Genomic DNA, 72,089 nt, shown 5'->3' with positions numbered 1-72,089 from the left:
GTTGTGTGATGTTAATCATCCAAAGGAATGTATTTTTACTGTAATGTGTGCTGAAACAGAACTTTTTCAGAAGATATTTTTAATATTATAGGGTCCCCTTTATAAGAAATCCTAGAGAACTTCTACAAAGAGAAACTTTCCCTGTGGAGTGTATTACATTGACAGTCCTTTGATTTGAATGGATGCTGTATAATGTCTCATTACCTCTTAAGAAAAATAAGCACTTGCTAATGGTACTGGATGGGGGCTCTTGAGCACCCCTTTTTAATGTCTCATTACCCCTGCAGCAAAATGAGCACTTACTAATGGGCAGGGGCGTAACGATCGTGATGGCGGGGGCTGCAACCGCGACAGGGCCCACCCCTGATTAAAGGGGTTTTCCGGGTTTTAAAAATGTCTTATGGCCGGGCTGGGGAGGGCTATTTAAACATAATAAAAATGTACTTACCTCCTCCAGCGCCGCCAATGTCCCGCGCCGCGGTCCCTTCGATCCGTGCCCCTGTGTGTTTACAGGGGCACGGAAGCCGCGCACAGGGAGCTTCCGGTCTGCGATGTGGCCGGCTCCATCTCTCTGCGTTGTCAGCGCTGAGAGATGGTGTCGGTGCGCCCTTGTAATGAAACTGGCGCACAGAGAAGACCTGCCTCGGCGCAGGACATCGGCGGCGCCGGACGAGGTAAGTACGTTTATTATTTTTAAATAGCCCTCCCCAGCCCGGGCCTCAGTTATTTTTAAAAACCGGATAACCCCTTTAAATCTTCCTGCAGACAGCCGCGCCCCCTGATGCAGCACAGAGGCCAGATGCAGGAGTAGTGCGCTCCTAGCTTGTGTGCTGCAGTAGGGACAGGGATGCAAACTAACCTGTACCTGCTGTGAGCCGAGGACGCAGGCTGTCCGCACTGACACTGAGGACTGGTGCTTCCGCCGGCTCCTGCCCCTCCCTGCTCAGATACTTCTCTTACAGGAAATAGCAGATATACAGGAAGGGAGGGGAGGAGGGTGCAGAGAAAATGGGGCACATTTCAGTCGGACTTTGCATGTTCTTTCTAGAGCAAAATGCTTGAACAGGTGTTTAACCCCTTAAGGACGCAAGTTTTTTTTTTGCTCATTTCTCGCTCTCCACCTTCAAAAATCCATAACTTTTTCATGTTTACGTGTACAGACCTGTGTAAGGGCTTATTTTGTGCGTAACAAATTTTACTTTTCCCTAATGGTATTTATTTTAACATGCCGTGTACTGCAAAGCTGGAAAAAAATTCCAAATGTGGAAAAATTGAAAAAAAAAACGTCAAGTTATTGTGGGCTCAGTTTTTACGACTTTGACTGTGCGCTCCAAATAACACCTCTTTATTCTTTGGTTTGGTGTGATCGCATCACACTCGCAAGTGTGGAACGGGCCTAAGTCATCCAAAATTTAGTTTTGCAAAATGTAGCTTCAGGGTGTGGTCACACTCTGCATTTGCATTGTGTTTAGAAACAGGTATGGGCCTCCATGGAATCAGGAACCAGCACCCTGCTTGTAAACGGAATCATAGCAGTATGTGTGATCGCACCCTTGGGCTCCATCCACATGAATGTTGTTTTAGGATGTGTTTTTTTTTCCTATAGCTAGCACACATACCCATTTACAACTGGTATTTTTGACTTGGACCATGTTCACACGGTATGTTTGGATTGCGTTTTGAGACACAATCAAAAGGCTTCCTTTGTGATCACATGTTGAGGTAACATTGCTTTTTGATGACTTTTAGCAAACATAATGGAAACACAGGGGCAGATTTACCCGGTCCTGTCGCAATCCTGTGCGTTGTCCGACGAGGACTCCGGTCCGATGCGATTCACTAACATTGTGCGTCCGTATTCCTGCATGTGTCGCTGCTGTGCCGAGGTCCGCCAGAGTTCACCTGCTTCTTCCTGGTGCATGTGAGTGCTTGATCTTGCGACACAAATCCTTATTTAAATTCTGCGGTTTGTCCGAATTTTTTAGGGTTGTCTGACGGCCCGCTTTCTGTTGCGTGCAAGCCGGCGCCGACGCGCCAAAATCAGATCGCATGTGCCAAACTCCCAAAGCAATTTCGGCGCAAAATGGATATGTTTGGGAAACCTGACGAAAGTGCGGCGTTCGGACCCTTAGTAAATGAGCCCCATAATGTTAAATGAGTATGTGATCATAGCTGGAGCCTCAAAATGCTACGAAAATGCAACATGTGGACACAGCCAGTTTGTTTCACTAATGTTGTTCACATATAGGGGGATGGGGCCCTGTTATAAATTTTGCCCTGGAGCTATATGACTATAGTTACGCCACTGATAATGGGATGAGGACAAGGGGTGTTTTCTATGACAGTTGTGTACTTCTGCTTCATCCACTTAAAAATGCTCTGCAATACCTCACACAAGTATTGTGCGTATTTGAATTTAAAAAAAATCCTTAAGCCCCACTTAATTTTTCTAGAAAATTTTGATTAAATTGCACAATTTTGAAAAATGTTTACATTTTCACTATAATAGGACAAATATACTGCAGCTGCAACAAAAACAAGCTACTATACCTTTATGATAAGCTGTTGTTGGCTGGACTTGTAGGAGGGAATGGAGGCTTAATCTGTTGTCAATGACCGAAGCAGATCATTCTTTTCTAATATGTCTGACACCCCTGCTCTCAAGTCAGATAATCTATACAATCTAATCAGTCATTTGATCCCCAGCTCAGGAAATGTCTATACCACAGAGCACATATATTGGCATGCTGTAATCATTCAATGTACCATGCTATTGACCGGAGACAGCCCTATACGGAATGAATAAATATAGCTGTAGAACCTATGGGTTGCTAGAAGTGATCAATTAAGAATCAGGCTCATTGGTGAAAGTGGGTCGATGGTCCGTATTGACCTGTATGTGGTCACCTTGTCACAACATTAACAGGTTTCAGTAATGTAGAATGTGTTCTGACAGCTCCGGTCAAAGATCTGGTCTCTCAAAATGATGGGTGTCCACAGTAATCATAGGGTCAGCACAGCAAAAATGTCCCCAAAAGGTTAATAACTATGAAGAACAGATGCCACTGGTGACAATGTAAAAGCCCTAATGAGAAGAAGGTTCCTTCTCAGCACAGACCCAATAACATGGGATATAATTGGGCTGAATGGTAGGTATGCTAATGAACTCAATATACCAAGTACTGACCAAGCCCACCAATCCTAATATCATGCCGTGCCTGTGGCTTATACTTGTAGACCCATTAAATTTTTAAAGGAATATTTAAATGTCAGTAACACCGTCCTCCCAGCAGGAAGAGATGGTTCAATCCTAAACTGTCCACATGCTATGCTGAGGCATAATGTGATTGATAGCAGAGAAAACTTAACATAGGATGATGTCTTATCAAAGAAGACATGAGGTGATACTGCTTGGAAAATGTCTGAAAATGAGAAGCAGTGAAGTATATTTACATATTTTCTATCCAATAGTAAATGGCTATTTCCATTCTGGTGTTGGATACCCTAAGTACACCCTTGGAACCAAAAAGAAGCTGTGCCTCTAGTTATGGCCACGAAAAGGCACAACAGCCACTGTCTCTGTGCTCTCTGTTAATAAGGCTCTGAGCAACTTGTCAATGGAGAAGCTGGGTGCTGGGCCATCAATTGCACTTTTTGGCAAACACCTTTAATATAAATTTGAAAATTCATTTAAAACCTAAATGTACCAAAAAAAAATCACCCTAGGCTACATTTTTGCTTCATACGGAACATAAAGCTGGGGAGGTTTGCAGCTCATTGGAGATAGGGAGCCTGGTGGCCGTGCTGAGGTACAGGGACCCAGCTTGGTCACGGTGCGGCACATTTACTAAGGGTCCAAACGTTGCATTTTCGTCGAGTTTCGTGTTTTTTTTCCAATTTGCCCTGAATTGCCCCGGGTTTTTGGCGTACGCGATCGGATTGTGGCGCATCAGCGCCCGCTTGCATGCCACACACATCGGGGGCCGTGGACGTTGGCCAACCCGACTGATTCGGACAAACCGCGGAATTTAAAAAGCAAATGTGTCGCAAGATCAGCACTTACATGCACAGGGAAGAAGAAGGTGAACTCAGCGGGGGAAGCGACACATGCACGAAATTGGACGCACTATCTTAGTGAATTGCGGCAGACCCGAATCCTCGTCGGAAATTCCGGATCGGTGGCGTCAACGGGACGAGTGAGTAAATGTGCCCCATAGTGTGCTTACCACACTATGACCGTGAATGCTACAAATGCTGCAAATTGCTGCCATTGAAGTATACGGCTGTCTGCACGAGGCCTTAGATTGACACCTATGTTAGTGGAAACAATGGACTTGGTTTGGGGAAAATGTATCCAACTTATCTTTTTGGTTAAGTGTCAAGCCATATTTGGAACACATCTACACATTTTGAGCTTTTATGGCCAACTTTATTATCAAGCACAATGACTAGACGTAGAATAAAGATACTTTAAATCCTTCTGTAGAATTTTCCTAATTTTTCCATATAAATATTTTTTCTGTAAGCTGATATTACGACTCTTGTACTAGTATGTGTCATGAAAAAGAAATACTTGAAACAAAGAAAAAATAAAATTTTGCCAATGAAAGTTATTTCAGAGAATTATTTATTTCATCCGGCTTGATATCAGATAAATATAATGGCATATTTGATTAAAGACTAATATACCCAGAATACTGTAGAATTCATGCCTAATCCCTCTGTGCATTCTGAAACCTGTTCTAGGTTCATGTTTTATGCAGAGAAGTAACGAAACCTGTGGAGACAGCCGCAGGCGTTAGTAATTAAAATATAACCAGGCGCCACTTGACCTACAGGCATATTATGATATAACCCTTCACCTTCCAGATTGTAAAAATATTATGAGAAAGGGATGAAAAATACACATTTAGGACCTAAAACACCCTGACCAAATGGTTCTTATAACCTGACTTATTCTTCGTATACATCTGAAGTATTGCTGATAAGATATAAAGACTAAGCAACTAAACACAAGGCTATGGGGATGAACACAATGGATATAAGACACAGGCGGCTGATGTATGCACCGAGCAGAGAAAACCAATTCTTCCCACTGAAAAAACATATAATAACCTTCTCCTGCCTCTGCATTTCCTTCGCTTGTACAAGTGATAGACTATTGACTGCGGACAAAGTAAAATGGCTCAACAGAAATTGATTGCTGTTAAGCATTAGGATACAAGGAAACTCACTGGAAAAGTGAATATTTCATCCCCTAAACTTTAAGCCGACTGCAAAGCGAATAGCGAATGATTACGCGCTCTTGAGCAATCAATCTGTGCTTGGGTTGTGCCAGGTCTAGTGCAATAGTTTAGTTTGATGAAATGTTACTCTGCTCATAGATGATTTATATAGAGGAGGATCTGAATGTGGGTTTTGTGTTCGGTGACTAAGCCACTTACGGGAAAAAAGGATTGTAGTACATAACCTACAAGAGAAGACTAATTTCCTGATTGATTTTTACTCCTGCTGTGGTGCAACAAAAAAGTTATGGTTGTGTGAAGTCACGCTATATATACAGAAGAAGTAAACAAAATAAGGTTAAACTCTTGGTTCCCACAACAAAATGTATATTACATACCTAACATTGTCACAGATTGTGATTAATGATGAGCTGAACCGAACTTTAAGTTCAGCATTCTAACCCTATCACAAAACCTGAACAGAGCAGACTATCATGTAGAGTTACAAATAGTCATGGCTGGGATTGGCCAAGAGGACACCCCATCATGCAACATGTCTGGGTTTTATCTAAGTTAAGTGGAGCAACTTAAAGTTTTGGATCATCTATAATTACCTGTGACAATGTTAATTATGTGATATACATTTTGTTGTGAGAACCATGAATTTGACCTTATTTTTTTTACTGTCATACTTTGTGACGACACTAAATTAGTGTAAAATTTCAGAATAATAAGAATAGCAGTGATGTTGTATAGAGCAGTGATTTTCAACCTTTTTTGAGCCGCGGCACACTTTTTATACTTAGAAAATCCTGGGGCACACCACCAATCAAAATAGCACAAAATGACACTAAAACAGTCATATTATACATATAGTTAATAATATAGATTCTAAATTTATTTTATTCACTCAGTGTGAAACCTGGGCCTGTTTCGATGAACACAAAAGGGATATCCTGGCAGGAATGGTGGAAAGACACACACGAAGCTCTTCCTCAACAGTTCTCAGTTTCTCCCTGTTTCTATATGGTGCTGATTATTATGAGGCTCATATACTGCAAAATAAAGGGGTACAATTAGAAGTACTATGGCCATGAGGCCAGAGTACAAGTGCCAGCTCATATACTCAGCATACTCCAGTAGTACTCCAGCCTCATGACTATAGTATTTCTAATTTTACATTTTTCATTGTTATATGCAGTATACTGCTGGAGTACTAAAAGTACCAGCTCATATGCTGAGTATTCTGCCAAAAGCTCATATAGTCAGCATTATTGGTGGGCATTACCTTGGCGGTGGGCAAATGCGAGAGTCTCTCTGCTCTCAGGATGATGCGCCGGCCTCAGTGACGTCATTTTGTGGCGCGAGGTTCAAAGCTTGCCCATGTGTTATTGTACACGTCTCCTACATTGTAAGAAGCCGTAACTGCGCATCGCTGCGCATTACCAGGAAACAAAACACAGGGGCACCATAGTTTGGGGAAATTTCCCCGCGGCACACCCGACCATGTGTCGCGGCACACTAGTGTGCCATGGCACACTGGTTGAAAATCACTGGTATAGAGAGATGTGATACATTAAATATGAAGTAATGTAAAATAAAACTAGTCTCTTTATAAGTAGGTTAACTCCATATAAGATCAATATTATAAGGCGATCTAACAAGCAGGTCTTACAACCTAATCTACAATATGAGACTCTAATTCAATATGTTCATCATGGAATCCAAATTTTTATGGAGATCTAAGCAATTTGTTGGCTAGTCTGAAAATCCAACCAGGAAAGACTTTAGCACACAGGATGAAGAACAGGGAGTTCCAGCACCAAACTTAGGCCTCATGCACACAAACATGTGCATTTTGCATGCTTCTACTCAGGGAACATGATTCCCTGCTTGCAGCCCATCTGACATGACAGGATTGTGCATATAGTTGGCACCTTCATGGCGTAGTGATGTAGGGTGCATGCACCACCGCTAAGAACATGCCGATGGAAAGAAACCGGACGAGAGTTATATTTGTGGTCATCGGATATGGACAATATAAATGCTGCATAGAGGCTTTTAGGACTACACCAGTCATGATCCCAAACTTGCTGCTTGGTTTGAGAGGTTTTTGCACTGTGCCCCATATTGTTAATATTATGGATTTCCATTATAGTTTTGATGGTGTGGTACAGGACGAGGAGCCATGTCTGAATTTGTTAACCTAATGTATTGATGATAACTGGGTATGTTCATGTACAAGGTAGTTTTCTTTGGTAAATTTTAGGGCTACAACATTTGAACCCTATTGGCATTGTGCCATGTCTATCCCACAGCTTTGTTCTGCCAGTGTTATTGTAATCATATCAATGACTCGGATCTGTAGGTGGTCCTCATTAGCTACATCCTCTTTATCATTACTTCCGTTCAGCCGCTCATTAAGAGCAGCATTCGTCTCCATCTCAAGATGCTGGCAATAATCTTCCACACTCATTAATTATAGCTCACCTCAAGTACACCATTTTCTCCCAGCTGGCAACCCTGCCAAATTTCCACTCTTCAGCTTCTTAAATCCACTTTATTTAGCTCTTTCCCCATCTGCCAATTCACATTGCTAATTCTTAACCGGGATACCAATCTCTTTCAGATTAAGATTCAAAATTGCAATTATCACACATAGACCCCTTAACAGGACAGCTTCAGGAGAGCGGGATGAGAGGCCATCATTGTTGGCTTCCATCAAACATTCTGATATTCCTTGGCCACATAAAATATACCAATAATATTAAACATGTATAATGTTAATATATTCTGATTAGAGATGAGCGAACACTAAAATGCTCGGGTACTCGTTATTCGAGACGAACTTTTCCCGATGCTCGAGTGCTCGTCTCGAATAACGAACCCCATTGAAGTCAATGGGAGACTCGAGCATTTTTCAAGGGGACCAAGGCTCTGCACAGGGAAGCTTGGCCAAACACCTGGGAACCTCAGAAAAGGATGGAAACACCACGGAAATGGACAGGAAACAGCAGGGGCAGCATGCATGGATGCCTCTGAGGCTGCCTAATCGCACCATTATGCCAAAATTATGGGCAACAGCATGGCCATGACAGAGTGACAGAATGAAGCTAGATAGCATCTAAAACATCCAATAATTGACCCTGACACTATAGGGGACGGCATGCAGAGGCAGCGGCAGCAGGCTAGAGAGTGTCATGGCGACATACCCTAAATGGACTCAGGCTTCAAACCAATGGGTGGCAGAGAGGAACCAAAGGAGGTGAGCAAGAAGCGCTCAAATAATATCGGTACATGATAAAAGTTTGCCAGTATATTTTGTGGATTACACAGCAGGGTGGCGACAAAGTTAACATGGAAGCCATGAAAACAACCCAAAATTCTGCCTGACACAGCTCGTTTGATAAGGGGACCATGTATGGAGGCAGTGAACTAGTAGTAGATTAAAGGTGCTGCAGTTAAAACTATGTTAGTTGGATCTTGGCATGGAGCTGGCGCTCCGCTGCCAGGCGAGCTTTCGCCAATCCAAGCCCCTGTCTATAGGCTACTCCCCAAACAGCACTTCTAAGAACCTTTTGTATAAGATCAAGTGTAGTAGCGTTCTTATAAGTTTAGGATATGGCGGGTGAGGGGAATGTAAACAGATGCGCAAGAAGCGCTGAAATAATATCCCTAAATGGTAAAAGTTTGCAAGTATATTTTGTGGATTACACAGCAGGGTGGCGACAAAGTTAACAACTTTGATGTGGAATGCCCTGTAATAGCTCTTGGGCGGTGTGCCTTTTATCGCCTAGGCTCAGCAGTTTCAGCACCGCCTGCTGTCGCTTAGCGACGGCACTGCTGCTGTGCCTAGAGCTACCGACTGATGGCGCCATGCCCACGGATGGTAATTCGGAGGAGGAGGAGGTGGAGGAGGGGTGGGAGGAGGTATAGTAGGCCTTTGAGACCTGGACCGAGGTAGGCCCCGCAATTCTCTGCGTCGGCAGTATATGACCAGCCCCAGGGTCAGACTCGGTCCCAGCCTGCACCAAGTTAAGTGTAGTAGCGTTCTTATAAGTTTGGGATATGGCGGGTGAGGGGAATGTAAACAGATGCGCAAGAAGCGCATGATGCGCATGGAGCTGGCGTTCCGCTGCCAGGCGAGCTTTCGCCAATCCAAGCCCCTGTCTCTAGGCTACTCCCCAAACAGCACTTCTAAGAACCTTTTGTATAAGATCAAGTGTAGTAGCGTTCTTATAAGTTTAGGATATGCCGGGTGAGGGGAATGTAAACAGATGCGCAAGAAGCGCTGAAATAATATCCCTAAATGGTAAAAGTTTGCCAGTATATTTTGTGGATAACACAGCAGGGTGGCGACAAAGTTAACAACTTTGATGTGGAATCCATGAAAACAACCCAAATTTCTGCCTGACACACCTCGTTTGATAAAGGGACGATGTATGGAGGCAGCTATATGGACGACTTTTGGAGGTAGCAATGGAGACAACGTGTGGAGGCTGCTATGGAGACAATTTAATTTGGATAGTGCCTGTATGTGGCAGTCCCAAACATTTTTCAAACCAGAGGAGCAGGTAGGTGGCCCTCCAGTAAAATGGGATAGATTGAGTGCCTGTATGTGGCAGTCCCAAAAATGTTTCAAACCAGAGGAGCAGGTAGGTGGCCCTCCAGTAAAATGGAATAGATTGAGTGCCTGTATGTGGCAGTCCCAAAAATGTTTCAAACCAGAGGAGCAGGTAGGTGGCCCTCCAGTAAAATGGAATAGATTGAGTGCCTGTATGTGGCAGTCCCAAAAATTGTTCAAACCAGAGGAGCAGGTAGGTGGCCCTGCAGTAAAATGGAATAGATTGAGTGCCTGTATGTGGCAGTCCCAAAAATTGTTCAAACCAGAGGAGCAGGTAGGTGGCCCTGCAGTAAAATGGAATAGATTGAGTGCCTGTATGTGGCAGTCCCAAAAATGTTTCAAACCAGAGGAGCAGGTAGGTGGCCCTCCAGTAAAATGGAATAGATTGAGTGCCTGTATGTGGCAGTCCCAAAAATTGTTCAAACCAGAGGAGCAGGTAGGTGGCCCTGCAGTAAAATGGAATAGATTGAGTGCCTGTATGTGGCAGTCCCAAAAATGTTTCAAACCAGAGGAGCAGGTAGGTGGCCCTGCAGTAAAATGGAATAGATTGAGTGCCTGTATGTGGCAGTCCCAAAAATGTTTCAAACCAGAGGAGCAGGTAGGTGGCCCTCCAGTAAAATGGAATAGATTGAGTGCCTGTATGTGGCAGTCCCAAAAATTGTTCAAACCAGAGGAGCAGGTAGGTGGCCCTGCAGTAAAATGGAATAGATTGAGTGCCTGTATGTGGCAGTCCCAAAAATGTTTCAAACCAGAGGAGCAGGTAGGTGGCCCTCCAGTAAAATGGAATAGATTGAGTGCCTGTATGTGGCAGTCCCAAAAATTTTTTAAAACAGAGGACCGGGTAGGTGGCCCTCCAGAAAAATGGAATAGATTGAGTGCCTGTATGTGGCACTCACAAAAATTGTTTCAAACAGAGGACCGGGTAGGTGGCCCTCCAGAAAAATTAAATGCATGAAGTACTATAGCAAGAGCCAGTGGGCCCTGTCAAAAAATAGCCATTTTCCTCTGCTTTACTGTACAAAGAGGAGGAGAAGGAGGAAAATGAGGAGGAGGAGGAGGAGTGGATCAATTATTCAGGTTGAGCTTCCTTCACCTGGTGGAGATTGGAAATTCTGAGAAATCCAGCCTTTATTCATTTTAATAAGCGTCAGCCTGTCAGCGCTGTCAGTCGACAGGCGTGTATGCTTATCGGTGATGATGCCACCAGCTGCACTGAAAACCCGCTCGGACAAGACGCTAGCGGCAGGGCAGGCAAGAACCTCCAAGGCGTACAGCGCCAGTTCGTGCCACATGTCCAGCTTTGAAACCCAGTAGTTGTAGGGAGCTGTGTGATCATTTAGGACGATGGTATGGTCAGCTACGTACTCCCTCACCATCTTTCTGTAAAGATCAGCCCTACTCTGCCGAGACTGGGGACAGGTGACAGTGTCTTGCTGGGGTGACATAAAGCTGGCAAAAGCCTTGTAAAGCGTACCCTTGCCAGTGCTGGACAAGCTGCCTGCTCGCCTACTCTCCCTCGCTACTTGTCCCGCAGAACTACGCACTCTGCCGCTAGCGCTGTCAGAAGGGAAATACTGTTTCAGCTTGTGCACCAGGGCCTGCTGGTATTCATGCATTCTCACACTCCTTTCCTCTGCAGGGATGAGAGTGGAAAGATTTTGCTTGTACCGTGGGTCCAGGAGAGTGAACACCCAGTAATCGGTGCTGGAATAAATTCTTTGAACGCGAGGGTCACGGGATAGGCAGCCTAGCATGAAATCTGCCATATGCGCCAGAGTACCAACGCGTAAGAATTCACTCCCCTCACTGGCCTGACTGTCCATTTCCTCCTCCTCCAACTCCTCCAACTCCTCTTCTTCTGCCCATACACGCTGAACAGTGAAGGACTCAACAATGGTCCCCTCTTGTGTCTCGCCAACATTCTCCTCCTCTTCCTCCTCATCCTCCTCCACCTCCACCTCCTCCGATATGCGCTGAGAAACAGACCTCAGGGTGCTTTGGCTATCAACAAGGGAATATTCTTCCCCCGTCTCTTGTGACGAGCGCAAAGCTTCCGACTTCATGCTGACCAGAGAGTTTTTCAACAGGCCAAGCAGCGGGATGGTGAGGCTGATGATGGCGGCATCGCCACTGACCATCTGTGTTGACTCCTCAAAGTTACTCAGCACCTGACAGATATCAGACATCCACGTCCACTCCTCATTGTAGACTTGAGGAAGCTGACTGACCTGACTACCAGTTCTGGTGGAAGTTGACATCTGGCAGTCTACAATCGCTCTGCGCTGCTGGTAAACTCTGGATAACATGGTCAGTGTTGAATTCCACCTCGTGGGCACGTCGCACAACAGTCGGTGAGCGGGCAGTTGGAGGCGGCGCTGCGCTGCCCTGAGAGTGGCAGCATCTGGGCTGGACTTCCTGAAATGCGCACAGATGCGGCGCACCTTCGTGAGCAAATCAGACAGATTGGGGTATGTCTTGAGGAAACGCTGCACTATCAGATTTAACACATGGGCCAGGCATGGCACATGTGTCAGTCTGCCGAGTTGCAGAGCCGCCACCAGGTTACGGCCGTTGTCACACACAACCATTCCCGGCTTGAGGTTCAGCGGTGCCAGCCACAGATCAGTCTGCGCCGTGATGCCCTGTAATAGCTCTTGGGCGGTGTGCCTTTTGTTGCCTAGGCTCAGCAGTTTGAGCACCGCCTGCTGTCGCTTAGCGACGGCACTGCTGCTGTGCCTAGAGCTACCGACTGATGGCGCCGTGCCCACGGATGGTAGTTCGGAGGAGGAGGTGGAGGAGGGGTGGGAGGAGGAGGAGGCATAGTAGGCCTGAAACACCTGGACCGAGGTAGGCCCCGCAATCCTCGGCGTCGGCAGTATATGACCAGCCCCAGGGTCAGACTCGGTCCCAGCCTCCACCAAGTTAACCCAATGTGCCGTCAGCGATATATAGTGGCCCTGCCCGGCAGCACTCGTCCACGTGTCCGTGGTCAGGTGGACCTTGTCAGAAACGGCGTTGGTCAGGGCACGGATGATGTTGTCTGACACGTGCTGGTGCAGGGCTGGGACGGCACATCGGGAAAAGTAGTGGCGGCTGGGGACCGAATACCGAGGGGCGGCCGCCGCCATGAGGTTGCGAAAGGCCTCGGTCTCTACTAGCCTATAGGGCAGCATCTCCAGGCTAAGCAATCTGGAGATGTGCACATTAAGGGCTTGGGCGTGCGGGTGGGTTGCACTATATTTGCGTTTCCGCTCCAGCGTCTGGGGTATGGAGAGCTGAACGCTGGTGGATGCTGTGGAGGATCGTGGAGGCGACGATGGGGTTTTTGTGCCAGGGTCCTGGGCAGGGGGCTGACTAGCAGCTGACACAGGGGAAGGAGCAGTGGTGTGCACGGCCGGAGGTGAACGGGCTTGTTGCCACTGAGTGGGGTGCTTAGCATTCATATGCCTGCGCATACTGGTGGTAGTTAAGCTAGTAGTGGTGGAACCCCTGCTGAGCCTGGTTTGGCAAATGTTGCACACCACAGTCCGTCGGTCATCCGGTGTTTCCTTAAAGAACCTCCACACTTCTGAAGATCTAGCCCTCGCCGCAAGAGCCCTCACCACGGGAGCTTCACTAGTTGACAGTGGCGCTGATGCACCAGCTCTGGCCCTGCCTCTCCGTCTGGCCCCACCACTGCCTCTTCCAACCTGTTCAGGTCGAGGACTCTCCTCCGTCTCAGAAGCACTGTGTTCACCCGGCCTCTCAACCCAGCTTGGGTCTGTCACCTCATCATCCTCCGATCCCTCAGTCTGCTCCCCCCTCGGACTTCCTGCCCTGACAACAACTTCCCCACTGTCTGACAACCGTGTCTCCTCATCGTCGGACACCTCTTTACACACTTCCACTACGTCAAGAAGGTCATCATCACCCACAGACTGTGACTGGTGGAAAACCTGGGCATCGGAAAATTGCTCAGCAGCAACCGGACAAGTGGTTTGTGACTGTGGGAAGGGTCCAGAAAACAGTTCCTCAGAGTATGCCGGTTCAAATGGCAAATTTTCCTGGGAGGGGGCAGACTGGGGGGGAGGAGGCTGAGGTGCAGGAGCTGGAGGAGTGGGGATTTCGGTGACATGGGTGGACTGCGTGGAAGACTGACTGGTGGTGGACAAATTGCTCGAAGCATTGTCAGCAATCCACGACATCACCTGTTCGCACTGTTCTGGCCTCAACAGTGCTCTACCACGAGTCCCAGTAACTTCAGACATGAACCTAGGGAGTGTAGCTCTGCGGCGTTCCCCTGCTCCCTCATCAGCAGGTGGTGTCTCACCCCGCCCAGGACCACGGCCTCTGACCCCTGCAGTAGTTGGACGCCCACGTCCCCGCCCTCGTCCTCTACCCCTAGCCCTCGGGTTAAACATTTTTAAAATGAGAGTTATAACTTTTTTTTTTTTTTTACTTCTTTTTGTTTTTTTTTGTGTTTTTTTGTGTTTTTTTTTTTTTTTTGTGTTTTTTGTTTTTTTTTGAGTTTTTAAAACCAAACAATCCTATCCTATTGCTATGGCTATTTTCTAGCCAAGTATCAAAGGAAGCACACTACTATGCCAGATGAGATGACACTGAGTTAGTGCCTAATAGAAATCCAACCCCTACTGAATTTTGCCACTTCGGCCTTTGCTATGGATATGTGCGCCACTAAGCGCAGAACACAGCGGTCGCAAGTCTCACTACAAATTGCTCAGAATTGGCAAGTACATGCACTGCAGAAACTACAGCCACCAGCAGATCAACCAGAAATCAAATATATAGAACGCTACTGTAGGCTTCAAGAAGCTGTTTGTATTCTCCTATGGCTATTTTCTAGCCAAGTATCAAAGGAAGCACACTACTATGCCAGATGAGATGACACTGAGTTATTGCCTAATAGAAATCCAACCCCTACTGAATTTTGCCACTTCGGCCTTTGCTATGGATATGTGCGCCACTAAGCGCAGAACACAGCGGTCGCAAGTCTCACTACAAATTGCTCAGAATTGGCAAGTACATGCACTGCAGAAACTACAGCCACCAGCAGATCAACCAGAAATCAAATATATAGAACGCTACTGTAGGCTTCAAGAAGCTGTTTGTATTCTCCTATGGCTATTTTCTAGCCAAGTATCAAAGGAAGCACACTACTATGCCAGATGAGATGACACTGAGTTATTGCCTAATAGAAATCCAACCCCTACTGAATTTTGCCACTTCGGCCTTTGCTATGGATATGTGCGCCACTAAGCGCAGAACACAGCGGTCGCAAGTCTCACTACAAATTGCTCAGAATTGGCAAGTACATGCACTGCAGAAACTACAGCCACCAGCAGATCAACCAGAAATCAAATATATAGAACGCTACTGTAGGCTTCAAGAAGCTGTTTGTATTCTCCTATGGCTATTTTCTAGCCAAGTATCAAAGGAAGCACACTACTATGCCAGATGAGATGACACTGAGTTATTGCCTAATAGAAATCCAACCCCTACTGAATTTTGCCACTTCGGCCTTTGCTATGGATATGTGCGCCACTAAGCGCAGAACACAGCGGTCGCAAGTCTCACTACAAATTGCTCAGAATTGGCAAGTACATGCACTGCAGAAACTACAGCCACCAGCAGATCAACCAGAAATCAAATATATAGAACGCTACTGTAGGCTTCAAGAAGCTGTTTGTATTCTCCTATGGCTATTTTCTAGCCAAGTATCAAAGGAAGCACACTACTATGCCAGATGAGATGACACTGAGTTATTGCCTAATAGAAATCCAACCCCTACTGAATTTTGCCACTTCGGCCTTTGCTATGGATATGTGCGCCACTAAGCGCAGAACACAGCGGTCGCAAGTCTCACTACAAATTGCTCAGAATTGGCAAGTACATGCACTGCAGAAACTACAGCCACCAGCAGATCAACCAGAAATCAAATATATAGAACGCTACTGTAGGCTTCAAGAAGCTGTTTGTATTCTCCTATGGCTATTTTCTAGCCAAGTATCAAAGGAAGCACACTACTATGCCAGATGAGATGACACTGAGTTATTGCCTAATAGAAATCCAACCCCTACTGAATTTTGCCACTTCGGCCTTTGCTATGGATATGTGCGCCACTAAGCGCAGAACACAGCGGTCGCAAGTCTCACTACAAATTGCTCAGAATTGGCAAGTACATGCACTGCAGAAACTACAGCCACCAGCAGATCAACCAGAAATCAAATATATAGAACGCTACTGTAGGCTTCAAGAAGCTGTTTGTATTCTCCTATGGCTATTTTCTAGCCAAGTATCAAAGGAAGCACACTACTATGCCAGATGAGATGACACTGAGTTATTGCCTAATAGAAATCCAACCCCTACTGAATTTTGCCACTTCGGCCTTTGCTATGGATATGTGCGCCACTAAGCGCAGAACACAGCGGTCGCAAGTCTCACTACAAATTGCTCAGAATTGGCAAGTACATGCACTGCAGAAACTACAGCCACCAGCAGATCAACCAGAAATCAAATATATAGAACGCTACTGTAGGCTTCAAGAAGCTGTTTGTATTCTCCTATGGCTATTTTCTAGCCAAGTATCAAAGGAAGCACACTACTATGCCAGATGAGATGACACTGAGTTATTGCCTAATAGAAATCCAACCCCTACTGAATTTTCCCACTTCGGTCTTTGCTATGGATATGTGTGCCACTAAGAGCTAAACACAACGGTAGCAAGTCCCCCTGCTAATTCCTCACAAAATGGTAAAAGATGCAAATTAAAATAAAAAAAGTAGAACGTTATTGTAGCCCTAAGAAGGGCTGTTGGGTTCTTTGAGAATCACTCCTGCCTAACAGTAAGCTAATAGAACACCCTAACGCTTTCCCTGACCAGCAGCAGCTCTCTCCCTAGCGGCATCCAGAGACAGAATGATCCGAGCAGCGCGGCCAGCGGCTAGTCTATCCCAGGGTCACCTGATCTGGCCAGCCAACCACTGCTATCGACGTGTAAGGGTACCACGTCATGCTGGGTGGAGTGCAGAGTCTCCTGGCTTGTGATTGGCTCTGTTTCTGGCCGCCAAAAAGCAAAACGGCGGGAGCTGCCATTTTCTCGAGCGGGCGAAGTATTCGTCCGAGTAACGAGCAGTTTCGAGTACCCTAATGCTCGACCGAGCATCAAGCTCGGACGAGCATGTTCGCTCATCTCTAATTCTGATATATTCAATGTATGTTGAATTAAGGTTTTCAAGTACTGATGGTTAATACAAGTATATGAGGCAAAAATGCATATTCAATATTTTATAAAAAAAACTTTATAAAACTTTGCCCTTTTCCCTTTTTATGACTTCCATGACAAATTGTACACATATATTATTACTGGTCGCCCCTTTTTCCCGCTTACATGAACCAATGGATACATATATTAAGGTGAGCTCCTCAGAGCTGGAATGTTATCAGCAGAGATAGATTCCCATAGGAATCATTTTAAAGCGGTTTTCCAGGAGCTTAACATTGACAGCTTATTTTTATAATAGTTATCAGTGTTTGATTATTGATGCTCTAACCTCAGAGGCCACCACCGATCATCACAGCAAAAATACCATGGCACTTTCATCATACTCTTAGTATTACTATAGATAAAGGGTCTAATATGGACTTTATATGTGTCTGAGAAAAGTGGTGTTTCAATGCCCAAACATGTAATAATAACCAGTTAAGGTCTAATCTTCAGCAGTTTGGTTGATGCATATAATTCTGTTAGCATTGGGAGATGTCCAACACATTTAGATTTTCTCTGGACTCTGTTTCTGGCAAGGGCAGGTTGACGCATCCGTTTGCAAGATGTTCTGATCATGGAGGTTAGGCCTTTTTAGGTCAAACATTGATGGCCTCTTTTTAGGTCTAATGATAATATTCTGCAGGGTGCTAATGAAAAATCAGCAACAGGATCCCCATCTACCACTGGCTATGTTTGTTACTAGTTTAAGAAACAAGGGGACTTTGGACTTTTTAAACCCTGGAGCCTATGTGAAATGACAGCTTATCCTAAAGATCAGCATTGAGTTCTTGGAACCTTTTTATATATTGCATATAACATCCCTCTAGTATCATCCCAAAAAATGCTCACTTTTCATCACCCCATCATTACAATTGCATTGCAATGTACTCAAGTTGTAAGTAGTGATGAAGGGACCTGTCAAAACTTATCAGGATCTGAATTTTAAAAACCTTTTCAGTACCTGGACTCCAACCAGTAACCAGCACTGGCACAAATCACGAGTGGGGCTGATTATTTTTAATATTGGATGGACTGAACCTGAATATTTCCGCACAAACGTGAACCTTGCAGTTTGGGTCGTCTCAACACTAGTTGTGAGACAAAAGAATGGAGCTATAATATTTCAACCATAAGAACAAAGGAAAACTATAAGGCTTCATTCATACGACCGTTGGGCGACGTATATAAGGCCGACATATATACATCGTATATAGGTCCCCCATAGGCCGGCAATGAACGCACGGCGCCGTATGGAGCAGCACAAAACCTTTCCGTACCCGGGGAAAAGATAGGACATGTCCTATTTTTACCCGGAATACGGTGCTATGTACCGTGTCTCTCTATAGAGAGGGGCAGGCTGCTCACCCCCTCCTCCTCTCCCAGGGGCCACCGTGTACCCACCGTGCTACATTCGTGTGAATTTGTTCATGTAAATATACATGTTCGTGTGAATTTAGCCTACATATGAGAAACTTTGGTATATATCTTCTAAAAGTAAATGGATAAATAAGCCCTTTTGTTTGATAATTTCCCTCATTCTCGAGAAATCTTTTTTTCACTATTTGCTGAATTTTCTCTTACAAGCAAAAAGATGGACAGAAGCTGACTGAGGTCACTATGAAGAGTATATGAAGAGAAGTGTGTCACAGTAGCTAGATCTTCATCAGCTCTTAAGGGGAATCTGACATCAGCAATTGATCTAATAAACCACTACGAGCTGTGATTGACAGGAGATCTGGTTAGTGATGTTTCTGGATGCAGGACCTTCAGTGTTAAAATCTCAGCCTCCTTGACTTTATACAACTAATTTACATCTCACTTCAAAGCTGGTTTTCTAGATGATACCACTTGACCATGAAAAAAACACAATCTGAAAGGTGTTCAGCTGCTGCTAGTGGCTTATTAGGTCAATTTCTGATGACAGGTTCCCTTTAAAGCAACATAAATTACAGCTTGAGGCTGCAAAGGTGAATGCTGCTATAATTAAAATGACGAGTAACAGGGTTACTCCTTGTGTACACAGACTGGACTGCTGATTTCTGATGTTTGATGAAATTTGAGTCAATTAATGTGCCTAATGTATTTTACAGAATCCATTATTACATGATTCAGTCCGAGTCCCAAAGTATAAAACTGAAAATAGAAAGATGTTTTAACTATACAGCTAAAAGCAATATATTTCTCTTTGGCTTTGACACAAAAACAAAGGTCTTTTATTCTTTTATTTCCAAAATTATATAATAATTTAATCTGGTTGGTAGAACAAAGATGCAAACACACACACACACACATATATATTAAAAAACATGTAAATTTGGAGCCAATGTCTGTCGTCTAGTACATCCAAAGTGCTGCAAATTGAAATTTGATGTGCACATCAGAGCTTCTTCAAGCACTCGTCTGCTAGCTAAAATCGTGATCAAACATGTCTCAGATGTAGGGAGATTGCTAATAATGGCGAGCATTGTGTTTGTTTGTAAAGATAACTGCGTTTGATCTCCGTCTTTCTTTCGATTGTTAACTTTTAATTAGTTCTGTCTCCCAACTGTTCAATCCACATGATATTAAATCTTGCAACAGGGAAGAAGGTTTCAAGAAGAGGATGAAAAAAAGGAAACGTTGTACGTATCTGAGGGAACGTTAATCATCAAGACTTTGACGATGTATCGACACCGAGGTCCAGATGGAGAGCGGCATACATGTTATGCATCGGGAGGAAATTCAAAGAAAGATATTTCTGCTGCGGAAACAATAGTACGCTACTTTCTGCAGAAGTCATAAAGGAATAGCGAGATTTCTGCTGATGAAAGGGTTTCTCCACAGACGCCGTGATGGATTTTGCATGCTTCAAATGACTTGTGGAGAACTGAGCTTGGTGACTGGAGATGAGCAGATCTCTAAAATTCTAATTTCCACTGGGTATTCAAACTATGAATGAATCTGACTCCATATGAATATCAAACCGGGCGATTCAATTCTATCATCCGGTTGTGTATGTTGATTAAAGGAGTTATATAAGATTACACAACAGATTTGCCTTTCTCCAGGTACAATGCACTTTTTATCATCAGGCCAGGTGGGGTAGTGCACCATTCATTTGAACAGGCCTATGGTGAAGCATGGTGCTGTCTATGTAAAAAACAGATCTTCTTTTATCTCATTTTACCTCATATTAAATGCTAGATCAGAGATAATTTTAACATTTTTTTTTTTTAGGAAAGGACATAATCATAGATATTTTGTCATATTTTCCTAGGACTTTTTTGTAACTAACTCACAGCATTATTAGTTTCCATTAGGTTCGATCATGGCAAGGTGCATGCACAGTACCATGAGCGAGGCAACTTATTATAGAGCTCTTTGTGGCCCGGTTAGTCATTTTACATAGAGTGGTGCTCACATGCCAATATCAGAGATGCCACCAAATTTTACCCCATTAACCCCTTAGCGCTCCGCGCCGTAGCTGTACTGCGCAGCTTCCGACGATTAGCGCTCAGCGCAGTACAGCTACTGCGCGAGCGCATACTATTTTAGAATTGTCACCACGTCGCGAGACGTGGTGACATCGGGATGAGATTTGGGTGACAGAGGCAGGAGGAGTTCCTGTCTCTGTCACCCGACCAATCAAATTGGTCCCGCCCGCCGATCGCCGTGATTGGCCAGTCAAACCTGACTGGCCAATTACGGCGATTTTAGGCTAAAAAACGTGGTTTTAGCCCTTTCCTCTTCCTCCAGCGGCACCATTTTGGTTTGGTATCGCTGGAGAGAGGAGAGAGCGTTACTGTGTGCACCAAAATACACTTTTACACTATAAATAGTGTTCTGATCCTTATCTGATCCCTATTGTTCCCTACAAATTCCCATCCCTATCTGTTTTTTCCTGTGTCCTGTGTGTTCCCTGTGTGATCGCCTTGTGTGATCCCACGTGTCTTCCGTTTTTCCCTGTCTGTCCCTTCTGAACCCAAACGCACTTTTCAGTGCGCCGTGTGAATAGCGCTGCACAGAATCTTTTAGCAGTCTTAGCGGTAGTTAGTTTGTCTTAGGGCAAGCTAGGTGCATTTGTAGCGCCTTTTTGCGCGGTGCACATAGGTTTTTTTAGCGCCGTAGGTGTACCCGTAGCTACTTTTTGTGTGTGCCATCTGTGCGGCTGGTCCGTGTGGTTTGGTGTGCATTATCTTTTTTTTTTGTGCTATCTGTGCGGCTTGTCCGTGTAGTTTAGTGCGCATTATTTTTTTTGTGTGCTATCTGTGCGGCTTGTCCGTGTAGTTTAGTGCGCATTATTTTTTTTGTGTGCTATCTGTGCGGCTTGTCCGTGTAGTTTAGTGCGCATTATTTTTTGTGTGTGCCATCTGTGCGGCTTGTCCGTGTAGTTTGGTGTGCATTACCTTTTTTTTTGTGAGTGCTATCTGTGCGGCTTGTCCGTGTAGTTTAGTGCACATTATTTTTTTTTGTGTGCTATCTGTGCGGCTTGTCCGTGTAGTTTAGTGCGCATTATTTTTTTTGTGAGCTATCTGTGCGGCTTGTCCGTGTAGTTTAGTGCACATTATTTTTTGTGTGCCATCTGTGCGGCTGGTCCGTGTGGTTTGGTGTGCATTATCTTTTTTTTTTGTGTGCTATCTGTGCGGCTTGTCCGTGTAGTTTAGTGCACATTATTTTTTTTGTGTGCTATCTGTGCGGCTTGTCCGTGTAGTTTAGTGCACATTATTTTTTTTTGTGTGCTATCTGTGCGGCTTGTCCGTGTAGTTTAGTGCGCATTATTTTTTCTGTGCTATCTGTGCGGCTTGTCCGTGTAGTTTAGTGCACATTATTTTTTGTGTGCCATCTGTGCGGCTTGTCCGTGTGGTTTGGTGTGCATTATCTTTTTTTTTGGTGTGCTATCTGTGCGGCTTGTCCGTGTAGTTTAGTGCGCATTATTTTTTTTGTGTGCTATCTGTGCGGCTTGTCCGTGTAGCTTAGTGCGCATTATTTTTTGTGTGTGCCATCTGTGCGGCTTGTCCGTGTAGTTTGGTGCGCATTATCTTTTTTTTTTTGTGTGCTATCTGTGCGGCTTGTCCGTGTAGTTTAGTGCACATTATTTTTTGTGTGTGCCATCTGTGCGGCTTGTCCGTGTAGTTTGGTGTGCATTATATTTTTTTTTTTTGTGTGCCTGCTAGACGGTTTATCCGTGTAGTTTGGTGCACATTATCTAATTTTTCTAGTTCTATATTTTTTTTGTGTGCAATGTCTCAGAAGACGCACACCGTGTTGGAGGCATATAACATGCTTGCCTCTGACACCGAGTCAGCTAGTGGGGATGATGGTCCCTTTTACTTATCATCATCCTCCTGCTCATCTTCCAGTGACCTGGAAGGACCCCCAAGAAGGCGCCGTAGGGTTCCAGGGACTTCTGCAGGAGAAGTGCCTGGGACTTCTGCAGGAGAAGTGCCTGGGACTTCTGCAGGAGAAGTGCCTGGGACTTCTGCAGGAGAAGTGCCTGGGACTTCTGCAGGAGAAGTTTCTGGGACTTCTGCAGGAGAAGCATCTGGGGCTTCCACTGACCCCACATGGGTAGCCCCAGATAATTATACCCCTGACTTTTTGGGCCATCCTGGAATTAACTTTGACACGACAGGGCTCAGAGCTGTGGACTTTTTTAAGTTTTTTTTTGATGAGGAGCTGCTGAATATTATTATATTTCAGACAAATCTCTACGCTGCACAACATATTGCCCAAAACCCCACATCCTTTTATGCACAACCCTACAGGTGGACCCCTGTCACTGCAGCAGAGATGCACAAGTATTGGGGCATAATACTCCTCATGGGGATAGTAAAGAAGCCTTCAATCAGGGACTACTGGAGCACAGACATACTGTACCACACCCCCATGTTCCGCATGGCAATGAGCAGGATGCGCTTTGAAGCCATCCATAAGTTTTTGCACTACACTGACAACACACAGTGCCCACCCAGAGGTGACCCCAGTTATGATCGGTTATTTAAGGTCAGGCCCATATTAGATCATTTTAGTGCCAAGTTTGCCCAGGCATATACCCCCGCCAAACATGTGAGCATAGACGAGTCCCTGGTACAATTCAAAGGGAGACTTCACTTCCGCCAGTACCTGCCCAATAAGAGGGCAAGGTATGGTGTGAAGATGTATAAGCTGTGCGAAAGTTCATCAGGGTACACATACAAGTTCAGGATATATGAAGGGAAGGACTCCACTATAGTGCCCCCAGAATGCCCCCCCTTCCTGGGTGTTACAGGGAAGATAGTGTGGGATTTAGTGCACCCACTGCTGGACCAGGGCTACCACCTCTACCTGGACAATTTCTACACCAGCACCACCCTGTTCAAGTGCCTCACTTCCAGAAATACTGCGGCATGCGGCACTGTTCGCAAGTCGCTGTTCGCAATTCGCTGCTTGGGCAAAAACTTAAAAGGCACGAAAGCAGGGCACTATGCAACGACTCTGTATTGTGTGTTAAGTACAAGGACAAGAGAGAGGTCCTTGTATTAACCACAATACATGAGCACAGCACCACCCCTGTCCCAGTACGAGGTGCCAGTACAGAAACCCCCAAGCCAGACTGTATTTTAGATTATAATAAATACATGGGAGGGGTGGACTTGTCTGACCAGGTGCTTCAGCCGTACAATGCCATGCGGAAGTCGAGGGTGTGGTACAAGAAGCTGGCCGTGCACATCATGCAGATGGCATTGTATAATGCTTATGTGCTGCATCGATATGCCGGCCAGAGGGGAACTTTCCTGGAATTTCAAGAGGAGGTAATAAAGTACTTTCTTTTTGGAGACCAGGAAGGGGGGAGTGCTAGCACATCTGGAAGTGAGGCCACATCACGTATTGTACCAGGGCAGCACTTTCCAGGAGTAGTTCCCCAAACAGCCAGCAAGGGAAGGTCACAAAAGAGGTGCAGAGTGTGCTCCAAAAATGGCATTCGGAAGGACACCATTCATCACTGTGAGACATGCCCAGAAAAACCAGGGTTATGTATGAAAGATTGCTTCCGAATTTATCATACATCCCTGGATTTTTAGAGTACCCTGTTGTTACCTTGACGCACAGCTTATACATCATGCCGCATGCCGCACCTTCCCTTCTAAGCCCTGCCATGTGCCCAGCCTGTAGATTACTGCCCCGTATGCTTTACCCGGGAAAACATGCATCATGATTTTTAGGGTGTTTGTCTCCCATGGCAGCAGCTGGGCAAAAAATGACATAATGGATATTTTTTACTATGCACTATCCATTATGCACTTTTTCAGGGGTCCAACTGTGGGGTTAAAATGCTAACTATACCCCTAGATTAATTCATGGAGGGGTGTAGTTTCCAAAATAGGGTCAGTTCTTAGGGGTTTCTACTGTACTGGCCCCTATTGGCATCTACAAATCTTTCATGATGCCAAAAAGAAAAAAAAAATGTACAATGTCTGTGCTCCAACATGTTATTCCCTTTTGAGCCCTGCCGTGTCTCCATTCTACAGATTATTGCCTCCTATGGGGTATTGCCCTAACCGGGACAACCCGCAGAATGATCTTTGATGTGCTTTTCCCCAGTGGCATGAGTTGGGCAAAATACTTTTGTCACTTCAATGGCATATTTGATAAATTGCAATACAATTGTTTCTCTGCACTACTCACTTTGTATTACATTTGAGCCAGCACCTTAGGGGTTAAAATGCTCATACAAGCCTACATACATTCTTTGAGGGTTGCCCTTTCCAAAATGGGTTCACTACTTGGGGGTTTCTATTTCTAATTGTGCTTCTTTCTTCCTGACCCCTGCCGTGTGCCCAGCCTGTAAATTATTGGCACATGTGTGGTATTGCTGTACTCGGGACAACCCGCAGAATGATTTTTGGGGTGTTTGTCCAAAGTGGCATGGGTTGGGCACAGTACATGAGGCACTAAAATGACATTTTTGAGATAAAAACACAATTTTTACTCTGCACCATTTACTTTGCACTCAATTTTGGCCAGCGTGTTGGGGGTTAAAATGCTCATACAAGCCTACATACATTCTTTGAGGGGTGCCCTTTCCAAAATAGGTTCACTACTTGGGGGTTTCTATTGTACTGGTACCTCGGGGGTACCCCCCATTACCAATCTAGTGAAAACGAAGCTTGAAAACCTAAATTGTGCTTCTTTATTCCTGACCCCTGCCGTGTACCCAGCCTGTAAATTATTGGCACATGTGTGGTATTGCCATACTCGGGACAACCCGCAGAATGATTTTTGGGGTGTTTGTCTAAAGTGGCATGGGTTGGGCACAGTACATGAGGCACTAAAATGACATTTTTGAGATAAAAACACAATTTTTACTCTGCACCATTTACTTTGCACTCAATTTTGGCCAGCGTGTTGGGGGTTAAAATGCTCATACAAGCCTACATACATTCTTTGAGGGGTGCCCTTTCCAAAATAGGTTCACTACTTGGGGGTTTCTATTGTACTGGTACCTCGGGGGTACCCCCCATTACCAATCTAGTGAAAACGAAGCTTGAAAACCTAAATTGTGCTTCTTTATTCCTGACCCCTGCCGTGTGCCCAGTCTGTAAATTATTGGCACATGTGTGGTATTGCTGTACTCGGGACAACCCACAGAATGATTTTTGGGGTGTTTGTCTAAAGTGGCATGGGTTGGGCACAATATATGACGCACTAAAATGACATTTTTGAGATAAAAACGCAATTTTTACTCTGCACCATTTACTTTGCATTTAATTTTGACCAGCGTGTCGGGGGTTAAAATGCTCACCACAACCACCGATAAATTCTTTGAGGGGTCTAGTTTCCGTAATGGTATCATTTATTGGGGGTTTCTATTGCACTGGCACCTCACGGGCCCTGCCAACATGACATGGCACTCCAAATCCAAACGTGAAAACGGAGCTGGAAAATCAAAATTTCACTCCTTCCGTTCTCATCCCTTCTGTGTGCCCAGTCTGTAAATTATTGGCACATGTGTGGTATTGCTGTACTCGGGACAACCCGCAGAATGATTTTTGGGGTGTTTGTCTAAAGTGGCATGGGTTGGGCACAGTATATGAGGCACTAAAATGACATTTTTGAGATAAAAACGCAATTTTTACTCTGCACCATTTACTTTGCATTTAATTTTGACCAGCGTGTCGGGGGTTAAAATGCTCACCACAACCACCGATAAATTCTTTGAGGGGTCTAGTGTCCGTAATGGTATCATTTATTGGGGGTTTCTATTGCACTGGCACCTCACGGGCCCTGCCAACATGACATGGCACTCCAAATCCAAACATGTGAAAACGGAGCTGGAAAATCAAAATTTCACTCCTTCCGTTCTCATCCCTACTGTGTGCCCAGTCTGTAAATTATTGGCACATGTGTGGTATTGCTGTACTCGGGACAACCCGCAGAATGATTTTTGGGGTGTTTATCTAAAGTGGCATGGGTTGGGCACAGTATATGAGGCACTAAAATGACATTTTTGAGATAAAAACGCAATTTTTACTCTGCACCATTTATTTGCATTTAATTTTGACCAGCGTGTCGGGGGTTAAAATGCTCACCACAACCACCGATAAATTCTTTGAGGGGTCTAGTTTCCGTAATGGTATCATTTATTGGGGGTTTCTATTGCACTGGCACCTCACGGGCCCTGCCAACATGACATGGCACTCCAAATCCAAACATGTGAAAACGGAGCTGTAAAATCAAAATTTCACTCCTTCCGTTCTCATCCCTTCTGTGTGCCCAGTCTGTAAATTATTGGCACATGTGTGGTATTGCTGTACTCGGGACAACCCGCAGAATGATTTTTGGGGTGTTTGTCTAAAGTGGCATGGGTTGGGCACAGTATATGAGGCACTAAAATGACATTTTTGAGATAAAAACGCAATTTTTACTCTGCACCATTTACTTTGCATTTAATTTTGACCAGCGTGTCGGGGGTTAAAATGCTCACCACAACCACCGATAAATTCTTTGAGGGGTCTAGTGTCCGTAATGGTATCATTTATTGGGGGTTTCTATTGCACTGGCACCTCACGGGCCCTGCCAACATGACATGGCACTCCAAATCCAAACATGTGAAAACGGAGCTGGAAAATCAAAATTTCACTCCTTCCGTTCTCATCCCTACTGTGTGCCCAGTCTGTAAATTATTGGCACATGTGTGGTATTGCTGTACTCGGGACAACCCGCAGAATGATTTTTGGGGTGTTTGTCTAAAGTGGCATGGGTTGGGCACAGTATATGTGGCACTAAAATGACATTTTTGAGATAAAAACACAATTTTTACTCTGCACCATTTACTTTGCATTCAATTTTGACCAGCGTGTCGGGGGTTAAAATGCTCACCACAACCACCGATAAATTCTTTGAGGGGTCTAGTTTCCGAAATGGTGACATTTTGGGGGGTTTTCTATTGCACTTTTACTTCAGGGGCTCTTCAATTACACTGTGGCACCACAAAATATTTGCAGCCAAATTGGCCTTCCAAATTCCCAGTATCGCTAACTCTGTTCTGGACATCGCTGTGCGGGGAAACAGCAGCTGACATCCACATGTCTGGTATTGCCGTACTCGGAAGAAGCAGGGCAAGAAATTAGGAATTTATATTTACCTCAAATTCCTTCTGAATGTATCCGTTTTAGGGCTAAATTGGAAAGATTGAAATCAAAAATTGAAATTTCAAAATTTCCACTCCATTTTCATATGCTTCCGGAAAAATAATTAAAGGGTTAACAGACTTCTTAAATGCTGATTTGAATAGGTTGAGATGTTAGGTTCATAAAATGGTGTTACTTGTGGGGGTATATAGTACATAAGTCTTTATAGGGCACTTCCAAACTGAATTGATCACCAAAAAGTTCGCATTTTTCAAATTTCAAGAAAATCTGAGAAGTTGCTACTAAAACTTCAAACCTTCTCACATCCATAAAAATAATGGAAACGTAAAACAAATTATGGATATAAAAAGAAGACCAATGGCAAAGGGTTTCTATCAAAAAAAAATTGTGGTATCACTTTTTGTCTAAAAATTATAACATTTGAAACTTTGAAAATAGTCATTTTTTTCAAATTTTTCCTAAATTTTTGAATTTTTACCCCCCCAAAAAGGAACGGATCACCGAAATGACACTACTAACATAAACTACAATGTCTCACGAGAAAACAATCTCAAAATCACAGAGATATCTTAAAGCGTTGAAAAGTTATTACCACAGGAAGAGACACTGGTCAAATTTCCAAAAAAAGTTGCGAGCCTTAACCTGCAAACAGGCTGCGTCCTTAAGGGGTTAAACAACCAACCCTTATGTATGGTATAAAATATTCTTTCTAGAGTTTCATCTGAAATGTTGTCCATTTACCTATAAGAAATGTCCTCCAAAGTTATGTGAAAATGAAGAGTCATTTCTGTCTCAGATGAGTCAATACTAGAGATGAGCGAACACTAAAATGCTCGGGTACTCGTTATTCGAGACGAACTTTTCCCGATGCTCGAGTGCTCGTCTCGAATAACGAACCCCATTGAAGTCAATGGGAGACTCGAGCATTTTTCAAGGGGACCAAGGCTCTGCACAGGGAAGCTTGGCCAAACACCTGGGAACCTCAGAAAAGGATGGAAACACCACGGAAATGGACAGGAAACAGCAGGGGCAGCATGCATGGATGCCTCTGAGGCTGCTTAATCGCACCATTATGCCAAAATTATGGGCAACAGCATGGCCATGACAGAGTGACAGAATGAAGCTAGATAGCATCTAAAACATGCAATAATTGACCCTGACACTATAGGGGACGGCATGCAGAGGCAGCGGCAGCAGGCTAGAGAGTGGCATGGCGACATACCCTAAATGGACTCAGGCTTCAAACCAATGGGTGGCAGAGAGGAACCAAAGGAGGTGAGCAAGAAGCGCTCAAATAATATCGGTACATGATAAAAGTTTGCCAGTATATTTTGTGGATTACACAGCAGGGTGGCGACAAAGTTAACATGGAAGCCATGAAAACAACCCAAAATTCTGCCTGACACAGCTCGTTTGATAAGGGGACCATGTATGGAGGCAGTGAACTAGTAGTAGATTAAAGGTGCTGCAGTTAAAACTATGTTAGTTGGATCTTGGCATGGAGCTGGCGCTCCGCTGCCAGACGAGCTTTCGCCAATCCAAGCCCCTGTCTCTAGGCTACTCCCCAAACAGCACTTTTGTATAAGATCAAGTGTAGTAGCGTTCTTATAAGTTTAGGATATGCCGGGTGAGGGGAATGTAAACAGATACGCAAGAAGCGCATGATGCGCATGGAGCTGGCGCTCCGCTGCCAGGCGAGCTTTCGCCAATCCAAGCCCCTGTCTCTAGGCTACTCCCCAAACAGCACTTTTGTATAAGATCAAGTGTAGTAGCGTTCTTATAAGTTTAGGATATGCCGGGTGAGGGGAATGTAAACAGATGCGCAAGAAGCGCATGATGCGCATGGAGCTGGCGCTCCGCTGCCAGGCGAGCTTTCGCAAATCCAAGCCCCTGTCTCTAGGCTACTCCCCAAACAGCACTTTTGTATAAGATCAAGTGTAGTAGCGTTCTTATAAGTTTAGGATATGGCGGGTGAGGGGAATGTAAACAGATGCGCAAGAAGCGCTGAAATAATATCCCTAAATGGTAAAAGTTTGCAAGTATATTTTGTGGATTACACAGCAGGGTGGCGACAAAGTTAACAACTTTGATGTGGAATGCCCTGTAATAGCTCTTGGGCGGTGTGCCTTTTATCGCCTAGGCTCAGCAGTTTCAGCACCGCCTGCTGTCGCTTAGCGACGGCACTGCTGCTGTGCCTAGAGCTACCGACTGATGGCGCCATGCCCACGGATGGTAATTCGGAGGAGGAGGAGGTGGAGGAGGGGTGGGAGGAGGTATAGTAGGCCTTTGAGACCTGGACCGAGGTAGGCCCCGCAATTCTCTGCGTCGGCAGTATATGACCAGCCCCAGGGTCAGACTCGGTCCCAGCCTGCACCAAGTTAAGTGTAGTAGCGTTCTTATAAGTTTGGGATATGGCGGGTTAGGGGAATGTAAACAGATGCGCAAGAAGCGCATGATGCGCATGGAGCTGGCGTTCCGCTGCCAGGCGAGCTTTCGCCAATCCAAGCCCCTGTCTCTAGGCTACTCCCCAAACAGCACTTCTAAGAACCTTTTGTATAAGATCAAGTGTAGTAGCGTTCTTATAAGTTTAGGATATGCCGGGTGAGGGGAAAGTAAACAGATGCGCAAGAAGCGCTGAAATAATATCCCTAAATGCAAAAAGTTTGCCAGTATATTTTGTGGATAACACAGCAGGGTGGCGACAAAGTTAACAACTTTGATGTGGAATCCATGAAAACAACCCAAATTTCTGCCTGACACACCTCGTTTGATAAAGGGACGATGTATGGAGGCAGCTATATGGACGACTTTTGGAGGTAGCAATGGAGACAACGTGTGGAGGCTGCTATGGAGACAATTTAATTTGGATAGTGCCTGTATGTGGCAGTCCCAAACATTTTTCAAACCAGAGGAGCAGGTAGGTGGCCCTCCAGTAAAATGGAATAGATTGAGTGCCTGTATGTGGCAGTCCCAAAAATTCTTCAAACCAGAGGAGCAGGTAGGTGGCCCTCCAGTAAAATGGAATAGATTGAGTGCCTGTATGTGGCAGTCCCAAAAATTGTTCAAACCAGAGGAGCAGGTAGGTGGCCCTCCAGTAAAATGGAATAGATTGAGTGCCTGTATGTGGCAGTCCCAAAAATTGTTCAAACCAGAGGAGCAGGTAGGTGGCCCTCCAGTAAAATGGAATAGATTGAGTGCCTGTATGTGGCAGTCCCAAAAATTCTTCAAACCAGAGGAGCAGGTAGGTGGCCCTCCAGTAAAATGGAATAGATTGAGTGCCTGTATGTGGCAGTCCCAAAAATTCTTCAAACCAGAGGAGCAGGTAGGTGGCCCTCCAGTAAAATGGAATAGATTGAGTGCCTGTATGTGGCAGTCCCAAAAATTGTTCAAACCAGAGGAGCAGGTAGGTGGCCCTCCAGTAAAATGGAATAGATTGAGTGCCTGTATGTGGCAGTCCCAAAAATTGTTCAAACCAGAGGAGCAGGTAGGTGGCCCTCCAGTAAAATGGAATAGATTGAGTGCCTGTATGTGGCAGTCCCAAAAATTCTTCAAACCAGAGGAGCAGGTAGGTGGCCCTCCAGTAAAATGGAATAGATTGAGTGCCTGTATGTGGCAGTCCCAAAAATTGTTCAAACCAGAGGAGCAGGTAGGTGGCCCTCCAGTAAAATGGAATAGATTGAGTGCCTGTATGTGGCAGTCCCAAAAATTGTTCAAACCAGAGGACCGGGTAGGTGGCCCTCCAGAAAAATGGAATAGATTGAGTGCCTGTATGTGGCACTCACAAAAATTGTTTCAAACAGAGGACCGGGTAGGTGGCCCTCCAGAAAAATTAAATGCATGAAGTATAGCAAGAGCCAGTGGGCCCTGTCAAAAAATAGCCATTTTCCTCTGCTTTACTGTACAAAGAGGAGGAGAAGGAGGAAAATGAGGAGGAGGAGGAGGAGTGGATCAATTATTCAGGTTGAGCTTCCTTCACCTGGTGGAGATTGGAAATTCTGAGAAATCCAGCCTTTATTCATTTTAATAAGCGTCAGCCTGTCAGCGCTGTCAGTCGACAGGCGTGTACGCTTATCGGTGATGATGCCACCAGCTGCACTGAAAACCCGCTCGGACAAGACGCTAGCGGCAGGGCAGGCAAGAACCTCCAAGGCGTACAGCGCCAGTTCGTGCCACATGTCCAGCTTTGAAACCCAGTAGTTGTAGGGAGCTGTGTGATCATTTAGGACGATGGTATGGTCAGCTACGTACTCCCTCACCATCTTTCTGTAAAGATCAGCCCTACTCTGCCGAGACTGGGGACAGGTGACAGTGTCTTGCTGGGGTGACATAAAGCTGGCAAAAGCCTTGTAAAGCGTACCCTTGCCAGTGCTGGACAAGCTGCCTGCTCGCCTACTCTCCCTCGCTACTTGTCCCGCAGAACTACGCACTCTGCCGCTAGCGCTGTCAGAAGGGAAATACTGTTTCAGCTTGTGCACCAGGGCCTGCTGGTATTCATGCATTCTCACACTCCTTTCCTCTGCAGGGATGAGAGTGGCAAGATTTTGCTTGTACCGTGGGTCCAGGAGAGTGAACACCCAGTAATCGGTGCTGGAATAAATTCTTTGAACGCGAGGGTCACGGGATAGGCAGCCTAGCATGAAATCTGCCATATGCGCCAGAGTACCAACGCGTAAGAATTCACTCCCCTCACTGGCCTGACTGTCCATTTCCTCCTCCTCCAACTCCTCCAACTCCTCTTCTTCTGCCCATACACGCTGAACAGTGAAGGACTCAACAATGGTCCCCTCTTGTGTCTCGCCAACATTCTCCTCCTCTTCCTCCTCATCCTCCTCCACCTCCACCTCCTCCGATATGCGCTGAGAAACAGACCTCAGGGTGCTTTGGCTATCAACAAGGGAATATTCTTCCCCCGTCTCTTGTGACGAGCGCAAAGCTTCCGACTTCATGCTGACCAGAGAGTTTTTCAACAGGCCAAGCAGCGGGATGGTGAGGCTGATGATGGCGGCATCGCCACTGACCATCTGTGTTGACTCCTCAAAGTTACTCAGCACCTGACAGATATCAGACATCCACGTCCACTCCTCATTGTAGACTTGAGGAAGCTGACTGACCTGACTACCAGTTCTGGTGGAAGTTGACATCTGGCAGTCTACAATCGCTCTGCGCTGCTGGTAAACTCTGGATAACATGGTCAGTGTTGAATTCCACCTCGTGGGCACATCGCACAACAGTCGGTGAGCGGGCAGTTGGAGGCGGCGCTGCGCTGCCCTGAGAGTGGCAGCATCTGGGCTGGACTTCCTGAAATGCGCACAGATGCGGCGCACCTTCGTGAGCAAATCAGACAGATTGGGGTATGTCTTGAGGAAACGCTGCACTATCAGATTTAACACATGGGCCAGGCATGGCACATGTGTCAGTCTGCCGAGTTGCAGAGCCGCCACCAGGTTACGGCCGTTGTCACACACAACCATTCCCGGCTTGAGGTTCAGCGGTGCCAGCCACAGATCAGTCTGCGCCGTGATGCCCTGTAATAGCTCTTGGGCGGTGTGCCTTTTGTCGCCTAGGCTCAGCAGTTTGAGCACCGCCTGCTGTCGCTTAGCGACGGCACTGCTGCTGTGCCTAGAGCTACCGACTGATGGCGCCGTGCCCACGGATGGTAGTTCGGAGGAGGAGGTGGAGGAGGGGTGGGAGGAGGAGGAGGCATAGTAGGCCTGAAACACCTGGACCGAGGTAGGCCCCGCAATCCTCGGCGTCGGCAGTATATGACCAGCCCCAGGGTCAGACTCGGTCCCAGCCTCCACCAAGTTAACCCAATGTGCCGTCAGCGATATATAGTGGCCCTGCCCGGCAGCACTCGTCCACGTGTCCGTGGTCAGGTGGACCTTGTCAGAAACGGCGTTGGTCAGGGCACGGATGATGTTGTCTGACACGTGCTGGTGCAGGGCTGGGACGGCACATCGGGGAAAAGTAGTGGCGGCTGGGGACCGAATACCGAGGGGCGGCCGCCGCCATGAGGTTGCGAAAGGCCTCGGTCTCTACTAGCCTATAGGGCAGCATCTCCAGGCTAAGCAATCTGGAGATGTGCACATTAAGGGCTTGGGCGTGCGGGTGGGTTGCACTATATTTGCGTTTCCGCTCCAGCGTCTGGGGTATGGAGAGCTGAACGCTGGTGGATGCTGTGGAGGATCGTGGAGGCGACGATGGGGTTTTTGTGGCAGGGTCCTGGGCAGGGGGCTGACTAGCAGCTGACACAGGGGAAGGAGCAGTGGTGTGCACGGCCGGAGGTGAACGGGCTTGTTGCCACTGAGTGGGGTGCTTAGCATTCATATGCCTGCGCATACTGGTGGTAGTTAAGCTAGTAGTGGTGGAACCCCTGCTGAGCCTGGTTTGGCAAATGTTGCACACCACAGTCCGTCGGTCATCCGGTGTTTCCTTAAAGAACCTCCACACTTCTGAAGATCTAGCCCTCGCCGCAAGAGCCCTCACCACGGGAGCTTCACTAGTTGACAGTGGCGCTGATGCACCAGCTCTGGCCCTGCCTCTCCGTCTGGCCCCACCACTGCCTCTTCCAACCTGTTCAGGTCGAGGACTCTCCTCCGTCTCAGAAGCACTGTGTTCACCCGGCCTCTCAACCCAGCTTGGGTCTGTCACCTCATCATCCTCCGATCCCTCAGTCTGCTCCCCCCTCGGACTTCCTGCCCTGACAACAACTTCCCCACTGTCTGACAACCGTGTCTCCTCATCGTCGGACACCTCTTTACACACTTCCACTACGTCAAGAAGGTCATCATCACCCACAGACTGTGACTGGTGGAAAACCTGGGCATCGGAAAATTGCTCAGCAGCAACCGGACAAGTGGTTTGTGACTGTGGGAAGGGTCCAGAAAACAGTTCCTCAGAGTATGCCGGTTCAAATGGCAAATTTTCCTGGGAGGGGGCAGACTGGGGGGGAGGAGGCTGAGGTGCAGGAGCTGGAGGAGTGGGGATTTCGGTGACATGGGTGGACTGCGTGGAAGACTGACTGGTGGTGGACAAATTGCTCGAAGCATTGTCAGCAATCCACGACATCACCTGTTCGCACTGTTCTGGCCTCAACAGTGCTCTACCACGAGTCCCAGTAACTTCAGACATGAACCTAGGGAGTGTAGCTCTGCGGCGTTCCCCTGCTCCCTCATCAGCAGGTGGTGTCTCACCCCGCCCAGGACCACGGCCTCTGACCCCTGCAGTAGTTGGACGCCCACGTCCCCGCCCTCGTCCTCTACCCCTAGCCCTGGGGTTAAACATTTTTAAAATGAGAGTTATAACTTTTTTTTTTTTTTTACTTTTTTTTGTTTTTTTTTGTGTTTTTTTGTGTTTTTTGTTTTTTTTTGTGTTTTTTGTTTTTTTTTGAGTTTTTAGAACCAAACAATCCTATCCTATTGCTATGGCTATTTTCTAGCCAAGTATCAAAGGAAGCACACTACTATGCCAGATGAGATGACACTGAGTTAGTGCCTAATAGAAATCCAACCCCTACTGAATTTTCCCACTTCAGCCTTTGCTATGGATATGTGCGCCACTAAGCGCAGAACACAGCGGTCGCAAGTCTCACTACAAATTGCTCAGAATTGGCAAGTACATGCACTGCAGAAACTACAGCCACCAGCAGATCAACCAGAAATCAAATATATAGAACGCTACTGTAGGCTTCAAGAAGCTATTTGTATTCTCCTATGGCTATTTTCTAGCCAAGTATCAAAGGAAGCACACTACTATGCCAGATGAGATGACACTGAGTTAGTGCCTAATAGAAATCCAACCCCTACTGAATTTTCCCACTTCAGCCTTTGCTATGGATATGTGCGCCACTAAGCGCAGAACACAGCGGTCGCAAGTCTCACTACAAATTGCTCAGAATTGGCAAGTACATGCACTGCAGAAACTAAAGCCACCAGCAGATCAACCAGAAATCAAATATATAGAACGCTACTGTAGGCTTCAAGAAGCTGTTTGTATTCTCCTATGGCTATTTTCTAGCCAAGTATCAAAGGAAGCACACTACTATGCCAGATGAGATGACACTGAGTTAGTGCCTAATAGAAATCCAACCCCTACTGAATTTTCCCACTTCAGCCTTTGCTATGGATATGTGCGCCACTAAGCGCAGAACACAGCGGTCGCAAGTCTCACTACAAATTGCTCAGAATTGGCAAGTACATGCACTGCAGAAACTAAAGCCACCAGCAGATCAACCAGAAATCAAATATATAGAACGCTACTGTAGGCTTCAAGAAGCTGTTTGTATTCTCCTATGGCTATTTTCTAGCCAAGTATCAAAGGAAGCACACTACTATGCCAGATGAGATGACACTGAGTTAGTGCCTAATAGAAATCCAACCCCTACTGAATTTTCCCACTTCAGCCTTTGCTATGGATATGTGCGCCGCTAAGCGCAGAACACAGCGGTCGCAAGTCTCACTACAAATTGCTCAGAATTGGCAAGTACATGCACTGCAGAAACTAAAGCCACCAGCAGATCAACCAGAAATCAAATATATAGAACGCTACTGTAGGCTTCAAGAAGCTGTTTGTATTCTCCTATGGCTATTTTCTAGCCAAGTATCAAAGGAAGCACACTACTATGCCAGATGAGATGACACTGAGTTATTGCCTAATAGAAATCCAACCCCTACTGAATTTTCCCACTTCAGCCTTTGCTATGGATATGTGCGCCACTAAGCGCAGAACACAGCGGTCGCAAGTCTCACTACAAATTGCTCAGAATTGGCAAGTACATGCACTGCAGAAACTACAGCCACCAGCAGATCAACCAGAAATCAAATATATAGAACGCTACTGTAGGCTTCAAGAAGCTGTTTGTATTCTCCTATGGCTATTTTCTAGCCAAGTATCAAAGGAAGCACACTACTATGCCAGATGAGATGACACTGAGTTAGTGCCTAATAGAAATCCAACCCCTACTGAATTTTCCCACTTCAGCCTTTGCTATGGATATGTGCGCCACTAAGCGCAGAACACAGCGGTCGCAAGTCTCACTACAAATTGCTCAGAATTGGCAAGTACATGCACTGCAGAAACTAAAGCCACCAGCAGATCAACCAGAAATCAAATATATAGAACGCTACTGTAGGCTTCAAGAAGCTGTTTGTATTCTCCTATGGCTATTTTCTAGCCAAGTATCAAAGGAAGCACACTACTATGCCAGATGAGATGACACTGAGTTATTGCCTAATAGAAATCCAACCCCTACTGAATTTTGCCACTTCAGCCTTTGCTATGGATATGTGCGCCACTAAGCGCAGAACACAGCGGTCGCAAGTCTCACTACAAATTGCTCAGAATTGGCAAGTACATGCACTGCAGAAACTACAGCCACCAGCAGATCAACCAGAAATCAAATATATAGAACGCTACTGTAGGCTTCAAGAAGCTATTTGTATTCTCCTATGGCTATTTTCTAGCCAAGTATCAAAGGAAGCACACTACTATGCCAAATGAGATGACACTGAGTTAGTGCCTAATAGAAATCCAACCCCTACTGAATTTTCCCACTTCAGCCTTTGCTATGGATATGTGCGCCACTAAGCGCAGAACACAGCGGTCGCAAGTCTCACTACAAATTGCTCAGAATTGGCAAGTACATGCACTGCAGAAACTAAAGCCACCAGCAGATCAACCAGAAATCAAATATATAGAACGCTACTGTAGGCTTCAAGAAGCTGTTTGTATTCTCCTATGGCTATTTTCTAGCCAAGTATCAAAGGAAGCACACTACTATGCCAGATGAGATGACACTGAGTTATTGCCTAATAGAAATCCAACCCCTACTGAATTTTGCCACTTCAGCCTTTGCTATGGATATGTGCGCCACTAAGCGCAGAACACAGCGGTCGCAAGTCTCACTACAAATTGCTCAGAATTGGCAAGTACATGCACTGCAGAAACTACAGCCACCAGCAGATCAACCAGAAATCAAATATATAGAACGCTACTGTAGGCTTCAAGAAGCTATTTGTATTCTCCTATGGCTATTTTCTAGCCAAGTATCAAAGGAAGCACACTACTATGCCAGATGAGATGACACTGAGTTATTGCCTAATAGAAATCCAACCCCTACTGAATTTTCCCACTTCGGTCTTTGCTATGGATATGTGTGCCACTAAGAGCTAAACACAACGGTAGCAAGTCCCCCTGCTAATTCCTCACAAAATGGTAAAAGATGCAAATTAAAATAAAAAAAGTAGAACGTTATTGTAGCCCTAAGAAGGGCTGTTGGGTTCTTTGAGAATCACTCCTGCCTAACAGTAAGCTAATAGAACACCCTAACGCTTTCCCTGACCAGCAGCAGCTCTCTCCCTAGCGGCATCCAGAGACAGAATGATCCGAGCAGCGCGGCCAGCGGCTAGTCTATCCCAGGGTCACCTGATCTGGCCAGCCAACCACTGCTATCGACGTGTAAGGGTACCACGTCATGCTGGGTGGAGTGCAGAGTCTCCTGGCTTGTGATTGGCTCTGTTTCTGGCCGCCAAAAAGCAAAACGGCGGGAGCTGCCATTTTCTCGAGCGGGCGAAGTATTCGTCCGAGCAACGAGCAGTTTCGAGTACCCTAATGCTCGACCGAGCATCAAGCTCGGACGAGCATGTTCGCTCATCTCTAGTCAATACCTTTAGTTCCTTTTGACTTATTGTGGTTCTGGTTTGCATAATAAGTGAGACAACCATACTAAGCAGAAGCAGCACTCACTAACTGATTAGTTGGGGGGCAGGTGAAGGACCCCCACCATTCTGATTTATAAAAGAAGTTTATAAAAGAAGACCTGGAATACCAGTTGTAATACCATATTGTGCATTTGTGTCCACTGTACAGCTACAAGCATGTGTGCATTAGGATTGGGGCTGTAACAAGTTTTATTGTTATCCCTTCCCTATGTATAAGGGATAGCAATCTGATTGGGTTTGTGGGGGGAGTCCAAGTCTTGGAGCTCTGTTGATAATGAGAATGGGGCTCCTGCTATCACCAATTGATGCCCCGCCATGAATTATGTTCTATACAAGCAGTCCCAGGGTTATGTACAAGATAGGTTCTCAATCCACTCACTCCATTAATCCCCTTCCCTCCGGTACCTTACCTTGTTCACTCTTTTCCTTTGAGCCAGTCATAGTGGAAGAATTGTCCAGGCTCTGCTCGCCCCACTACCTGCATCAGTGAACCCATCCCCCCACACCTCGTACAGTCTCTCTCCCCAGCAGTCACTTCTCACCTCATGTCATTCCCTCTTCTTTCAAGTATGTTGTTATTACCCCATTACAAAAGAAACCTTCCCTGGACCCATCCAGTGCTACTAACTAACGACCAGTTTCTTACCTCCCTTTCTTCTCCAAACTCCAGGAACGCCTGGTCTATTCTCGAGTAACCCGCTATCTCTCAGCTAACTGGCTCCTTGACCCCATACAATTTGGTTTCCACTCAACGCACTCCACTGAAACTGCTCTTACTAAAGTCTCCAATGATCTCACTGCTAAATCCAATGGTGACTATTCTCTCCACATTCTTCTGGATCTCTTGGCAGCGTTCGATACTGTGGATTACCAGCTCCTTGGTTTCTTCCTATCTCTCTGACCACACTTTCAGTGTCTCCTTCTCTGGATCTCTCTCTTCTCCTCTTCCTCTCACTGTCAGGATTCCTCAGTGTTCTATCCTGGGTTCTCTTCTCCCTCTATACTAACCCCATTGGAAAAACCTACAGCATATTTGGTTTCCAGTATCATCTTTATGCTGATGATATCCAGCTGTATACATCTGCATGTAACATATCCCCTATCTTACTTCAGAACACTAGTGACTGTCTCTCAGCTGTCTCTAGCATAATGTCCTCTCTCTTCTTAAAACGTAATCTTTCTAAGACTGAACTTCTTATCTTTCCACCATCTACTAACCAACCCAACAATGATTTCTCCATCTCGGTCTGTGGGATCACTATAGCACCGAGGCAGCAGGCCCGCTGTCTTGGGGTTGTGCTGGACTCTGACCTCTCCTTTGCACCACATATTCAATCTCTTGCTCACTCTTGCTGCAGGCATCTCAAAAACATCTCCAGAATTCAACCATATTTTACACTGGAAACCTCTAAAATGCTAATTGTTGCACTTATTCACTCTAGTCTAGACTACTGTAACTCCCCACTAATTGGTCTTCTACTCACTAAACTCTCTCCTCTACAATCCATTCTAAAGGCAGCAGCCAGGCTTATCTTTCAGACCAAACGCTACACGGATTCCTTCAGTCTATGCCAGTCACTGCACTGGTTGCCAGTCTCCTTCTAAATTCAGTTTAAAATAATAACACTCATCCACAAAGCTCTGCATGATCCTGCACCTCCCTATTTCTATTCTCTCATCTCACCCAAACCCGTGCTCTTCGATCTGCTTGGATTAATCTCTACCTTAATTTGAACTTCTTATGCACATCTCCAGGATTTCTCCAGAGCTGCATCAATTGTCTGGAATGACCTTCCCTGGAATATCAGAATAATACCCACTCTTCAAAGTTTCAAACGTGCTCTTAAATCACATCTCTTTGGGCAAGCCTATCACACTCGCTAACTGCATGAAATGTCCGCCTCCCCTTGGTTATCTAGCAAACACAAGATGTATACAACGCCAATGTGAAAAAACTCTTAATCATAGAATAAGCAACAGTGTAAATCCCAAAATTTCAAGTTATATAAATTTTACCCATAAAACTATAAGTTAATCTGCTGAGCTCCTTCTGCTCTATTACGGGGCGCATGCACGTCAAAGTGTGATAGATTCTTTTAAGCAGAACCTTTAGAGCAATTTCTAATGTATTCACTAGTTATATTTACAGATGATGTTACTTCACTACTGTAAATTCTGTTTAGGACCTCTTTTAACGAAAGAAACCAGATGCAAAGACATTAGTCTAAATAAAAGCTTTATAATAACTTATATCCCCATGGAGGCATTAACAGAAAATGCACTGGTACCTCTGATCAGATCATTCCCGGTGGACCATGGGAACCACAAAGGCTTGTGCTTAAAGAACATCCCCTTTAACATTGCCTCATGGAGAGCCTAACCTAAAGAGCTCCATCTTGTGGACATCCTGTAAACACTCATTAGCGGCTAAGCACAGCTTGAAAATAGTGGACTATATGCTGATAAGCAATAATTAAATTTTGTGTCTGCTTCATTTAAATATTTTTATCCTGTGGTTGAGAGTAGCTCATTTGTTACAGGGAGTAAATCCGCAGTGACAGCTTAATAGGCTCACCCATGCTTGAGTTGTGTATGAGACTGTAATATTAATAAACTATTGACCAGCAATAGATTAAACAAACTGAAGATGTTCCCCAGTAATGACTTCAGAGGGACGTCTTAATGCGCTCCATACTTATAAGACGCAACAAATAAGATTCCACATTTCCTTGGAAAATTAATAGTTGCTTTAATTAAGCCAATAAAACTTGCTTTGGGGCTAAATTGTAAAAGGTTAGTTAGATGACTTTTATTTTGATCTGACATGCTTGTTTAGTGGGATCTCAGCATTAAAATAACAAAGTCAGAACGCAGAAATAAATTATACAGAAAAACGCTACATATAAATGACCAGGAGGATAATGTCACATGGAGACAAGAGGCTACGAAACACGTAATGCAGGGAATACTGAAGCCATGTGGCTAGAGGTAAGATACAAGTACTGGAAATCATAAGAACTTTCTGCATAGTTATGGCTGGATGGATAGATATATATATATAGATAGATAGACAGATAGATAGATAAATAATTCTCGACTGCTCGGACTGGTCCACAGGTGAATCCATTGGTGATGGGCAGTACGGTGGCTTAGTGGATAGCATTACAGCCTTGCAGCGCTGAGGACCTGGGTTCAAGTCCCAGGGTCAATATCTGTAAAGAGTTTGTATGTTCTCCCTCCATTTTCCTCCCACACTCCAAAACATACTGGTAGATTGATTAAATTGTGGGCCCCATTGGGGACAGGGACCGATTTGACAAACTCTGTGCAGCACTGCGTTATCTGTAGGCGCTATATAAATAAAGGAATTATTATTAATTATTATGGTGTACTCTGAAGCACTGCATGAGTTATGCAGAACTCTTGCAGTACATCATACAGATATTTTTCAGCATACAGTGGCCCAAATATATGAGAATTACCTCACTAATGTGCAGTTTGTGCCAGATAATCCAAAAGTGATGCTGTGGTCAGTTCAGGATGTTGGTTGCGTAAACTAGGAACACACACTACCACATCCCTTTAGATGCACTGATGCAACAGACACACAAAGGTGCCGCAAACACTTAATAAATACATGCACAAACTCCATAGACATTGGGGCTCATTTACTAAGGGCTCTGCGGCCGCACTTTCATCAGGTTTCACGAATTTTTCTGTTTTGCACCGAATTCTGATGGGAATTTTGGCGCACGCGATCAGATTTTGGCGCAATCGTGCCAGCTTTTGCGCGACAGAAATCGGGGGGCATCGCCGTCGGACAACCAGATGGAATTGTAAAAAACGTGGAATTTAAAAAACCAAATGTGTCCCAAGATCAAGCACTTACATGCACCAGGAAGAAGCAGGTGAACTCCGGCGGACCTCAGCACAGCAGCGACACCTGCTGTATATTGGGCGCATGACCTTAGTGAATCCCAGCAGAACCCGAATCCACGTCAGACAACACGCCACTGGATCGCGACTGGACCGGGTGAGTAAATGAGCCCCATTTTCTTTGTGCAAACCTAGACAAAAAACTGTCAGAAACACAATACTATATCTGGGCCAGTAAGTCAGTACCTATTGATACATTATATGAAATAGGTCTATAGATAGATAGCAAATGGGCAGATAAGTAATAGATAAGAAAGAGATGGATGTATAGATAGATAGATGCTGAAATACATTCTAGATAGGCAGACAGGTAGTTCAATAGATAGATGATGGGCCACATTTATCACTTTTGTGCGCCTAAGTGTAGTAGTTGCGCCTAAATTCTGGCGCACTGTTTTGCCAGAATTATCACAAGCTACAACCATCTGTGATAAGTATATTTTCTGCCTCTTATTAATCACTTTACTTTAACACAGTTTAGGCGCAGTTTAGGCGCAATGTTAGATTCGGGCACTTACATGTCATCCTGCTACAAGCTCCTCTCTGCTTCTCCCACAGCCCAGAATGAAGATAACACTCACAGCAGCACCCAGGTGTGTGACACCCAGCACCCAGTGACCTCCTCAGCAGGGGCTTCTCCTGGAGGGGATCCCCCAGTGCTGGTCTCCTGCTGCACCCCTGTAATTCTGCACAATATCCCCCTCAGACACTGTGCAGAATTACATGGGGGACACTTGTTTGCAGTATCTGCCACATTCTGCAAGCTTTTGCAAACTTGTGCAAACTTCTCTTGCTCTTGCTTTGAGCTCAGGTTTTGCAGAATATTTTGTAAATAGAAGGTGATGAACTGTAAATAGAGTCTGCAGCTCCTGTCTGTAATGTATCTAATGTATCTATTATATGTTCTAGTGTCTGGCTGAGCTCTGCTGCTAGAAATTAGCTCTTCTGCACAGGGGCTCAGTGCTTTCTTCTCAGATAACGCCACCTTCGGGCTGGAGTGTTTTTGCGCCCGTTTTTGCGCCTAAATGCAAAAGTCGCACGTGATGAATATCATTAGGCGCAGCAAAACATCTGGAATTGAACGATAGATGAGGGAAAGGTGGTTATTTTAGCTGCGCGGCTAATTTGACGTTTAATTGCAAAAATGGCGCAAAAACGGTGCGCCTAAACGAAAAGGCGCAAAAACAACAGAAAAAACAAGTGATAAATGTGGCCCGATATAGGTATAAAATAGGTGCATTCTTATAGATAGGAAGATGAACATGAAAAATCAAAGTGTAGATGAATAGTTAGGGAAATAAGATAGATTATGGATGCTTAAACTATATAATACAATAGAAGATACTAATTTATATACAGAAAATTTTGAAATAGGTCAGTAAGTGCATATATAAGTGATGGATGGAAGTGGATGAATAGATAGATAGATAGATAGATAAGAGATGGATGATTAGATAGATACTGTAGTTAGACAGATAGGTAGATATTGTACATAGATACAAAATAGATAGATAATATATAGATATAGATGCAGATTAGATATTTTATGAAATGATTAAATCTTGTTCCAGGAATGCCCTTGTGGAGATGCTGTGGCATGGAGGGGAAGCTGTAAAGGTTGAATACTATTTTTCTAGGGTGAATGGGAAGTTCAAATGTTATCAGCGCCTCAAAGCTGAAGAGCTGTAATTAGGAACTCAGACATAATTGTATTTGATTGAAGTAGAAAATCTTTGATGTGCCGGAGCAGTTTAGAAAGATTGCCTTTCAGATGTGAGCTGGGTAACACTAATGACAGCGGTGGGCTGTAAATGAAGTAAGATCACTAGTATGAAAACTGGTGTATGTGGTTACCTAGAGCAGCTCACACCAGCATTGTAGCAACCAGGACTGGATAAAACTCTTGACCCTTGACAATACATTACAAAGACCCACATATAGTGTCCTAGTGTTCTACTTTGACAGAATTTATAATCAGCTATTTAGAATTGCACTACAACCTGCGCCAGTTCAAGGCTGAGGCTATAGATGGTGCGCAGATGGGGGCTGGAACACTCCCGGACTCAGCTCCCTCCATGTCCATTTGTAGAGCCAGGAATGGGAACTATTTAAGGTCCTTTATGTCAGAAAACTGGCTTACAAGCTACGAAACTCTGTCCCTAAATGGACATAATGTACATTACCTATGAATCAGTTGATACCAGTTTTGACTTACTGAATGGGCATAGCCAACATCCATTAGACAGACTTATTAAGCTCTAGGCTAGTCATGAGTACATTGTTGGGTACATTGGACCCCATTACTATATCTTATATGTGCACTGATAGCCTTCTAAATACATGTGCAGAACATAGTAGACTAATGATCTGCAATATAGAATTGTTGGCACCCAATGTTTCACCAAAATCCCACCATGCACATTACTATTAAGGATTAAACCTAACTCAAGAGTGTTATTATAGGTGGTACAAACAGGTCATGGTGGCCTGAGGTACATCAGTATCACAAATGAGACACAGTAGATAGGGGCCCATTACAAATTCAGCCCATAGGCATCAAGTTCAGCTTCCTTGTGTAGCTTCAGATGCGGATAAGATCCATAAGGCTTATCACTTCCAGTTTCAATTTTCCTAGATGATATCAGTAAATTAGAATGTGAGAGAATTCCATATTCTGTGTATGGCCTAGGAAACGCATGACACGGGTCAGCATTACCGCTCGCCTTGTCGCTTCTAACACTGCATAATGCAGCAATCATTACTACGGGGAACCTTTGGTGAGATATTTGTCACCACAGCAGATGTTCATTCATGAGGCCTGTAAGCACGTGAACAGACGGTGGAAACATTACTTATCCCCGGTACAAAAGAGGGAGCGACCCTTGTATACCGCACCTAATACACAATGCCAGGTTCCCCTGACAAAGCCATCACATTATAACAGCGCTCCATTTATTATATCATCGCCGCAGAAGATTTTACAAGCTTAGTCTTTCTTTCATTATCTACACCTCATTATCAAATAGGTTTTTGTTCCCGGAGACGGGGAAGCCCTATCAGGACTGCATGCTGTGAGGAGAATGAGGGACAGAGATTTGAGGCGAAATATGAGACCAAATTTCAGGCCACATTTATTTTACAGGTGTAGTCAAGCAAACACTTCACAAAATGTGATTTCCTTAATAAGTCTCTCAGGAGATAAGCATCTCACTCATCCATATGAGGTGTGAGGTATCTGGACTGTGTCGCTAAAACAGGCAGGACCAAAGACACAATCACGGTATGTTGCCGCCTGCTCAGTCACGTTTTTGTATTCTTAAGTGAGATTTTATATGTTTGATTATTTTTCAGGCCACAATTATAATTATGTGAACGTAAATTCATTAAATGTATTAATAATAATAATAATAGTATGATAGAAATAAGAACACTAGAAATATAGAAAAGTAGAAGTAACCATTTTAATATAAAAGGTACAAATTAAAATACTGAAAGTAAAAATAATAATAAAAACATTTACTTACCCGGTTCTGTCACGATTCCCCGATTTCTGGCGCATGCAAGCTGGAGCTGATGCGCCACAATACGATCGCGTGTGCCAAAAACCCGTGGCAATTCGACTCAAAAATGAAATATTTGGGAAACCTGACAGAATTGCGGTCTGTGGACCCTTAGTAAATGAGCCCCAATGAGTCTAGTTAACTAGTTAATAATATTTTCAGCTACATATGTTGTTACAGTGATCCCTCAAGATAAAAAGGAAGCACTAGAGTATATGGCTAGGCTACAAAACTACTACAGACAAAATGATTACTAAAAAGATAAATAAATCATATACTTTATACTGTACTGGAGCAGAGTTTGCATTGGTGGGTCTCTAAGCAAAGTTATGGTATGACTAAGGACTGACAATGCTATAGTCCGAAACACGTCACCTTACCTGCAATTTTTGTGTGCGTCTTTTGTCTTTCTTTTTTTCTTTTGCTACTGCAAAAATTTTCTAACTTTTTGGAAAATAAATGTAGTTTTTAAATACTATTTTGATTATCATACTTGGAGTGCTTGATCACCATTTTTATCCCTATCTCTCTAAGCAAAGTTATATCTGTGGCCAATGCCCAGCTCTCCAAACAAAACCTTAAAGGGGTTGGCCACGTTACCTCTTGTTTTTTTGTAATGTGTGTGTAAGTATGAGGGGTAGGATATTAGGTAATTTACCAATATACATCAATGAATGTTTTGCTCTGCTTTCTTTCATGTAAGGTGTAGCTTCCTGTCTTTAAACTCATCAGCCAGACATTCCTGACCATAAAATGACTGCAGATGGAGGGTCATGTGATCTTATCTGTCCATGAACAATCACCAATTAGAGATCACATAACTCCATGAACAATCGCCCTGCCCATGGACAGATAAGATCACATGACCCTCCAGGAACAGGAAGCTTCACTTCACATATCAAGAAAGCAGAGCAAAACTATTAAAAGATGTACAGTATATTAGTAAATTACCTAATATCCTGCTCCCCACTCATATACACATATTAAACCTCACTGGACCACATAAAGTAGTATGAGCCATATAATTGAGTAAATAAAAAAAAATACACATTGATGGTTAGTACTTACGCTACTTTGTGAGGTTGTGCAAGAGTAGGCATAAATCTATTCAGAGCATGCTTTTGGGGAGGGCTGCCACTTTGCCTGTAGACCCTTACTGGTCCAAGATTAGTAGAATTTATCCAATGCAGATAACTGAGGTGTAAAAAATACAGATTCTATGTTGATGTGCTGCCCCAAAGTATAGCAGACAAAGTTCTTGAAGAATGATTGGTTTATTTTTCAAAAACCCTGGTCTGCCATTTTTTATATATATTAAAATAGAACCTAATTTTTGATTACAGGCGGTCCCCTACTTAAGAACACTCGACTTACATACGACCCCTAGTTACAAACGAACCTCTGGATATTGGTAATTTATTGTACTTTAGTGCTAGGCTACAATAAACAGCGGTAACAGTTATCAAATGTGTCTGTAATGAAGTTTTAGTGTTAATATTGATTCTTATGACAACCCAACATTTTTAAAATTCAATTGTCACAGAGACCAAAAAAGTTCTGGCTGGGATTACAATGATAAAATATACAGTTCCGACTTACATACAAATTCAACTTAAGAACAAACCTACAGACCCTATCTTGTATGTAACCCGGGGACTGCCTGTATTTCATATATTAAGAAACCTTGTCTTTGGTGCAACATATCAAAAATTAACCTGTATTGTTAACCCAACTATCTTCCTTTAAAGTATATTGCCATCCTGTGGATGCTGATACAGTTATGTAGGCACATAGATTGTCAATCAGTTTCACCTGCTTCCCTCAAAACTGAAGCAAATCCATTGATTGCATTATGGGTAAATTTGCCCCATACAGGACAGGTAGTAGGTAATTTTTAAAAAGAACACATTCACAAACTGGGTAAGTCTCTTGCTTTTTCTGACAGTCAATAAAATAGACCTTGGAAGGAAAGTTCTGCCTGTGTAGTAATTGCATTTGGTGGATCCATTTCATATGTACCTAGTGTAATAAAATAAGATAATTAACTATCTATATTGCAACACTATAAAAGCACAATAAAATTCAAATCTCATTTGTTCCACTTCCAGTTCCCGTTTTTCTCGACTGCAATAAAATTAAGAATAAAAAAGGAAATCGGTGTTCACATATCAGGATACAGGATGTTACCCACAGGTGGTCCTTAGGTGGATGTTCTCAACCTCTGTATACGTGTAGTATATCTGTATTGTCTTGCTTATTTTTATTTTTTGTCCATTTTATACTAATTGACTATTGCTCAACGACAGCACGGAGGAAACCAGATGAAAAGCAGCGCTCCTCAGTATTGTAATGAGATTGGCAGCCGCACAAACATAAAATGCCCATGTCAATTTGAACTGCAGCCAAATGTGAAGGTTTATAATAGCATATTTAAGTATTTTGTCCAGTCAGAAATTGTATTCATACGGAGAGAGTTATGGAGATAAGAATTTAGATATTTGAATGCAGCCAGCGTCTGACTGTGAGGAATGCTAATCCTCTTTTAAGACAGTAATTTAGTAGTCAGTCAACCGCTATGTAAAAATGAAGATCCTGTTTCTGTCCATCATGGATTGTGGAGACGACTTGTTGAAATTTTCCATTAATATCAATGGCGCATAGTAGAATGGGAAACCTTTTCATAAATGTGGCATTGTGGGCTATACATTTTTTGCTTCTGTACTATGACTTATATACAGTATACATACAATTATATCAATGATAGGACTGCTTTTTCCAAATTAGGAGCATTGAGATTTTTCGTCAGCATGTACAGGCGGTCCCCTACTTAAGGACACCCGACTTACAGACAACCCATAGTTACAGACAGACCCCTCTGACCTCTGGTGAAGCTTTCTGAATGCTTTGCTATAGACCCAGGCTGCAATGATCAGCTGTAAGGTGTCTGTAATGAAGCTTTATTGATAATCCTTGGTCCCATTACAGCAAAAAATGTTTAAACTCCAATTGTCAATGAGGCCAATTTTTTTTTGTCTGGATCTACAATTATAAAATATACAGTTTCGACTTACATACAAATTCAACTTAAGAACAAACCTCCAGACCCTATCTTGTACGTAACCCGGGGACTGCCTGTAATAGTTCCCTTGGCTCTTACAATTGCTAAGTATCTGCCTATAGACTTTTGGCTTTACATTTAGAGGTTTTTGAGCATTTATCCCTGACACCCAATAATCTCTTTGAGACATAAGAGGTCTGCAATATCATAGATTACATACAATATTAAAGGGTACAGTCAGACTCAAAGATCAAAGCCTAAAAGATAACACAGTACATAAAATACTCACAGAAAACAAGAACATTTAAGAACAAGAATATGGATATTCACATCTGAGGTCAAAGATAGTTTTGTCCAGCTCTACACTGTGGGCCCTGTTTGGTGAGCCCCATGACAAAATTTCGAACTTCTGAATTGTCACTCTCAACATTTTGTGGCTTCACCTTCATGTCCCACAGAACTTCACTTTCTCCTTGTATGCAATCCAACTAAAATAATAAGGGGAGTGTGAAGAAGAGGAGAAGAAGAATTAAAATTTGACAATAAACAATGACTAAATGGGCCATTTCATTTTTTTTTAATTTTTTTTTATTTTTTTTAACGCCCATGAGATGTCAGGGGTTCTTACTTCTGCAGGGTTGTAATTTTTAAAAAGAGGGCAGAATACAAGACTGCTCTTTTAAAAGACATTTGGGCTTATTTACTAAGGGTCCCGCGGCTGCATTTCCATCGGGTGTTCCAAAGTTTTTGGGGACAGGTATTTAGTAGGCAATTGTGTCACACGCGATCGGATTTAGTCGCAATCACGCCGACTTTCATGCAACACAAAACGGGGGGGGGGGGGATCGGGTTTTGGGACATGAAATAAATGTGAAGTTTTATTCTACCTATGCCTGAACTTTTGCCTGCCTGGTTGCTGGATTCCATCGTTCCCTCCTTGCTGCATCCACTCCTGACTCGGCTCAGCATATCCGCGCACCGGCGTCTACAATCTGTGGCTAAAGGCTGAGCTGAGAAAAATCTTTTTCCTCTTTTTGTTTTGGGACATTGGACGATCCGACGGATTCACACAAACCGCAGGATATAACTTAAAAATTGTGTCGCAAGCCAAGCACTTACATACACCAGGAGGAAGATAGTGAACTCCGGCGGACCTGATCAGGGAAGCGACACATTCAGCAAATCGGGCGCACAATCTTCTTGAATTGTGGCACAGTGCATTGTCATTGGGCCGGTAAGTAAATGTGCCTCATTAGGGCAGATTTACTAATTTACACATTGCTACTAACTCACTACCCAATTGCCTTCTATTGTGCATAATCATGCATGGAAAGCACCGGAAGGCATTATTGCACCAGGAATGTGCTGTCTGCTCTGCAAAAGATGGAACGGATCCTATTCCTTCCCATCTTTGCAACTCGGGTAGTCACTTCCTATGGACATATAGAAGCACTCAACCTGCAAAATGCACATGAAGCCTAAAATCTGTCCAGTTTATTTTTGCATGTCCCATTTGTTGGTTTAGTTTCCACCAGTAAAATACACTCATATTTTGGCACATCATGGGTAATATATCATTAGACCAGCTCCTTACGACAGTTCTATGTCTGTCTTTGGAGCTCTACTGCCCCTCAGATTTATTAAATGGCCTTTGGTCTTTCACAGTGTTTTTATGATATGGGGGTTACATAAAAAGTTGCAAAATATAATAATAATTTGCAGCACATAGACCACAGTGGAGACTGGAGTCAATTTGCATCAAAACTTGCACCATAAACAGAAAGTCACAATAGATTAAAGGGGTATTCCCATCAGGGCATTTACATTTAATTAAATTCATTTGCCTTATGGAAACATTTCTTCAATTGGATGTTAATAAAAAAAATGTTCCTGTGTGAATATAATTTCCTATAAATGCAGCCATGTTATCCCTTAGAAACCAGATAGCTTCCTCGGATACGACCACGTCACACTCTGGCAGCGGTGGCCGGACCACCAGGATTCAGCAATCATTACCACAGGACGGCTGCGGGACATGCAGTAACTCTCGGACATTTCATATACAAAAACTTTTTGTTTCTTTATGCAATCTCTCCAGTAGAGGTGGCCGTATCCGAGGAAGCTATCTCGTTTCTAAAGGACAACATGACTACATTTATGAGAAATTATCTTCACACAGGAACATTTTTTTTAATAACATCTAATTGAAGAATTGAAGTTGCAGATTAATGAAACTGAATGTGAGTTCCCAGACGAGAATACCCCTTTAATTTAGTCCTGTCGTGGATACTATGTCAAAGTGACTTTGCATTGTCCTATGCTCATTTGGTGCAATGGAAAGTCAAGACAAAAACACAATGATACATCACCCTATTGACTTTTTTATACAACATGGAACACAAAAACCTGTGAAGCAGAGTGGCTTTCATCAAACCAACCCTTCATACAAATGATTGTTGAACGTTGGACTCATTGATGACCTATGCTAAGAATAGATCATTAATAATTTGATCCTTGGAAATCAATTAACTTCTATAGGGACCAGAATGCAGCACAAATTTAACACATATTCTTGGGTTTAAAATGAATATGCATGGATAAACTTATAGGAAAATGTAGCTGAACACTGATGGAAACTATTTTAAATACTTACTATACATGGATAATAGAAAAAATGTTAAATTTTCATTTCATTAGAGTTTTGTAGAAGTAAATTTGCAAACTGGAGATTCACTTTCAACAGCTATTTCATGACCTTGGCTCATATCTATTATTATAATGCTATATTGTTATTACAGCAGACATTTATTCTCTATCTACATCATAACTGCCGGGAGCGGCTGTTACTGTAAACCCTATCACTATCTTTTACTTACTAATAATTAATATTTACATAAACCTTTTAGCAAACAATTTGTAAATGGCTCCTTGTAATTACAGATGTAAATAGTTATAGGAAAAAAAAGCTTTAGGGTTAATGGGTCGTAGAACAGAAGTCCTATATAGAGACTGTGGGTGAATTATGCAGATTGGACTCATTTATCACATTCATGAACAATGTCAATATCGTTACCCTACAAATAGCATCTACTGCGGTCTATGGGACATTGTATTTATGGCTTGGAAAGACTGAAACAAATGAGACATATCTGATAAGGCACCATGCTGATAATGAAATTGTAGTAATTAATTGCGGAATGATCTATCAACGGCAATATACAGAGATATATTTATTCTTTCCACAGTGTACCCTGGGGCGTACTTAGGGAAATGGAATGATGGATTGACACTACCTTGGCTTAACCCGTCTATGTATTCCATTGTATAACATGATGACTGGTTCTCAGGGTCTAGTGCACATTTTTGGTTACCCACATTAACATACTGAATGACAATTTAACTGGTGATAGTTAAAGTGAAGCACTTGATATATATTTTTAGCAAAATTTTATTTATAATTATAGGAAAAACATGTCTCACCATTAGAAAATTCTTGTGGAATTTTAAAATAATTGATATTTATCATGCTAACATTGGCCCCAAAGGACAAGAAATACCATAATACAGTCACTTTGGGCAATTTTCTAATTAATATGTCATTATGGCTTATAGACTATAAATAATACCACCCATTATGGACAGGTATATTATTACCACAATACTAATAACTAAGACAACTATCATACTTCCCTCATAGACCAGGATAATACTTTTACTATATGCCCAGTACAGAAAAAATCAGCTTATATGTTTATGTATAACTAAATTATGCCTATAACATCTATAACACCCTCCATGTGTTTTTTATTACAATTTTGTATGCCAATGTGGGCATCTGCTAAATGAAACCAATATACTGTAATATGATATTGTATTACAGCTATTGGTGAAATATGAACTGAAAACACTGCCCATAAGCAGAATAATATTACTATTATAATACTATATTACCTTCTATATACAATAATATAATATTGACCTCTAGAAAAGAAGAGAACTGCTGCATTACTGCTTCCTTCAGTATGCAAATGAATTTATCAACAAAAATTATGCCCCTATGTGGAAGGATAAAACGGTTATGTACAATTCTTCCTATTCACTAAATCTTACTACACAAATGACGCTCTTATGTAGAAGAATATAACCACTATAATGATAACGCCTTACAGATAGCACCAGGCAAACAATGCACTGTGCAATACAGTACCATTTAAATCACCCTGTCTCCTTGCCCCTTTGCTGTGCTAGTCAGGAGAGCAGCATAGGGGCTAAGGTACCTACCATACTCACCTTATCCCGCCCCCCCCAAAGCAGCAGCAGTCTAATCTTCTCCACTGAGCAGTGGCTGCACAGAACGAAATAGGCGACTGCTACTGCTTAGGGGGGAGCGGAGAAGAGTAAGTAGTTTTTACCATAGTGAATCATACATGGGGAATGGGCAGGGAATTCTACACATAAGAGGGCACTATGGCTTTCTTGGGGGCGCTCTGGCTGCTGTGTGTGTAGGTCACTCTGGCAGCTATGTGGGGAACTCTGGCTGCTGTGTGGTGGGCACACTGACTGTGTTCTTGGGGGAATGCTGGCTGCTGCTATGTGGGGGAACTCTGGCTGCTATGTGGGGGAACTCTGGCTGCTGTGTGGGGGAACTCTGGCAGCTATGTGAGGGAACTCTGGCAGCCGTGTGGGGGAACTCTGGCTGCTGTGTGGGGGGTGGCACTCTGGCAGCTATGTGGGGGAACTCTTGCAGCGTTGTGGGGGAACACAAGCTGCATTGTTGGGGGCACTCTGGCTGCAGTGTGGTGGGCACTTTGGCTGATTTATGCAGCAATAAAATTATATTCAACACTTTTAGAGCAACCACAAGGCTGATGAGTTTGACACCCCAAATGACTTTGACACCCCTGATTTAAATCAACACATTTTTTCAAATCTAATGGAGATTTTTATTATCTGCACATTAAAATGCCATGAAGTAAAGATTTCTTTTATCCGCTGTAATTTTTTTCCGAGTCAATTGCCGACCTCGGAAATCCGTAAGCAATTCTATGAGACTTCCACATGGAAAATCCACACCAACTTGTGCAGTTCTGTAGCTTGTGAGAAAAATACGTATGAAGATCCCAATGTGTCTGATCACTGACTAATCTTCTAGTCTAGTGTGTGTAGTGTAAGCATGTCTAGTATCCCCCAGACAGCATGTCTAGCATCATTCTAGTGTCAGTGGGCCTATTTTCTGATTCTGTGGTGGTGACACTGTGGGTGTGTTAACGATTACTAGTAATTAGAGATGAGCGAGCACTAAAATGCTCGGGTGCTCGTTACTCGAGCCGAACATTTCCAGATGCTCGAGTGCTCGTTTCGAGTAACGAGCCCCATTGAAATCAATGGGAGACCCGAGCATATTTCAGTAAAATTATAAACTTAACGAGCACAGTGAAAGAACACAGTGCAGAACAGATTGCAGATGTTCGGGAACATCTGCAATCTGTTCCGGAGACACGCATACAGAACGGTGTTCTCCGCAATAGTATTTGAAGAACAATATGTGTGAAGAACAACTTGCAGATGTTTGGAAACATCTGCAAGTTGTTCTTCACACATATTGTTCTTCAAATACTATTGCGGAGAACACCGTTCTGCACGCGTGTCTCCGGGACATCTGCGATCTGCTCCGGAGACACCCGTGCAGAACGGTGTTCTCCGCAATAGTATTTGAAGAACAATATGTGTAGAGAACAACTTGCAGATGTTGCCAAACATCTGTAATGTGTTCTTCACACATATTGTTCTTCAAATACTATTGCGGAGAACACCGTTCTGCACGCGTGTCTCCGGAACAGATTGCAGATGTTCCCGAACATCTGCAATCTGTTCTGCACTGTGTTCTTTCACTGTTTTCTTCAATTAAACAATTAAATTAAATGTTTTAATTGTATCTTTTTACTATTCTTCACTTTTTTTTTTAAAATTAAATGCTCGTTATCGAGCAGGGCAAATACTCGTCCGAGCAACGAGCCGGTCCGAGTATGCTAATACTCGACCGAGCATCAAGCTCGGACGAGTATACTCGCTCATCACTACTACTAATGTTGTCAGTATTTTTTAACCCCAGTGTTAGTGTTTTATTTTTAAAGATTTGCCTGGTAACATGATATCTAGATCTGGGATAGGCAGCTGTATCTATGCATGTAAAACGCATTTAGTTTCAGCCCAGGCCCCATGACGGCTTAATATGCCCCTACTACCTGTACAAGAATTTAACTACAGCAACATTATAAGGATAAACCACTTATAATACTGTTTCCCATGGACAAGATATTAACTACCATAAAATTATTTTCTATATACTATATTGTACTGAACAGAAATATTTTATTTCTAACACTTTCTCAATATTTAACCCTTGTTATATAGGGTGTAGATACAGAATGTTGTAAAAACATGCAGAACTGGAGCAATACGCTGAATGCAGAACATGAGGTCTAGAGAGGCCTTCATACATAAATACCATCCATCATTATTACACGGTTATTTATTTTTTTCATTGTGCGGGATAATTATACACTTTAGCAATTGATGGCCCACGTCCTGAACTATTTGCTGTATTTTAGGAGAGTTTTGAGGAATGTATATTGACAGACGTATAAAGTTGTATTTCTGCAGGCGACAGTTTCCCGTACACAGTAGAATATTACTTTGCAGTTAGTGTTATAAGAATGAGCCATAAAACTAAATGATTTCTTCTCTGTCTCACTGATTTGCATTCCGAGTAAGTGTATAGGAATAATACAGAAGTATTAGATGAAAGGTCTGGAAAAGAAAAGCTGCTGTGCAGTAAAAACTGAATAGTAGAGCCATCCTAAGGATATGTTGAGGTTGAAACTGAACTCTGTGCAAGAAAAGTAGCGCCCATTCGGGCTCATTTACTAAGGGTCAGAACACCGCACTTTCGTCGGGTCTCCCACATTTTTCCGTTTTGCACCGAATTCCTCCGGGATATTGGCGCACGTGATCGGAATGTGGCACACCGGCGGCGGATTGCACGAGACAGAAATCGGGGGGAGGGCCGTCGGACAACCCGAAGGATTCGGACAAACCGTGGAATTTAAAAAAAGGATTTGTGTTGCAAGATCAAGCACTCACATGCGCCTGGAAGAAGCAGGTGAACTCCGGTGGACCTCGGCGCAGCAGCGACACATGCAGGAAATCGGACCCACGATGTTAGTGAATCGAGCCGGACCCAAATCATCGTCGGACAACGCACCGCGGGATCGTGATGGGATCGAGTAAGTAAATCTGCCCCATTGAGTGCTTTTTAAGACTTCTTTTCAACCCACATATTATAGCCATATACTGCAAAGATTAACCGGTAATATAAAGCCCATGTAATACAAAGACATAGTGCCCAAATCATGTGTTCATACATGTTTCCATAAACTGGAGTATCCTAGTAAACATGGTCTCATGGGAACAGCAACCCTCAAAAACTGGTCCTAGTTATTGACTTGGATAAATTTAAGAGCAAAAAGACCCAAAGGAGTTGGCCACTTTTTGCCATGTTTTTGTAATGTGTGTGTGTAAGTGTAGGAGGCAGGATATTAGGTCATTTACCAATATACATCTACTAAAAGTTCTGCTACACTTTCTTGATATGTAGCCAGACATTCCTGTCCATAAAATGGCCGCAGATGGAGGGTCATGTGATCTCTCACTGGCAATTGCTGATGGAAAGATAAGATCACATGACCCTCCATCTGCGGCCATTTTATGGACAGGAATGTCTGGCTGATGACGTAAAGGATACTTCACGTTTTACTACTATAAACTTGTGGACACTCTAAACGTAGCAAAAAATGCACATACAAAAACTCTTTTGGAAAGAATAACTCTAATACAGCATCAATGGGAACATGATACAATTGTTGTATGTCAAATTCTATATGAGCCCAAGAATAAAAGCCTCTGTATGGCTCTATATGACATTTGATTTGAAAGTACAGTGTCCTATAGACTTCTATGGATGGTGTTTTACAATATGGTCATGTGCTGGTAAAATCGACTAAAGACCTAAATCTATGCCCAAAGACCTGATGGTCTGAAACGCGTCAGATGGAGATGGCATTATATTTTTTATAACTATTTGTGTTCCTGTGAATTGGACGAATTAATTGGACTTTACAAAATTCAGTGAGTGCCAATCTATTCTTTGTATTTGCTGCTTGTACCCAGAGAAGTGGAAGACTTTCTCCTCATGATTGTGCACCTGGTGGAGGGTGACCCTGACACTTATTTTGATTGCTAAATCGACTAAACGCTGCAGTTCTCTTGTCCACAGAATGTTGACTCAATATTGAACAGGGTGGACGCTACACTGAGGACCTACTTCTGGAAAATTACCTTCAAACCCTTTAAGTATGAGCTACTTTGTGCATGTTTTAGGTGGAGTAGAGGAGAAAAATGGAGTGTCATACTCGTAACAGACCCAACATTTGTCCCAGATGACCATAAAGCAGATTTACTATAAAAGTCCCTCAGATTTCTGTTTTGAGGTGAACAAAGCTGTGTCCAGATTTATCTGGCTACACAAACACATAAAAAATAAAGAATATTGTATTTGTTTTATATTAAAGCTTCCATTAAACAGTTATACCCAGATATGTCAAATGACTAAAGGATGGTATTACCCGCCTGGCAGCTCAATGGATTATACAGTAAATTTCACTCCTGATGTGAGGCTTGCATCTGTGTACTAATACCTAAAGCTCTTTCTGCATTACCGCTCACAGAAAATGATGGATAAGTGGCTCTGATAAAAATCCAAACTGTGTGGACTTAGAGGTTGAATACACTCTGCATCCCCTCTGATGGGTATCACGTTGCTTTGCTCCATCTCCGGGAAGTTTAAGTTACTGTAATCCAGGATTCACTTTGAAAATGGGAGATTATTCCCTTTCTGTTCCCTCTCACTGACGCTTCTTAGATGATGAGATGATACTGTCAGCAGGCTGCTAAATACACTACATTGTTAGCATTGCATGGCTGTGTTGGCACAACATTCATTTGTATCCTATTCATCACCAGTGCCAACACCCTGCTAAGACGGTCACCAATCACACCCCATGCTTATTACAGCATTCAGGAGAATTAAAAGAACACGTTATTCAGAGTGACAATGACTGCAGGATTTGTTACACAATAGGAAAGGACCAAACAGACAATTTTATGCCAATGTTTACATTATATTACATTATAAACTAAAAAATTATAAATAAATTCCATTACATTATAGGGCATCATAGCATGGAAAACGCAGAATGACGTACCTCAAAAACAAATCCATAAAAATTATGAATTCCATATGAATGGCCTCTTGACACCTAGGAGATCTAATTTAATTATTACATGGAATTAAATATAAACTTCCAATTTTATGGAGAGATGTATGGAATTCATTTTTGGATACATTTATGTACATCATGCTGACACTTCTTCCCTGCACCCAGGTGATTTTTTTCACTTGTAATGCAGGAATATTTATGGGAACAATAGTATAATAATAGACAGTTTGGTCTAGGTCTGTATTAGTGTCAATTAAGGCGTTAGATGCACATTAATCTTCAAAGATGGCACGGCAATAGGTGGCTGTGTACTTGCTCCAGCTTGCGTGGGCCTAATGTGTTCCACGACATTCCCACAGGGATGGAGGCCGCTTCTTCTCAGGTTATTGTACAGGGGACACTACTGCTGCTCTACAAAGGCCCCTGCACCTTCCACATCCAGGTATCCTTCTTGCCACTGCTATCTTAACCCAGGCAGAGGCAGACAGAATTGGGTAACCTCTAATGTACTGTTTGGCATTTATCCCTATATAATACTTACCATTTATACACTTACAAGGTCTTTCCCCTCACACAATTTCAATTTTTACACCTGTTACCTTGCTTTTGTGCATGGAGCACACATTTTACATTGGCTTTTTCTACCATGTACACTCGTCCATACACAGTGGGTATTTTTACCACGATGTGGTTTTTAATTGTTTTTGATATTCTATTTTTTGTTGCTCAATAAAATTACTTGATTACTTGTACGCATCCTCTTTTTCTTTGTTCTTTATGTACCGGTTTACAAATACTTGTCGGCTAAACGTCCTATTTTACATTTATGCTTAACGTCTTGTATTATAGCGCATGTCAGTACTATGCATAAATGTAAATTTACAAACTGTAAGTGTTACACCACAACGTTTCAGCCTATCCGGCCTTTGTCAAACACAGAGGGGAATTTATTAACACACTTGGGCCAGAATTATGGTGAATTTGGGCCAAAAAAACTGTCTAAAATGCCTTGTACCACATTTATCAAGGATTTTAGATTTTTTTTGCCACTTTTCCGCCTTATCTGACTGAGAGTGCATGACCTTTGGGCATGGCCTCGCAAAAAAGGGGCGTGACCTATGGGAAAATTCTGGCATATAGTTTGGACCAATTGAAACTAGGTCTAAAGTAGGAACAAACAGCCTTATACTGTACCAGAATTAATCATCACAGTGATAAATCTGGCGCAGCAAAAGACAAGTGATTTCCAGCTAGAGACTGGTGGAACCTGAGAAACATTCGTATCGTATTCATATCTGTAGGAAGGTATGTATGTAATGGTGCTAGTAATTGTGCTTCTACACACCGAGTCGTACCATCATTTGTGCTCAGCCTTTATTCAACTACTGAAAAAGGTATTGGAAGGTATTGGATGAACTCGCATCACACTCGCAACGCATGCTGTTCGGATCGCACGGCCCGAACTCTGCAAAACGGGAATAAACTCAGCATGTCAGTACAGTTCTGGTTTTCTGCGATGAGTTTATTCCCGTTCATCGCATCACACTCGCAAGTGTGGGACCAGCCTAAGGCTTCTTGCACACAAATACGTTCTACACCCGGGCCAGGACCTGGGCATAGCCTACGTTTGGTTGGAGAGGTGGAGGCGTGAGAGCTGCTCTTCTCCTCTTCCTCAGGAGGGTTTCCTACCGGGCCACTCTTATAGTAAAAGATAGAGCATGCTTGTTTTTTTTTCTGGCATTGTCACAATACTTGCTTATCATACCACGCCGTGCACAATGCAATATTATGCTTGCCTTATGTAAGCTACCGTTCAGGTAGAATATGGCCAACATGTATAACTGAGCTGCTGGCTGCCCATACAAACTGTACATTACTAAAAAGATTTGGTCTGTAGTATAGACATATATTGAGGGAATTGTCAAGCACTGGTACATTGTGCGCCTGCACTTGATGTTATCCCTGCCCACTGAATTGTGCTTGATATACTATGAGGTTCCAGCATCTTAGTACATCTGCAAAACAACTGCGCGGCCAGACAATTCTACAGCAGACTCTGTATAGCACAGGGGTGCGCTATAACTCCACGGCCCATCACGCCTCTGACATTCTTGGTGTGAACAATGGTTTATGTTTGGTGCCTGTGTTGATCGAATTGCCACACACCCTTTTCTCTGCAGCTCTGCTCCAGTTCACTAGTGGTTAACCTGCTGCAATGGAATCCTTATCCTATTCTGACATCTTGACCAAGCTAACATGTATTCTGTCTGCTTATATTTGATATTTAGGGATAAGAAGAACTAGACCTTTTAGAGCCTGAGTGCACAAACTTCAACCAAAAGCCACTTATTTATTGCAAAGTGCCAGCACACCAATTTAAGCAGTAATTTATTTCTCCTTGTTCTTTGACAACTTTCAATCGTTCAGCCTCCTAAACACACCAATGCAGTTGAAAGGAGGAGGGCAAATTTGCCCATCATTGTAGGAAGATTCTGTAGGAAGATTATTTGAGTCCTGTCTGGTGAACTTCATGCTGGGGTGATGACCTGGGTGCCCACAGAGAGGGCTCTGAGTGCCGCCTCTGGCACCAGTGCCATAGGTTCGCCACCACTGAACTAGACACTGCTGTTTAAAAGCTTCAGACAAAGTCATGATCCCAAGGAAAATGGTGGCATTTAAAGGTTAACACCCCTGGGTGTTACTGGTTTTGGGTGAGCGTTCAGATTTGGTTACCCGAATCCAAGCCAAACACAGGTTTGGTCAAACCCAGCAAATTCGAACTTGAAAGGGTCTGCTCATTACTACTGATATCTCCTGACCCCTTGGCTTCTCTCCTGGTAATTTGCTCTCTTTGTTGTGACCTGGTTCTAGTGGCTATTCTTATCTGTTTGCTCTGACTTGCCTCTGTGTTTTCCACTTTGGTGCAGGAGTGATTGTGTAAAATACTGAAAGGCTAATTATTTCTATATATGCGCATGGTTGTTGTGTGTAAATTCTAGACATGGTTACAACTTTGAAGCCGTAGTTTATTTTAGAAATAAAATCACCCATCATTGCAGATGAACGTCAAGATTTGGCATTCAAGAAGTGTTTTTGGTGGGGATGCAGACTTTGTTATATAAATGTATCAGCATAAGCTGTTGCATAAAATGATCAATATACACATTATAGATAAATATATGAATGGATGTCAAATAAACAGTGGCCCCTCCATGGAAAATTTATACAGCATCACTTTACGCTTGGTCAGTGACATTTTGAGCTCACTCTTGGGACGGCAACAAATAATATCTGGTCCATCACCAGCAGATGGTTACGTTTACAAGGGCTGATATTTTTTTCCCAAGCATTTCTGTATAGGCTTGATAAAATATACACCTATCAATCTAAATAAAATCAGGCGTGACTGATTATTTGGCAGTCACAGAAAAATCCCATACCTAACGCACAGCCCAAGGTACACACACATATATACACATGTCAGCCATTGTGGGCCGGTCAATTAAGTAATGCAGGTCCTTTTCACCAGCAGCTGTAAATCTTCCTTTCTGCCATTACTGGTGTAAATGAAGCTTTGGTATTGATCATTTGCATCTTTGTTCCATGACGAGAATTTACTGCAATCAGTGCCGAGGTTTGTAAAAAATGTTGCAGTGATAAATTAAAAGATTATGGGGCCTCTATCTGTCGCTTGCAATCAGCCCTGTAGAAAATGAGAAATAAGAATTACTACCATGAAGTGAAGATTATGGAGGTTCAAGATTTATGGCCGAAAAAGGTTGATTATCTTGAAAGCATTAAGACTTATGGACCACTAGAAATCACAGGAGAGATTTTTTTTATACGCCTGGGACAAAAATGGGACTTTTTAACTGGTGCTAAAAATTTTAGCTATGAGATTTACAGGTATTAAAAAGGCAAATAAATAAAATTTGAGGTTTTGTAAAATTTAGTACACAGATTAAAGGATATTTTTTTTTCCACTGGAGTAAAATGAAAAGTAGAGACTTTATTTGTAGCTACACGTTATTATAAGAATCCTGATCTGATGTGTAGTAGAGGTATAAAAAGCATAAAATTTAAGTAATACATTATCATTTTAGAGTATGGTATTAGATCATTCTGAAACCTAATGGTCTTCTAATTCTGATAATCACCATGGGGCAGTTCTTTCGTAGCATTAATCAAATAACCCAGCATGCAGTTTCACCAGGGGTGTAACTTGAGGGGGTGCAGAGGGTGTGGTCGCAACTGGGCCCAGGAGGCTTAGGGGGTCCTTAAGGTGTCATTTTCCCATATGAGAAGACTAATAAAATGAACAATATATTATAGTCAGGGGCCTGGCAAAGACTGCACTGGGGCCCATCAGTTGCACATTACGCCACTGAGTTTCACGGATATGAAAAGGAAGGAAGACATGGAAGGAGTCCGATAACAGATGTGCCTAATATGGATTATACTGGGGAACAAATTAAAAAAAATTTGCGGTACCTGGAGTTTTTCCACTTGATTTTTAGTATTTTTGAGCTGCTGATTCTGAAAAAAACCTTCAATTTCTCTGTAGCAGTTCTAGTTTATGAGACGTTGATGCAATGACTACTGTGTTTTTATGACTTTGGTTTTTATGGCTGATTACTGTCAGAGGATCCTGCGTGAATAATCAACACCTCATCAACACCTCATCGGTTTCAGCGATTTCTTGTATACAGTCACAAAATATGACATTCATTTTTAATATTTCTTTAAGATAAGATAAGATAAGATAATCCTTTATTAGTCCCACAGTGGGGAAATTCACAGCGTTACAGCAGCAGAGAGGGTACAGAGAGTGAAGTACAAACTATGACAACAATAATATTAGGGATAAATGAACAAAAATAAAAGGGGGATAAAAAGACAAAAAAGAGACAAGCAATGATCGGCAGTTTGATGTTTAGTCTGTGGATGGGACCTGCAGGGACTGGTTAGATGGGGGGCGCAGGTTACTTCTGTTTGGGCCTTGTTTGTTGAACAGCCTGATGGCAGCGGGGAGGAATGACTTACGATAACGCTCCCTCTCACATTTGGGGTGAAGCAGTCGGTCACTGAAGGTGCTCCCCAATGCCACCACAGTCTCATGCAAGGGATGGGAGCTATTCTCCAGAATAGACTTCAACTTACCCAGTGTCCTCCTCTCAGCTACCACCTGCACTGTGTCAAGAGGACCCCCCAGGACAGAACTGGCTTTCCTAATCAGTTTGTCCAGTCTGCTCCTCTCCCTAGCTGAGATGCTGCTTCCCCAACAGACTATGCCAAAGAAGAAGGCTGGTGCCACTACAGAGTTGAAGAAGGTCTTAAGAAGAGCCCCCCGCACTCCGAATGCCCTCAGCCACCTCAGAAGGTGTAGCCGGCTCTGACCCCTCCTGTGAAGTGCGTTTATGTTCTCTGCCCACTCTTGTTGAGGAGGACACCCAAGTACTTATAGGACTTCACTGCCTCAATGTCCGTCCCATGGATGACCACCGGTTGAGAAGGAGGACTGTGCTTACGAAAGTCCATCACCATCTCCTTGGTCTTCCCAGCATTAATCCTAAGGTGGTTTCGCTGGCACCAGTCCACAAATTTCCGGATCAGTTCTTTGTACTCCCTGTCGTTCTCACCTGTAATGAGGCCTACTATTGCAGAGTCATCAGAGAACTTCTGGAGGTAGCAGCTACATGAATTGTACCTGAAGTCTGCTGTGTACAATGTGAAGAGGAAGGGAGCCAGAACTGTACCTTGAGGTGCACCTGTCCTACTCATCACAGTATCCGACACACAATCCTGGGCTCTCACATATTGAGGTCGGTTTGTGAGGTAGTCTAGGATCCAACTAGAGAGATGGTGGTCCACTCCAGCCAGATCCAGTTTGTCCCTTAGTAGCCCTGGCTGTATGGTATTGAAAGCACTGGAGAAATCAAAGAACATTATTCTCACAGTGTTCCCAGGTTTCTCCAAGTGAGAAAGAGTTCGATGTAGTAGGTGGATGATGGCATCATCTACACCAATGCCTGGCCGATAAGCAAACTGTAGGGCGTCCATAGATGAGCTCACTAGAGGGCGGAGATGTGTGAGAACCAACCTCTCGAAGACCTTCATCAAATGGGATGTTAATGCCACCGGTCTGCAGCTGTTGAGGTCCGATGGGTGAAGTGTTTTTGGAACTGGTACCACACAAGATGTTTTCCACAGTTGTGGTACCCTTCCCAACTCCAGGCTCATGTTTAGCACAATATGTAGTGACCACTAGTTTGAGCAGCAATATGAGATATATTAGTTAGTAGACATTAATTTCGATTTTGTGTATACAGTCACAAAATATGATGTTCATTTACAATATTTCTTTAGAGCAATATTTAATGAGGACCATCACTTCTGCTCTGATATGGCCATTGTATATTGTATATAATGTAAATGTATTTTTATTATTCCCTGATCCTGCATCATTTGTAGCAACCCCACTTTGATAGTCCCCTTCAAATTCCAGTAATATGGCTTCCAGTTCATGAGTCAGGGATAGTCTGTACTTACACTTTGTCCAACCACCAATCCCATGATCTTATTCCATCTTCCAATAAGTACACTGAGGATATCTGTGACATAAAGTCCCTCTTAGCCCTTATGGTCTCCTGTACACCTATGATTCCTAAGCCACTGTATATTATCAAATGAAACATTTTTTTCCATTTGTCTTGGTAATTCAAAGTCAATGCATATAATTGGCAGGGGGGCAGGCAAACTTTTTACTCACCCCAGTATTCCACCATATAGTGACCATATAGTGGTAGATACTGGTTCTCCTCAGGTCTCCTTACTAATAATCATAGTATATAACAACGTAGTGACTTATAGGAGACATCTCTGTACTCATACACATTTCCTGTCTTTTCTGTATGACCATTGCCGTTCTGATCTCTGCCAGCGGGTCTTGGAATTGTTAAAGAGAACCTGTCAGGTAGATTTGGGACACTAAGCCGCCCACAGGTCCTTATCGGTTGTTTATACTTATCCAGATGTGAGTCCGATAAGGCACATAGGACTCACATCCAGAGCTTTTGCATCTCCTCCCTCAATGGTTCACTGAGGCTGAAACACTCCGGCTTCATAGTACATGCTGAATACATAAAGCACTTGTGCAGTGAGGCCTGGCTGTACTACTCCGGCATCACTAGCAGAGACCCAGGCCGAGGATTTTTTTTTTATGTGGTTAGGAACAGTAATCATACAGGATGATTTTGAACAATAAAGCACTAGTCCATTAGTGGTTTAATCCACCTGACAGCTTCCCTTTAAGTTTATGACAAGAGATATTTATTGAAAGCTGTCACTTTCATGTTAAAGATCTGTGCATGATGACAGATATGAAAGGAAAATCGGCACTTTATATCCATCAACCTTATCTTTACTAGTACTGTGCCGATATATACAGGATAGGAGTAGTAGTCTGAGCTGTATCCATATATACAGGTTAGGTATAGTAATACTGATCTGTGCCCATATGTACTGGATAGCAGTTGTAGTCCTGAGATGTGCCCATTTATAACGGATAGCCGTAGTCGTGTCGAGCTGTGGTCATATATACATGATGGGATAGTAGTATTGATCTGTGCCAATATATACCGAATAGGAGTAGTAGTACTTATCTCTGCCCATATATACTGGATAGGAGTAGTAGTACTGATCTGTGGCCATATATACGGGATAGGAGTATGAATATATAGCGGATGGGAGTAGTAGTACAGTGCTGTGCGCATATATATACAGCATGGGAGTAATTTTAGAGTGCCCATGTAAATGCAGGTTACTAGTAGTAATGCAGTGCTGTGCCAATATATATGTATATACAGTGCTGTGCGCATATAAACAGAGGATGGGAGTAGTAGTGCAGTGCTGTGTCCATATAAGAGTACTGTGGGATAAGAGTACTGTGGGATAAGAGTACTGTGTAGAAGTGCTGTGCTTTATTGTAGTGTAGGATGGGTGTAATAGTGTTGAAATACGGTGTAGTGCAGGATAGATGTAATAATAGTGTAAATAGAAACAGCAAACACACAGACAGACAGACACACACACACATAGACACACAGTAAACAGATACTATTTATTTACCTTACACATGTGCTCTATCTCCCCTTGGGAGTGCTGCCCAACCAGGACTTGTGGATGACATCATCTTACAGGTCCTGGAAGGTCAATAGCAATACATGTGTGTCGGGAGTAGAGCTGCACTGCTTACCCTCCACCCTTCACTGTTACAATAACAGGTGGCTGTTACAAATTTTGCATTGGTATGGAAGTGCTTGTAGTTATTCTTCATGGACTATTTGTAGAGGTGAAGCAATCCAGGGTTTGGTAAAGTCGAAGTTTTTTATGCCAAAAAAGTCAGAATGTCCTATCCATTAATATTTGGATCCTTGGTAATCTATACAAACCTCCTACTTCTCTGAGACAAGAAGAAAATTGCAGCCCTTTGATTGTAACGATATAGTCCCATCAAGCAGAACATTTTTATAATTAACATAGAGCGTGTGTGTTTCTCTACTATGTTGATAATGTCTTCATAAATCGAGACAGACAAGACCCGTCTCTATGAGGTGGAAAGCAAAGATCAGACGGCGGATAAGAACATGAGGTCACACGGAACTGGGACGACTGATTAAATGATTCAGTGACAAAGGGAGTGACAAAAAGGACCAGTGACAGGTCCACTAGATGATTGAGATGGAGCTGTTCATTAACCCATGTATGTTTACCCTAATTCAAGCACAAAAGATACGTTCAGCAGATTTAGATCAATGTAATTACCTCCAGAAGAAACTTAACCTGATTAAATCTTAAACCAAACCTAATTTTCTGGGCAAGAAAAAAAAAATTCTCAATATTACTAAGCGATATTAAATCCATATGACCCAAAAAGCTGCAGCTGAACCCCTCGGCCGACATCAGCGTCTAAAATTGATGAATATAAATAGCAGCTCTGAAGTGTGCTCAAGCATCGGGCAACAACTTTCAGGGAGTTCACTACATTAGTCACAGGCGATGAGCACTAAATGAACTGGAATTCTGAGGTTCGGGAGATAATACTGCCGTGATGGTTGTGTGTGAGGGGAGATGGGAAAATAAAACACTATGCCGTTTTATCTTCGCTGTTCTGTGTGTTGTATTGATATTATTACTACCCACCCATAATGTAAGTCACCAGTTTATATTTAATGCAAATTCATATATTTACCATATAAAAAGTGCCAATAGAATAAAAAGGAACCAAAATGCTTCATGAAAATTTAAATTTATCTAAGAATTTAGGTAAGCACCTATGAAAGAACAGTGGCTTTCTGTGACTTTTATTTTTTAAGCCTCTTTCACACCATTTCTTCATACTTGTATTTATGTGCTCTATGAATCCGTATATGTGACGTTTTTCATCTGTATGTGCACATATGGCACTGTATCCATACCTTATAAAATATGATGTGCTGGCAAATGATGGCTGAATATTGGCTGGCTGACAGAATGCACCTCCTACTGGTGCTGGTCTCCCTGTATAAACAGAAAATTAAAAGAAAATCTCTGAGCACTGATGGGGCGCTAGAAAGTAATCCAAGAACAGAGTTTGTGTCCAAAAATTTGCGATTTATTCTTCAATAGTAAATATTAAAATGCCAAAGCATCATTATGCAATAAAATACAAAACATATAAAATCAAAATAAAATGTCCTCGGGTACTGTGACCCTTTTTCAAAATACAGACAGTAGTGGACTATTCCACTACTGTCCGTATTTTGAAAAAGGGTCACAGTACCCAAAACGCGTTAAGAGGACATTTTATTTCGATACCATATTGGGATCCAAGCATTACTCAGGCGATATCACCCGAGGCGCCACTCCCTGTGCCCTTTCTTTTCTCTTGTATTCTCCGTGTATGAACGGCAGCACACGGTATGCAGCACATATGCAATACGTAAACATTCAGACTTTTATGGGGAGTACAGAATAGAAATACTGCAGAAATAGGAAATGCTCTATACAATACAGTACAATACGGTGATTACAATGAATGGTTATATCAACCATTGAAAGGAAAGTGTCCCTATTAGAGATGAGCGAGTATACTCGTCCGAGCTTGATGCTCGTTCGAGTATTAAGGTACTCGAAACGGCTCGTTGCTCGGACGAGTATTTCCCCTGCTCGAGATCGAGCATTTAATTAAAAAAACACAGTGAAGAACAATGAAGAATAGAATAAAAACAGTGAACACAGGATCATTTAAGTGAAAAACACAGTGAAAAACACAGTGAAGAATAGATTACAGATGTTCGGCACATCTGCTTACTTGTCGGGAGATACGCGCGGAACGGTGCGAACAAAATAGCATGTGAAGAACAATATATATGTGTGAAGAACACATTGCAGAACACGGTGAGCAGGACAGAGACAACGAGGAGCAGCACAGAGACACCGGGGAGCAGCACAGAGACACCGGGGAGCAGCACGGAGACATGGGGCAGCGGCAGCACGAAGACATGGGGCAGCGGCAGCACGGAGACATGGGGCAGCGGCAGCATGGAGACATCAGGCAGCGGCACGGAGCGGCACGGAGACATCGGGGCACGGAGACATCGGGGCACGGAGACATCGGGGAGCGGCGGGGAGCCGCACTGAGACATCGTTGCACGGAGACATCGGGGAGCCGCACGGAGACATCGTTGCACGGAGACATCGGGGAGCGGCACGGAGACATCGGGGCACGGAGACATCGGGGCACGGAGACATCGGGGCACGGAGACAGCGGGGCACGGAGACAGCGGGGCACGGAGACATCGGGGCACGGAGACAGCGGGGCACGGAGACAGCGGGGCACGGAGACAGCGGGGCACGGAGACAGCGGGGCATGGAGACAGCGGGGCACGGAGACAGCGGGGCACGGAGACAGCGTATCTCCCGACAAGTAAGCAGATGTGCCGAACATCTGCAATCTATTCTTCACTGTGTTTTTCACTTAAATGATCCTATTCTTCACTGTTCTTCACATCTGCTAACTTGTCGGGAGATAATATACGCGCGGAACAGTGAAGAATAGATTGCAGATGTTTGCATACATCTGCTAACTTATCAGAAGACATTCTTTTTCAATTAATTAACACATTTTATTCCCGAACCATGGTCCCTTTGAAAAATGCTCGAGTCTCCCATTGACTTCAATGGGGCTCGTTATTCGAGACGAGCACTCGAGCATCTGGAAAAGTTCGTATCGAATAACGAGCACTCGAGCATTTTAGTGCTCGCTCATCTCTAGTCCCTATGCTGTCCGTATGAAAACGGTAAGGTACAGGTAGCATACGGCCATTTTTTATATGTTCGTGTGAAAGAGACCTTATCAGTCCCATTTAAGGGCCATTTTTTTTTGACAACCTTCCATAAAGGGCTGTGTATATGTTTCCCAATACCTAAGTCTGCTCAACCAAATGAAGGTGTCCCAGTTAGGTGCCGGTTGATGAAACTGTTAGATAAGGTGCCCCATACCTCATGGCTATGTGAATAATGCAAAGAAATGGTCATTTGCATGTAAAGGCCACCGATTTTCACGAGAAAGCCTGTGTACGATGCAGAAAGCTTATCTACACGCCTATGTATTTAGTTTATCTGAAACAGGAGCTGGAAGATTATCTGTGACTTGAAATAAAACACTCTCCTTTGCTTTAAAAAAGGTTCAACTGAGGTGCCCTGTTTGTGCAGCCATGGCTTTTCAAGCTATGGCTGCTCCTCTAGTGGTGCAGTTCTGCTGCTATTACCCTGTCACACCCTGTCTCACCACATGACTGTCGTTCTCTCTGGCTTGTGTCCCACCTGGTTCACCTAACTCCAGACCCTTTTCATCCATGTCTTGGTACATGATTGCAAGCGGATGGGTTAGGGATTGCACAAAACCCAACCAACAGCACAGTTATCAGTAATGTTGTCCTGGGTTGCCCCTATAAATTCCCAGCACACCAGCACCAATACACTAGTGGTGACCTTTCATCTCTGAGTTTACTAATTGGCTGTGGAAAATTGATGTACAATACATCATCATCAAGGGAGAAGACTATAGAGTGGCAGGGGATTAACATTTTTTTAATTCTTTTATATTTTTTCTCAAAGGTGTGGCATTTTTTCTTTGATTAGCAGTCCTCATGATATAATAGTGTTCTTAGACCTCACCCCCATTTCCTTGGATCAGCTGTTTGAAGCAGTAGATGCACTCTAGTTACTGCTGCTTCGGTTTCACAGGCCTATAATGTTATGTCCACTGCGTCCAGGTCAACATCTGCAAAGAGTTTGTATGTTCTCTCCTTGTTTGCGTGGGTTTCCTCCGGGTCCTCCAGTTTCCTCCCACAATCCAAAAACATACTGGTAGGTTGATTAGATTGAGAGCCCCATTGGGGGCAGAGATCAATTTGGTAAGCTCTTTGCAGCAATGTGTAATCTGTATGCTATATAAATAACAGCCACCATTCAATGTGCGGTGCTATTCAGATGATTTTTTTTCCACAGTTTAATGTTTGCGATTCCTTGATTCAGAAAACCACCAATCCGAAGGATAGGTGATCAGTAGAAGAAAAATGTAATAATTCTATCAGTTTTTTACATTTTTTATTTATATTCTCTTCAATCAATTCCTCCAAGTCCTAATCCTTTGCTCTCAAGAAAAAATACAAAAAACCTTAAAATCACAGAAACATCACCTCTGTCTGGCACAAAGACATCACGCGTCTTTCTTCCATTTTCTCTTTAAAAGTCACAGTTAGCTTAAATCTCTCGAAAAATCCTTTTGCTGGACAGATTAATACCAAACCATTATGTTCCGGCACAGTATAATAGTGACAAATTGCAACATGCTTTCCAATCTCTCGCAGTACATCAGCCTCAGCGGCAGCTGCAATGATACGGAGTGATTCATCTTTAATGAATTTGAGAGCACTTTCTTCTTCTTTTTCGGCCAGGACTTTAAGGTGCAAATATTGAGCAATAAGGTTATATCCTCATCTGTATGCAAATCTCCATGTATGCGGCTCAACCGGCATTATCCAAATTGTCCAGAAGCAAATTGTCCTGCCTTGTCTTCTATCCCCTCTTATTATTAACGCTCCTTCTCTGGAGTTGATGTCATCTTGATATCAAGACAACAAAGCATTTTAACCTCTTAACGACAGGTCTGAAGGGGCGTATTGAGCGCACCTCTCAATTATAGCAATCTGCACCAATTTTCACACATTTATGGAAGCCTTAAAGGGTCTTTTAATAGTCACTTATTATGTGCACGGAGTCTAGATTTATTCAGCCAGCGATGGCTTATGAGAGGTTTATAAGATTATTACGCTGCCAGTGTGGAGACAAAGAATTGCTGCCAGGGAGCAAGATGGAAGACTGCCATGGCCAAGAAATACACGGAAAACCAAATATGTTTGGCTTTCTTTAGGACAGAAATAGAGTGGAAAGTTTACACCTCCTCTGCGAGCTGGATGGTGAATTAATTAGACCCTAGGGAGGAAAACAGTTCTGGGCCTCATCCTCTCTGATCTCCAGTCACAACTGCCCAGACATGAAAATGTTGTCATTCCAATAGCTCATCATTAACCCTTTATTCCCTGCAAAATAAAGGGACTCTTCTTTTCGATCTTTTTGTACAGGCGGTCCCCTACTTAAGAACACCTGACTTACATACGACCCCTAGTTACAAACGGATGTTGGCAATTTA

This window comes from Engystomops pustulosus, chromosome 7 (genome assembly GCF_040894005.1).
Source record: "Engystomops pustulosus chromosome 7, aEngPut4.maternal, whole genome shotgun sequence".
Lineage (NCBI taxonomy): Eukaryota > Metazoa > Chordata > Amphibia > Anura > Leptodactylidae > Engystomops > Engystomops pustulosus.
The sequence above is the reverse complement of the archived record's forward strand: the minus strand, read 5'-3'. Positions refer to the sequence as shown.